Source organism: Papio anubis, chromosome 18 (genome assembly GCF_008728515.1).
Source record: "Papio anubis isolate 15944 chromosome 18, Panubis1.0, whole genome shotgun sequence".
Classification (NCBI taxonomy): Eukaryota; Metazoa; Chordata; class Mammalia; order Primates; family Cercopithecidae; genus Papio; species Papio anubis.
The window spans coordinates 26,039,848-26,111,936 of record NC_044993.1 but is presented as its reverse complement, the minus strand read 5'-3'; the positions used below and the strand labels follow the sequence as shown (position 1 = coordinate 26,111,936).

Here is a 72,089-nt window from a genome sequence, read left to right as displayed (position 1 = left end):
GTTAGCCAGGATGGTCTCGATCTCCTGACCTTGTGATCCACCCACCTCGGCCTCCCAAAGTGCTAGGATTACAGGCATGAACCACTACACCCGGCCGAAAATCCTTCTTGATTCAAATCTTTTAGGAAGAAGACCCTTTTTTTCCTTATACTTACCAAATGATTTTGAAAAATGTTTCCAGTCTCTGTACAAGTATGTAAAAGAGAACATCAAAGGACAAATTTCAGGTCAATGTATATCTTAGTAAAAAGAGTATTTGTATTTTAGTATTACTATATATTTATATAATGCATATTATACCATGGTTTTCACTTATAGAGTTCTTCATATTATGTTCAAATAGGCTACATTAGGAGAAGAAGATACGGACACACATGGGCTGAAGAAAGATAGATGATATGGTTTGGCTGTGTTGCCAACCAAATCTCATCTTGAATTGTAACTCCCATAATTCCCACATGTCATGGGAGGAACTTGGTGGGAGGTGATTGAATTATGGGGGCAGGTCTTTCCTGTGCTGTTCTCATGATAGTGAATGAGCCTAACAAGATCTGATTGTTTTAAAAAGAGGAGCTCCCCTGCACAAACTCTCTTTGCCTGCCGCCATCCATGTAAGATGTGACTTGCTCCTCCTTGCCTTCTGCCGTGGTTGTGAGGCCTCCCCAGCCACGTGGAACAACTATGAGTTCAATTAAACCTCCTTCTTTTGTAAATTACGCAGTCTTGGGTATGTCTTCATCAGCAGCATGAAAACGGACTAATAAAATAGTCTACCAAGAATAAGTTGTGAGATTTTACAAGACGATTCAGCTGACAAAATAATGACCACATGATCAAGATGTCAAATACGTAAGCATGATATCTTTGTTCTGGAATTTATCTGAGGGGAAAGATTGTAAAGTAATACACTTCCTCAAATCCATGAGACTGGAACTTGGAGTGTCTGAATGTAGCCTTCTTGGAATTAGATTTTATGTCATCGGATGTCCTATCGGTTGCATGAGGTAGCGGAACTAGTTGTTCTCTATTCCTATAATAACATCCTTCCTTCTGTTTTTCTTTCTTGTCCAAATGTTTTGTGCCTAGATCTTCATTTATAAAGGTGACTGACTGATACCATGGAAAGGCTAACCATCATAAAATATTTTTACTACTTATATCTCCCTAAAGAGGGGGCATACTGTGCTATGCAGGGCCACAGGAGAAGCATCTGGTTTTTGTCAAGACAAGAAGTAAGAGTGAGGGAGAAACCTAGGGCAGACCATGTATTGGGGTTTCTTCAGGAAAGACAGAGCAGGGCAGAATAAAGAACTTAGGGTTGGCCAAAATGAATAAAGTACCAGACGTACAAAGAAGAGCTGGTACCATTCCTTCCAAAACTAGTCCAATCAATAGAAAAAGAGGGAATCCTCCCTAACTTATTGTATGAGGCCAGCATCATCCTGATACCAAAGCCTGGCAGAGATACAACAAAAAAAAGTGAATTTTAGACCAATATCCCTGATGAACATCGATGCAAAAATCCTCAATAAAATACTGGCAAACCGAATCCAGCAGCATATCAAAAAAACTTGTCCACCATGATCAACAGCCCTTCATGCTAAAAACTGTCAATAAACTAAGTATTGATGGGACATATCTCAAAATAATAAGAGCTATTTATGACAAACCCATAGCCAATATCATACTGAATGGGCAAAAACTGGAAGCATTCCCTTTGAAAACTGGCACAAGACAGGGATGCCCTCTCTCACCACTCCTATTCAACATAGTATTGGAAGTTCTGGCCAGGGCAATCAGGCAGAAGAAAGAAATAAAGGGTATTCAATTAGGAAAAGAGGAAGTCAAATTGTTCCTGTTTGCAGATGACATGATCTTATATTTAGAAAACCCCATTGTCTCAGCCCAAAATCTCTTTAAGTTGATAAGCAACTGCAGCAAAGTCTCAGGATACAAAATCAATGTGCAAAAATCACAAGCATTGCTATACACCAATAACAGATAGAGAGCCAAATCATGAGTGAACTCCCATTCACAACTGCTTCAAAGAGAATAAAATACTTAGCAATCCAACTTACAAGGGATGTGAAGGAAGTCTTCAAGGAGAACTACAAACCACTGCTCAATGAAATAAAAGAGGACACAAACAAATGGAAGAACATTCCATAGTCATGGATAGGAAGAATCAATACTGTGAAAATGGCCACACTGCCCAAGGTAAGTTATAGATTCAATGCCATCCCCATCAAGCTACAAATGACTTTCTTCACAGAATTGAAAAAAACTACTTTAAAGTTAATATGGAACCAAAAAAAGAGTCTGCATTGCCAAGACAATCCTAAGCCAAAACAACAAAGCTGGAGACATCATGCTACCTGACTTCAAACTATACTACAAGGCTACAGTAACCAAAACAGCATGGTACTGATACCAAAACAGAGATATAGACCAATGGAACAGAACAGAGCCCTCAGAAATAATACCACACATCTACAACCATCTGATCTTTGACAAACCTGACAAAAACAAGCAAGGGGGAAAGGATTCCCTATTTAAAAAATGGTGCTAGGAAAACTGGCTAGCCATGTGTAGAAAGCTGAAACTGGATCCCTTCCTTACACCTTATACAAAAATTAATTCAAGATGGGTTAAAGACTTCAATGCTAGACCTAAAACCATAAAAACCCTAGAAGAAAACCTAGGCAATACCATTCAGGACATAGGCCTGAGCAAGGACTTCATGACTAAAACACCAAAAGCAATGGCAACAAAAGACAAAATTGACAAATGGGGTCTAATTAAACTAAAGAGCTTCAGCACAGCAAAAGAAACTACCATCAGAGTGAATGGGCAATCTATAGAATGGGAGAAAATTTTTACAATCTACCCATCTGACAAAGGGCCAATATCCAGAATCTACCAAGAACTTAAACAAATTTACAAGAAAAAGTCAAACTACCCCATCAAAAAGTGGATGAAGGATCTGAACAGATACGTCTCAAAAGAAGATATTTATGTAGCCAACAGACACATGAAAAAATGCTCATCATCACTGGCCATCAAAGAAATGCAAATCAAAACCATAATGAGATACCATCTCACACCAGTTAGAATGGCGATCATTAAAAAGTCAGGAAACAACAGGTACTGGAGAGGATGTGGAAAAATAGGAAAGCTTTTATGCTGTTGGTGGGACTGTAAACTAGTTCAACCATTGTGGAAGACAGTGTGGCGATTCCTCAAGGATCTAGAACTAGAAATACCATTTGACCCAGCCATCCCATTACTGGGGATATACTCAAAGGATTATAAATCATGCTGCTATAAAGACACATGCACACGTATGTTTACTGAGGTACTATTCACAGTAGCAAAGACTTGGAACCAACCCAAATGTCCATCAATGACAGACTGGATTAAGAAAATGTGGCACATATACACCATGGAATACTATGCAGCCATGAAAAAGGATGAGTTCATGTCCTTTGTAGGGACATGGATGCAGCTGGAAACCATCATTCTCAGCAAACTATCGCAAGTACAGAAAACCAAACACTGCATGTTCTCACTCATAGGTGGGAATTGAACAATGAGAATACTTGGACACAGGGTAGGAAACATCACACACTGGGGCCTGTTGTAGGGGGAGCGGGGAGGGATAGCATTAGGACATATACCTAATGTAAATGAGGAGTTAATGGGTGCAGCACACCAACACAGCACATGCATACATATGTAACAAACCTACATATTGTACACATGTACCCTAGAACTTAAAGTATAATTTAAAAAAAAAAAAAAAAGTTTTAGATCAGAAAAAAAAATAAAATAGAAAATGTCTTTAATTTCAGCCAGCTCTGTTAATTTCCAAAGACGGCTAAATTCCATCAGAATTAGTCATGCCCAGCAGCTGGTTAAGGGTGAAGTTAAGTGCCTCACTACCTATAAAATGTGCCCTTTAGTATGTTTCAGGAAAACAATGTGGTACTTATAATTTAATCAAAACTAATCAGAATTTGTTCCTCCTCATTGAGAGAAGCTAAGTCCTTTTGGGGCTACAGCTCTTTGAATTAATCTGGTATTTGGGTTTTCATACTAGAAATAAAAATCCTAAAATGGAAAGTGGTGGTATATGTATATTTTTTAAGGATACAAGAACTATTAGCAATTGATGTAAATTTTTGCTGAACATACTTGGATTTTTTTCTTCTAATGCTACATAATAACTATAATTTTACCTAATGGAAGGTAGTTTCGTGCTCAAAAAATTTCAGCCTAGAAGTAAAAACTAGACATGGGACAGAATCCAAAACCCAGCTACCTGCTGTTAAAGAAAAATTACACCAAGGAAGACATTTTATTCAACCCACCAATTACATGCAAAAGATTTGGGCCAGATACTTCCTGTCTGAATTAAGTACGTGAATATGACAGACCGCATTTACACATAATATTTTTCTTTAAAAAAATAATAATAGTTACTTAAATTTCCATAACTTGGAAATTCAGATAGCAATGCCCAAGAAAAATGAAGAAAAAGTAAAACCACCTTTGCAAAGATTATGACAGTGAGAGAAAGTTAACATGACTGACTGTCTCACTTCTAGCCTCAGGCTGGCTATCTTCACTCATTCCTGGGTTTGGGCCAACCTAACGATGGGAGGAACTTAGTTTACAGTTTAACTTTAAAGCAAAATTATAGTAACCCTTCTCAAAACTAAACTACCTTTGTAAAACAAATGAAAGGCTGCAAGGTAGAATTATAAGAGGGGCCTGAATTCTGCTAAGATACATGCTTAAATGATAACCAGTCATTCTTCTGAAGGTCAAAAGGTTTGCAACTTCCCCAGCTAATCCTGTAGATGACACCGCTATTGTAGAAACTAAGATTGGCTTTTTGAGACGACTTTTAGACTTTCACATTTCTGGTCACCAACTGACTCTACCCAGAACCACCACCCATGACCCAGCTGGCCCTAGGACCCCCACCCAGAGGCTGACTCAGGGCACGAGGACTATTTTCCATACCTCTATGATCTCATTTCCAACCAATCAACATTCCCCACTAATTCCCTAGTCATCTGCCCACCAAACTATTAAACAACCCTCCAAACCTTTGGTGAGATTGATTTGAACAATATTATGCTATCTTTCACATAACTAGCCTAGTGTGAATTACATTTTTTTGATGCAATACCAGAGTCCAAGTAAATTGGTTTTGTTTCTGCAGTGGACAGTGAGAGATATTTTGGAGATTAATTTGAGGGCTCATCTGGAGTCACCCCTTGTGGGTACCTGCCAACACTTTGTCAGCCAGCACAGAATAACAGACCTGGAAGTGAACTCTGGCAGTCAATTACTTTTGACGAGCTGATGAGTCACCTCTGTCTCTGTCCATACCGATGAGGCACTGTCAACCCATGGTTCCTAGGCCTAATTTCAGTGGAAAGAAAGTTCCTGGGAAATGTCTTTAAACCAGTCTGGTGAACATACTAGGCACAATCAATGCCACCTTCCTTTTTCTGATCTGTTGGCCTCTCTGGAGGACTGTAAACCCATCATGGGGACTGTTCACCTCTCCTTGGACTGCAGCAAGAATCTAAGTTTTGGGAGATCTCTCCCCACCTAGAGTGGAAAAAGGGGGCCTGTTTGGAAGAATACTCTTCTGGATTGGGATCTGGTCTGGGATCTTGGTTTGGAAGACCTTTTGCTTGTTTTTACTTTGTTGTGTGAGCTTATACCTACAAAGGAGATCTCTGAAGAAATTGCTGATGGACATCCAGCAGGCTCTCCTACTTGTCTGATCAGTCACATTTGGTGAGCGCTGAAGGAACCGTTAGCAGAAGCTAGCTCAGGGTGATCTTCAGCTTTTCCACTTTGCCCACAGACCACCCATTTAAACTCCTGGTTGGAGGTCATCCCTCCAAACCTTGAATAGATTAAAGACGCCAAGGACCAACAAGGACGAGTTCGAGCCTTGCTACGTTGATACTTGGGCACTGAGCAGGGTGATTCGTGTCTGTGTTTTGTCACGTGTATGTCACTCTGGCAGGGATGGGAAATGATAACTCAGTTCTCTCAGGCAGGCTGTTGGGCTGCATCTTGCAAAATTGGAATGTTTTTGCCTACGGTTCCATAAAAAAGAAAAAGAACCATTTTTTGTAACGTGGCTTGGATCCCACAGCTATGGTGCAGTACACAGAGTCATCAAAAGCAGCTTCGCTCTTCTGGAAGCTGCAGAGAAAGGGAACCCAGAAACCTGGCAAGCCAGCAAAAGGATAATAATTTCTTACCAGCTGGGCTTTTGACCTCTCTCTCCCTCCCTCTCTCTCTCTCTGTGTGCAAGCCAGTTGAGTGAATGGTAAAAATTACTGATTGTCTCCTCTACAAGGTTTCGATTAGTGGGAAAATGGATTTATGACACTAGTCTGAGGCTGTAGTGAATCTGGTGTAGACTGTGTTGTTCTGTCAAAGAGAGAGTTACCATAAGATAAAACATGGGCCTATGTCCTCTACGAGCCTGTTGTTCAAGTCAGCCCTGCAGACTGCTCAGATACAACTTTGCTGAAAGTTCCTGAACAAAAACCGAAGCTTCACGTTCTTGGGAGCTTGATTTGTGACCATGTGGAAGTCCTCTTTCTTGCTCTCTGCCATTGGAGGGCAAGAATTTTCAGGTTCACATCAGGTGGCCAGTCTGAAAGGATTGAGGTCTGAGACACGTTGGCACACTCTTTTACCCAAGAGTATCAAGGCTTTGAATGCGTTTTGTCTTATCATTTCTGACAGGGAACTCTTAGGGATCATGAGGACACCTTTTCTACTCCCTCTCTAGAAGTATCTCTTGCATATGTGGTAAAAACCTGGAAAAGTACCATTTGGGCTTTAAAAAGGCTTTTAGACTGAGTCACTATTGGAAGTATACTATTGAAATACAGTACCCCATATCAGATATTTCTTTCCAGGAATGCAAGAAAGGTGTAACGTAGATGGCTTTCCCAAGTGTTATTTGTATTTTGCTTTATTTCATTCATTATCCAATTTTTTTGTCCTAGCCCTCTTCCTGCAAATAACTTGGAAATAAAAAATGTAAGGGAAATAACATGAAATCATTCAGTCATTCATTTACCAAGAAACACTTGTTATGTCCCAGATAGTTTAGTAAAGCATTGTATCATTTAAAATTCAAAATATTGCACAGTAATTTTTAAATCATTTTTCCTTTTGAGAATGGAAGGAATTAAAGGTAAACTCACTAGTTCAAGGTCACACTATTGTGTAGAATAGCCAAGATTTAAACCAAGGTCTACCAGGCTCTAACCTTTTACTATAGCTGCTAATGAGTTTCTTTAAATCTCTCTTTAAAAAAAGAAAGGTGAAAACAAAAAAGAGGTCAGAGAGGAGAAAGAATGTAAGAGCATATTACAAACTTGTGACCTTGTAGTTTATTTCTCACCCAGCACAGAATCCCTCAGTAATTCTAAAACAATTATTCTGTAGTTAACTGAAGCTGATGCCTAAGTATGAAAGCACTTTACTGATAATTATGTTTTATTTTAGTCTCCTTGGTCCTTTCTTAAGCATAGCCGGGAAAACTTAAGCTGCTGTTGATGAAATAGGCCCATCTAAAATTACCTTCTAGCCCTAGACTTTATCATGGTCATTTAAAAAGTGATGTCCTTGAAGAAATAAATGAATATCTTTAATATTTTGTTTCCAGTTCTCATCTGATGTCTGGCCCCACCAGCTAGTCAAATATCCTGAGGCATTGGTCTGCTTAACGACATTCTAAAGAAACTTTATAACTTTCTCTACCGCTTCACTTCACCATGCATTTGATGAAACACGGAGTTATGACCATAGCATTGCGGGGTATATTTTCCTACAGAAGATAATAATGACATGCCTTCCAGGTGAAACTCTGAAAGGGCTGTATATTAGGAGTCTCCATTCTTGACAATGATCACAATGTTGCAGGGTGAGAGCCATCTATGAATTAGAGACACGTAGATGGATGTAGCTATTAACATCCGGGAATCTTAGAACCTAGTCCTGCCGCTTTCTATTTGTGCAGTCTTGGACAAGGGGTTTCATATGTTGAAGAATGTTTTTCTACCCATTAAATTAGTTAACAAAATGTATATTACATTTTGTGAAGTTTAAAATGATGGTTTATATGCAAAACAGTACAGTATGCTTCATAAAAGCTTATACTTTGGAAACTGAGTCTCGAGTTTTGAATTCTGGCTTCTATTTGCTCTTTGCAGTTGTGCAAGTTATTTAACACTTCCATGCCTCAGCTCATTATATGTAAAATTAGGATAATATTACCTATATCAAAAGGTAGTTGGACAATTGAATAATTATTTAACAGAAGTAAAAGATGGAGAATACGACCTTTATGTTAGTGCTATGGAGTGTTAAGTATGATTGCTATATTCAGGGTAAATGCAAGTCTGTGTCTGAATTCAGGAAGCACTATTAAAAAGGGAACAGTTAAAATTTGAGTTCTGGTTGTCATTTACAGAGTGATAGTTTGGGGAGTGATATAGTCTTGTTTTAATGATACAGGTAAAACATTGAAGTCTGGAGAGCAAAACTTCAAATTGACATGGCAAATATCCTATTAGGAAGATGGGGGCAGTTTCTGTGCTATTTCATGTACACATGGTCTTAAAAGATCTGTGCTATAACTTCTCTAATCCAAGGTATCTATACTGATTCCATATTTTATAAACACTGCACACCCTCTGCTTAGAAATCTTTCAATAACTTCTCATTTCTCTTAGCGTAAAGATCAAAATACTCAGTGTTGACTACAAAAGTACCAACTATACAAGTCCCAACACAGTGGACGTGGCCCCACAGCTTCACTTTATAACACTCTTTTGCTTTATGTGCTTCAGCTGCTGTCCTTCTCAAAGTTCTTTAAGGACTCCGTGTGACCTCCTCTACAGAGCCCTTGCTTTTGCTGTTCCCCTTTCTCTATTTTGTCTACTTATCTTTATTAACCGTATTTCAGATCAAGTATTATTTCATGAGATAAGTCTTCCCAGACATTCAAGGTAAAGCTGAAGTCCTTTGTGCCCTTATTAAATGGTGTGTCTTTTCTTCTTAGCATTCACCATTGCTAGCAATTATCATTTTGGGTGATAGTTTGATTTACATATATTTCTCTAATTAGATTCTAAGTTATCTAAAGGCAGATGCTCTTATGTGTGTTTCCTCAACATCATTGTTTCATTGTTTTCTTATAGTGGATATCTCAATGAATAAGGAATGAATAAATATTTGTATATCAACACACACAGAAGTGTGCATGTTTACATGATAATAGACATTTGTATGTATGTTTACATATATACACACATCAATTTTAAAGCATGTAGGATTCATTATTAACAAATGTATTAATTCATTTCATGGATGTTTGTGTATGTATTGATTGCTCAATAGAGACCTGAAATTCCTCCACTCATGAATACAGTCATGAGCCAAAGGGAAAATCTCAGGGCCAGTCTTAGCACATGGGTGGTAGAAAGGGTAAGGGCTGATTTCCACCTTTGGGTGGTGCCAGTTCCCACCTCAGTGGTCCTTAGACTGGTGGATGAGGCAGGCAAGGCAGATGGACAGTATACAAGAAAGACAGAAAGACACATGTTGGGGTGGGCTGGCAAGTGCCTAGTTCTAGTTGCCTGGTGATGCCTCACACCTGGATGTGCCCAGGCCATATGCACTGGTGTGCAGTGGAGTCAGCTGAGTCACTGGGCAGTGTATGGACGGAAGGGGCAGAGGGAGTGTGACCGACAGGTGGGCAGGGTGATTAGCTTGGCCCAATCACAAGTGATCTGAGCACTTTATGAGCAGATGCAGGTCTGGGTAGAGGTCACAAGCCACATGCTGGGTGACAACTGACTTGCCGTGAGGAGATGGGGAGGCTCAGAGTGCATGGGCAGTCCGTGTGCCACTGAGTTCTCCTGCACTGGTTCCTGGACACCTCACGGAAGGATACAAACTATTTCCTGGAAAAGGTCTATTCTGGAGATGAGTCAGGATGGCCAACTAGACAGAGTCTGGAAGATCTTCTCCTACTGAGAGACCAGCCCATCAAGAGGATGGGCAAACTCTGAGCAGACCATCACAAGAAAGGCATTAAGAGTGGAGAGAGGTGGGGATCTAGACACTGGATGTAAAGGAGAGGAAGCTTGGAACCCTGCCTATGGTTGCTGAGCACCAGAACTCATTCCCGTCCCTGAGTGACTCCTAGGAAGAAATGAGTTAAAGAGGCATGGAGTGGTCCACTCTTGCCATGAACCTCTGAAATCCTAGCTGTAGGAGCCTCCATGGCCCCCACAGACACTGTAGCTGTCAGGGAGAGCTGCCAGGAGAGGTGGCAGGGACAAGACTCTGATCTTTGCAGAGCCTGGAGGGTTTGGCATGGGAAGAACTGCAGTGGAGCATGGCTATGGCCGTCTATCCCCAAGGCTTGCCCTGATCCTCTAGGTGACTTTGACCTTTATTGACTATTTGACCTGGACAGAGTTAGGATGTCTTGCCCACTGGACAGGGTCAATCAAATCTGAGCACTTCCCTGTCTGCTGGCCTCTCCCGGGGTCCCTACCTGGATGCACCCACTTGTAGCACATCCTTGCATGCCCAACCAGGGCACTTTTCAGTGGTCACCACCATAGCTCCTTTGCCAGGAGACTCTGCTTAACCATCAGAGAGCTTCAGCAGATGGGCACCTTCTAGCACATACCTGTGCACAGCCTCCCCTTACTAATTTGCTCACATGCATGCACAGGAACCTACCACTGTCCTGCTCTTGCCAGCACATGCATACAGACCCCATGTCCTACCTGCTGCCAAAGCATGGGTGTATATAGATCCCAGTGTGCTGCCACCCTACCACCACTGGCTCGTGTGTGTGTGTATATGTGCAGACCCCATGGCCACAGCCCTGAAAAAAAGGTTTTGCTGGCACTCCCCCATTGAAGTGTTGCTGCCAACAAACCAGGAACACCTTGGCTCATCTAGCATAGCAGGTGCTTAACTTTAGGGGCCAGAGAATGAATCTGTGGGCCTGATCCCAGTCACTCAGGGTAAGATCGCGCAGTTCAGAAATTCTGAGCTGAGCCTTAGCCCCCTGAAATTGACCAGAAATGAAGCCAACTGAATACACCCAACTTATACCACACTTAAACCCTCAAGGGCATCAAAGAACATAAAATCAAAAAGTCCCATTCAAAGAACAGATACTTCAAAGATTAAAGGAACATTAGTCCACACAGATAAGAAAGAAATCATGCACAAACTCTAGCGACTCAAAAAGTCAGAGTGTCTTCTTATCTCCAAACAACTGCACTAGCTCCCCAGCAATGATTCTTAACTAGTCTGGAATGGCTGAAATGACACACATAGAATTCAGAATCTGGATGATGATGAATACCATCAGGATTCAGGAGAAAGTTGAAACCCAATCCAAGGAATCTTAGGAATCCAGTAAAATGATACAAGAGCTGAAAGAAGTAGACATTTTAAGAAACAAGTTGATCTGATAGAGCTAAAAAATAAAGCTCACTACAAACACTTTATAATACAATCATAAGTATTAATAGAACAAGTTGAGGAAAGAATCTCAGATCTTGAAGGCTGGTTCTTTTTTTTTTTTTGTGAAGTCACAAAAAAATAATGAAAAAAAAAAGAATAAAAAAGAATTAATAGACATCCATGAATATATGGGATTACACAGAGACCAAACTATGATTCACTGAGATCCCTAATAGAGAGCAAGAGAGAGCAAGCAACTTCAAAAACATATCTGAGGATATTGTCCACAAAAAATTTTCCAATCTTGCAAGAGAGGTTGACATTCAAATGCAGGAAATTCAGAGAACCATTCAGTGATACTATACAAGATGACCATCCCAAGACACATAGTCATCAGATTCTCTAAGTGAATGTGAAAGAAAAAATATTAAAGGCAACTAGAGAGAAGAGGCAGGTCACCTACAAAGGGAACTCCATCAGGCTAAGAGTGAAACTTTCAACAGAAATGCTACAAGACAGGAGAGATTAGGAGTCTATCATCATTATTCTTGTGTAGAAAGTCCAACAAAAAATGTAATATCCAGCCAAACTATGCTTAATAAGAAAAGGAGAAATAAAATTATTTTCAGATAAGCAAATGCTAAACAAATTTATTACCAACGGACCTGCCATGTAAGAGGTCCTTAAGGGAGTGCTAAACATGGAAATGAAAGACCGTTTCTGGCTACCAAAAAAAATACACAAGTACAGAGGTCATTGACACCATAAAGCTACTATTCAGTAAAGTCTACCTAACAACCAGCTAACAATACACAGAAGCTCAAAGTAAAGGTATAGGGAAAAACCTATCAGGGAAACAAAAAACAAAAAAGAGCAGGGGTGGCTATTCTAATTTCAGACAAAACAGACTTTAAATAAACAATCATCCAAAGAACAAAGAAGGGTATTAAATAGTATTAACGTGTTCAATTCAATAAGAAGACTTAACTATCTTGAATATATATGGACCCAACACGGGAGCACACAGATTTATAAAGTAAGCTTTTAATATCTATGAAGAGACTTAGATAACCACACAACAATAGTGGGAGACTTCAACATCTTGTTAACAGTGTTAGACAAATCATTGAGGCAAAAAACTTCGAAAAATATTTTGGATATAAACTTGACATTTTACCAAATGAGCCTAAAAGACATCTACGGAATACTGCACCCAACATCAACGAACACATATTCTTCTTGTTTGCACATAGCAAAATCATACTAAAATCAACTCTAAAATCAACGACACATACTCCAAAATCAACCACACACTTAGCCATAAAGCAATTCTCGACAAATACAAGAAAATATAAAGCATACTGATCACATGCTCAGATAAAATAACAAAAATAAATGAAAATAGCACAATAGAAATGGCAATTAATACCAAGAAGATTGCTCACAATTTCACAATTAAATGGAAATTAAACCACCTACTCCTGTATGACTTTGTGTAAAAAAATGAAATTAAGGCAGAAATCAAGAATTTCTTTGAAATGAAGTAAACAAAGATAAAACATATGAGAAGCTCTAGGACCTAGCTAAAGCAGTGGAAAATTTATAATGCTAAATGGCTATATCACAAAGTTAGAAATATCTCAAATTAACAACAGAACACTGTACCTAGAGGAGCTCAAAAACCAGAGCAAACCAATCTCAAATGTAGCAGAAGAAAAGAAATAACCAAAGTCAGAGCTGAACTCAATAAAATTGAGACACAAAAAACCCATTCAAAAGATCACCAAAACTAAAAGTTTTCTACTTGAAAGAATAAATAAGATTAATAGAGTGCTAGCTAGCCTAATTAAGAAAAAAATAAAATAGATTCAAATACACACTATCAGAAATGAAAAAGAGGACATTACTACTGACCCCACAGAAATACAAAAAGAACTCTCAGAGACTACTACAAACACTTCCATCCATACAAACCAGAAAACATGAAGAAATGAATTCCTGGAAATATACAACTTCTCTAAATTAAACCAGGAAGAAATTAAAACCCTGAACAGACTGATAAGGAATACCAAAATTGAATAATTAATAAAAAGCCAACTAAGCAGAAAGAGCACTGATCCAGATGGATTCACAGCCAAATTCTACTCAATGCATAATGAATAGCTGATACCAATCTCACTGAAAGTATTCCAAAAATTTTAGGAGGAGGGACTCCTCCCTTACCCATTCTATGAGGCCAGCATCATTCTGATACCAAATCCTGGCAGAGACACAATGAACAAAAAAGCAGGCCAGTAATCTCTAATGAACATAGATGTAAAAATTCTCAACAAAATACTAGCAAACCAAATCCAGCACTACATCAAAAAACAAATTCACCACAGTTAAATAGGCTTTATTCCTGGGATACAAGGTTTGACATACACAAATCAATAAATGTGATTCATCACCTAAACAGAACTAAAGACAAAAACCACATGATCATCTCAGTAGATGCAGAGAAGACTTTTGAAAAAATTCAACATCCCTTCATGTTCAAAATCCCCAACAAACTAGATATTGAAGGAACACACCTCAAAATATTAACAGCCATCTATGACAAACCCACAACCAACATCATACTGAATGGGCAAAAGCTGGAAGCATTCCCCTTGAGAACAAGAACAAGAGAAGGATGCCCCCTCTCACTACTACTATTCGACATAGTACTTGAAGTCCTAGCCAAAGAAATCAGGCAGGAGAAATAAATAAGAGGCATCCAAGTAGGAAGAGAAGAAGTCAATCTATCTCTCTTCACACATGGTATGGTTCTATGCCTAGAAAACCCCATAGTCTCTGCCCAAAGTCATACAGATCTGATACACAATTTCAGAAAAGTTTTAGGATATAAAATCAATGTAGGAAAATTGGTAGCATTTCTATACTACATTATATACAATAATGTTCAATCTGAAAGCCAAATCAAGAATGCAATCCAATTTGCAATGTCCACAGAAAGAATAAAATGCCTAGGAATGTCGCTAAACTGGGAAGTGAAATATATCTTCAATGAGATTTGCAAAACACTACTGAAACAAATCAAAGACAACAAAAAAGGGAAAATATTCCATACTCATGAATAGGAATTAAAAATGGCCATACATCCCAAAGCAATGTACAGATTTAATGCTAGTCCTGTCAAATTATCAATGTCATTTTTCACAGAACTAGAGAAAAACTATTATAAAATTCATATGGAACCAAAAAAGAGTCCAAATAGCCAAAGCAATTCTAAGCAAAAAGAACAAAGCTGGAGGCATCACACTACCTGACTTCAAAACATACTACAAAGCTATAGTAACCAAAACAGTACGGTACTGGTACAAAAACAGAACCATAGACCAATGGAACACGTTACAGAATCCAGAAATAAAGCCCCACAAATCGACAGCCATCTGATCTTTGACAAAGTTGATAAAAGAAAGCAATAAAAAAAGGATTCCCTATTCAATAAATGATGCTGGGATAATTTGCTAACCATATGCAAAGGATTGTAATGGACCCTTTCCTTTCACCATATACAAAAATCGACCCATGATGAATTAAAGACTTAAACATAAAACCCAAAACTGTAAAAACTGTAGGAAAAAAAAAAAAAAAAACTAGCAAATATTCTGGAGATAGGCCCTGGTAAAGATTTCATCATGAAAATTCCAAAAGCAATTGCAAAACAACAAAAATAGACAAATGAGACCCAATTAAACTTAAGACCTACTGCATAGCCAAGGAAACTATTAACAGAGCAAACAGCCAACCTATAGAATGGGAAAAAAATATTTTCAAATGTTCAACAAAGGTCTAGTATACAGAATCAATAAGGAACTTAAATAAACCAACAAGCAAAAACAACTCAATTTAAAAGAGGCAAAGTACATGGCCAATCACTTCTCAAAAGAAGACACATGTGACCAATAAGCACATGGAAAAGTGCTCAATATCAATAGTCATTAAGAAAATGCAAATCAAACAGCAAATGAGATACCCTTTCACATCAGTAAGAATGACTATTATTAAAAGGTCAAAAAAACAACACATGTTGGTGAGGTTGCAGAGAAAAGAGAATGCTTATACTCTGATGGTGGGAATGCAAATTAGTTCAGTTTGGAGATTTCTCAAAAAACGTACAACTACCATTCGACCCAACAATCCCATTAATGGGTACATACCCAAAGGAATATAAATTGTTCTACCATAAAGACACATAAAAGTGTACATGTATCATAGCACTATTCACAATAGCAAGGATGTAGAATCTAACTAGATGCCCACCAATGGTTAACTGGATTAAGAAAATGTGGTATATATCACCATGAAATACTACACAGCCATAAAAAAAGAATGAAATCATGTCCTTTGCAGCAATGTGGATAGAGCTAGATGTCATTTATCCTAAGGGAACTAATGTGGGAACTGAAAATCAAATACTGCATGTTCTCATTTATAAATGGGAGCTAAATATTGAGTACAAGTGGACACTAAGAAAGAAACCATAGACGCTGTGGCCTACTTGAGGGTGGAGGGTGGAGGAAGGATAAGGATCAAAAAACTACCTACTGGATACTATGCTCATTACCAGGATAGCAGAATCTGTACAACAAATCCCCAAAACACACAATTTACCCACGTAACAAGCCTGCACATGTGCCCCCTGAGCCTGAAATAAAAGTTGGAAAGAAAATTTTAAAAGGGACAAGTGCCCCAGCTCTTGGTTTTCATGGAGGTATTTTTTATGGGAATGGAGGTAAGAAAAATCACATATATATATATTAAAAACTTCTAGACTGTTGAGACAAAGAAGACTAAACCACGTAAAGGAAATGGGTGACAGAAGTAAGAAGAGAGAATATTCCTAAGGTGATGACATTTAATCATAGATCTGAATTAAGCTGGAGAGGTTACCTTGCAGAGATTCCATCCACAGCTACCTCCACATTCTTGGATGTTCTTTTTTAACTTTTACCTGTCCTAATTGACAATGACTGTGAGAGGACTCAGGTTGGCAAATTCAACTAAAAATACTAAAGGTATGCATTTGCTTCTTTGTTTCTCTTCCAACGTGATACAGTGGAGATTTTCTTTCAGTCTAAGTGGTTACAATCTGAATATTCTCAACAGCAAAAACATGAAATCAACTGAAGTGTCCATCAAAGGATGACTGGATACAGAAAATACGGCATATATACACAACGGAACACTATCCAGTCATAAAAGAGAATGAAGCCATGTATTTTGCAGTAACATGGGTGGAACTGGAGGCAATTATCATAAGTGAAACAAGTCAGATGCAGAAAGAAAAATACTTCATGTTGACACATATCAGTGGGAGCTAAATAATGTGTACACGGACATAGAGAATGGACATAGACAGTGGAGACTGAGAAGAGAGGGGTTTGGAAGGGGGGTCAATGAATAGAAATTACTTAATAGATACAATGTACACTATTTGGGTGATGGATACCCCTAAGGCCCTGACTTCCACCATGCAATCAATGCATGCAACAAAACTGCACACATATATATTTATTTAAAAATTAAAATATTAAAATAAAAAATGGTTACAACCACTTGTCACAGCAAAGCATGTTTAAAGCAAATATTTGATAATTATAAAATATTTGAAAGTATATACTTGATACTAAATCACCTATGGCCACTCTGTTAGGTCCTTATTATCTAGCTATGACAGGATCTTGACCTGCAATAACCAGGAAAGTAGCCACTAACCACATATGACTGTCAAGCACAGGAAATATGGCTATGTGCCTGAGGAACTGCATTTCTTGTTTTACTTTCATTTCAATTAATTTACATTTACATTAAAAAAGGAATCAGCATGATTTATTTTTCCATTGAACACATCTTTCTTGTTTCCTCAGGTCTGCATTTGACTTTATTTGATGTATATATGTTACAAAAGATATTGTTCCATGTGGTATGCATGATAAAAATGTGTGTTACACTTGAAATATTATGTAAAACACATCACTGGCTGGGCATGGTGCCTCACACCTGTAATCCCAGTACTTTGGGAGGCCGAGGCGGGTGGATCACTTGAGGCCAGGAGTTCGAGACCAGCCTGGCCAACATGGTGAAACCCCGTCTCTACAAAAAATACAAAAATTAGCCAGGCTTGGTGGTGTATGCTTGTAATTCCATCTACTTGGGAGGCTGAGGCATGAGAATCACTTGAACCCGGGAGGGGGAGGTTGCAGTGAGCCCAGATTACGCCACTACACTCTAGCCTGGTTGATGGAGTGAGACTTTGTCTCCAAAAATAAAAGTAAATTTAGTTTTCTGAAAAATAACATTGACATATTTATGTAAATATTTCAGAAATGCTTACAAAAAGATAATTAAATGGTCTCACGTTCTTTGCTATGCTCATTGGTTGAGAAGTCAAGATTCACAAAGATACACTATACTGTTAATTTTAATTCAAAATTTTCTTGAAATAGAAGAATGTCTGCCAAATCTTCAATAATCAAAGATTAAAAACAACAGCCTATTTTATGTTTTCTCATTGACATTAAGCTGAATATTAAAGAGATAAATGTGAAGCTCCAAGGAAAAATTAAACTTATTCTTGACTTTGCTATGGAAGAGACTTTATGTTAGACTTGAAACTCCATAAAACAGATAATTGACTATGATTTACTACATTGTGTAATGAGAATCAGTACAGAAGACTGTATTTTCAAACAATGACATCATGTAAATTGACTATAAAGCTACAAGAGAAAATGATACTTTTAGATATTGATATGTGTAGTATTGCTTTTCAATTTATTTAACACTTCTTTTAATTTGATGTTTAAAATAATGAGTTGATTCAAGATTTTGTCTTAACTATAAAGTTTACTTAACTAGAAATAATATAGTTTTGAAATTAATTGGTTTTTGCTTCAAAGTCATATCAGTTCTTCTTAAAATGATGATTTAGTTTTGTCAATGTGAATATCCAAAGAAAATTATTTGGGGGCACTCTATTCACCTATTGAAAAATTTAAAATATGTTTGGAACACCAGGGTATGTGGATTTACTTCTTCAACTGCAAATCTTATAAAATCTAAGTACAGATTAAGTTTCTTTGATGAAGATGCAGCATCTTAATTGAGATATGCTAAAGGTGTAAAATGCAGAACTGCATATTCAAGGCCTAATATATAAAGAACCTAAAATATTTCATGAATACATTATCTAATGACTACATGTTGAAAAGAATCATATATTCCATATACTTCATTAAACACAATATATTATTACAACTACGTATGTTTCTTTTTACTTTTTTACTGCGGTTACTAAAATAGTTAAATTTTAGATGTATCCTGGATTATCATTTGTATTGTACAGCACTGATCTAGACACTGTCCAAACATGGAAATATGACAACTGAAACTTAGATAATAAATTAGTAACTTATACATTAAAATAATTTGTCCATTTTGTAAATACTCTTTCAATTCAGATTAGATTTACCTATATTTCCACAAAGTTAAGCTATCTTGTAAATTATATTTTATTTTATTGTTTTTTCTTTCTTATTGAGATTAATTCTGCATGATTTAACTCTTAGCTTCATCTACTACAGCTGAGAAAAAGTAGCACATATACAAAATATGAAAGAAATGTAATGGAAGCTGAACTTGAATTGAAAGAAAGCAGGGACAGAGAGTGGCAGAAATCATGCATGTCTCGTTAATTAACTTCTTCTAATGACAGCTGGGTGGAGCAGTTCAGTGGGTTTTTGGAGTAAATAAACAAGTCTCAAATATGTGATGACCCTATTTGATGAGATTAGATTTAGGAATTGGCTAGCTCCTCCTTTTTGGGGTTGAAATTGGGGAGAACGATTTTCACAAGCATCGGAGATACGATTAGCATCACTATATTTAAATTTTATTAATAAATTAAGGAATTTTTAAGTGTTAGTCTTATTGCAGGTACATTAAGGGAATTTTCTCATTGAATTTTCACATATGTAGGAGGTAAGCTCTATTATGACCTCCATAATACAGCTAAGAATGCAGGCTAGGAAATGTTAAGTCATTTGCATAATGTCCAAGAAGCTCAGAATATCAGTGGTGGTCTATGTGAAATTATTATTCAGGGAAAAAACTACCATAAGCAATAATATTAATACCTGTAGTCTTTTAGGCCACACTCTTGGCAGTAATGTTTGTAATTTAAGGCAACTAGGATAAGTTTTCTTTTATCTGGCACCTAAACAAATATACGGAAAATGAAATATGTCCAATAAAATAGCAATCTGATTGTGATTTTAATCTTACAAAGAGTAATAACGCAGATTTCCTTTAAAAGATCTAGCCCAAGTTTGCCCCTTTGTTACTGACCTAATTCAATAAAGATGACTGGTTTTCTCTCCCACTGCCTGATGTGCCCTTTACCTTAGCTTAGAATGTTTTTTCACATAGTTTTCTAGGCAGCTGCCACAATGGGGCAGAAACGGCACCTAAGTTAGCACACATTTGCCATTGTTCACCCAACATGACATTTGCATAAAGAACTTCTGCAACCAGGTAGAAGAAAGGAAAGGAGAACGCGTAAGTGAGAGAAGCAATAAGAGAAGTCAATCTGTAACTTGCAAAGCAAGATGGCAATGCATGGCTTCCTGACACCCTCCTTTCATCTGAGAACCTTCACAGAAGAAAAAAGACATAAAAATCAAGAGTCAAAGGCTCAAGGCATTGCAGAATCTAGAATGCGGAGGTATCCTAGCAACACAAATTTTTCCTTCTGTTTTAGTGAGAGGGTGTCAAAGGTTAAAGCCATGGCACCTACACTGCTGGCCTCATGGCCCATATGTCCTATAGCTGCAATTATAAGAGTTGGATACAAAATTTCCACTGCTCCAGTCCTTTCCCAAGGGACTCAACAGTTGAAGGGCACTGCATCCCCTCTCATCTTCTGTCCATGTTTGTGCGGATGCGTATGTGTGTGTGTGTGTTGTACCAATATCATTTCTGCTTTTGGGTCTTTATATGTTCTGATTCTTCTGCCTGAAACACTTTCTCCCTCTGTCTTTTACAGGTCTCAGATTACAGGTGACAGTAAAGAGGATCCTGAGCCTCAGAAAACAAGGGGTCCTATCTGTTCGTCTTGCTTACTGATAAATTGGCCATGCGTAGCTCCATGCCTTATACATGGTAAGCCATCAAATATTCAAAAGTAGATGAATAAATATATGAAAGGACATTTATTTGAATGGAATTTTTCAAATTTCAAAACTCTTTCAACATGCATACAATTTACGAAATGACTTAGAATATTAATGATTATGTTGTCCTGATTGTTCAGTTGAGGAAATTAAGGCCAAAGAGAAGACAGTTTGCCCAAAATAACTCAGTGGGCAGGTGAGAACACAGGACTTCTGATTTCAAGCCCTGTGTTCTTCCTACTACAGAAATAGATACTAGAATTTTGTTTGGGTCTACTCTGTGAATATGGATTGATAAGACCTGAAAATTTTATGACATATCCCTATGTTTTGATCCTTGCTCTCAAATTTGATACTCTCATTCCCCTACCTAAGCCCTGAGATGCTAAAATATATGTTTTTATATTTCCAAGTAAATCTTATATTTCCGAGGTTATCATGGCTTTACATATTTTATGCCCTCCTTGCAAAATGTCCTTCCTCCCTTTGCCTCCTTTCAAAGTCCGGTCTCATGTATCCTAAGCCTTTCAGGAAGAGTCAATCATCTCCTTTTCCACACTGTTCCCTGTCTGCTGTGTCCAGTGTCCATTCCTGATACTGCATTTTGATATTTTATTTTGCCTGTGTACCAACCTGATCTCACTAGACAGAATGCATATTGCAGTTATTGGTGAACATAGAGTGCCTAGCATTTGATCTTTGGAGCATGGCAAAAGCAGAAAGTGTGATGATGTTGTGTGGAAGGTCTATTCTAAGTTCTGTATAGAGCCAGAATCCTTTTCAGCAATTGAAGGACAAAATGTAACGCATCCCCACTGAGTAACAGAGAAAAAGCCTAGATGCTGGGAAATAGAGAAATGTGTGGGAGATAAGGTAGTAATTAACCTCTTCGTATGTGTGCCCAATGGCAATCTTCCACAAGGGCTAGGCAATTTGCAATGAAGATGAAGTTTAAGACATAAAAGGAAGTAAGACTGATCTCATGAAGGCTCCATTTCACAAACACCTTCGGGCATTTCCAATCAACACAGGTTGTTAACATACACATTTGTGATTTTTTTTCTTTCTTTTTCTAAAAATGGAAATACCTTAAAAAGCAGTCTTATGAAGATAGAAAATGCTCTCGTCTCTTACTTTAAGCAAAGTTATAAGTGGGAATCTTTTTTATTATAGTTATGGTTTGAACACATTTACTGGAAATGTATAACTACACTACAGAGAGAAAGACTGCAAGACTTGATGGCAGAGAAGATATTCTGAGTTCATTTGAATTCATATCACAGAGAGGAGGAAAGAGACAGATATAAAATCATATTTGGTTGAATGACATATCAAGCAACCCTGGGTCAAAACACTAAACAATACTTACAACTCACACAAACAACCTGATTCTGTAAATTTCTTTCTAAATTGAAGAGCAGATTCCTGCAGGCTTTGAAAGGGAATTCTTTTCTAAATTATCGGGTAATTTCCTCCACTCCAATTGAGCTATATAATCAGATGTGGTCAAAACACTGTTCTAGGAAGCGTAATAGAAAATGAATTCAACAGAATCATGACTTCGTGGACCCACATCTGCAGAAAGGGGTCAGAAATGAAAATGACAAATATATAAACTAGACTTTAGCTGGTTTTTGCTTGAAAAAAAAATCCATTATTGTACTGCATTCATAGAGTTTTGAAACTATTGTGAGTAACTGGAAATACATTTTAAATTGTATATATTACTATATGAGATGCTTAGAAATCTGAACTCATGAAGAAACGTACTTCACATGCACTCATTTTATACTCTTAATGACAATTAGAAAAAAAATGAGGCCCATGAAACTGAGCAAATTAGTATTGCTAAAATGTGGTTCATAGTATAGGACTTAATTTTGCTTCCCACCCACATTTAAAACAGAGCTTCCCTCCATATGTATTTTGCCTATGTTAGCTACCTTAAAAAATTAAAGCACACAGCCCTGAACCTCCAAAATGGTAACTGAGCTTTAGAAAAATCTTGTGTGTATTTTAATGTAAATCTAGTGTATAAACAATTTCTGTTGTTAAAAATATATATTTGTGCCTCATCTCCTGCTGTCAATGAATTTGCGTAGTTCTCCTGTTTTAGCCTCCAGAAATGGAAGGTAACTCCAAATTAAGCCTATGTACGATATCTTGGCCTGGCACACACCTATTCTTGGCATTAGATAAGAATGGAAAAGCTAGATTCTTGACTAAGCCAGTATAAAGGCGTGTGGGGGAAAGGTTTATTGAAAGGAAGTTTTCTTTTTCCCTCCTTTCTGAACATAGTGATGTCCTTAGCATCACAGGATACTGATTTGTTGGAAAAGCCTCAGGTTACTTGAAGGTAAGTGGTGGGTGGGATTGCAGAAGGCTACTTTTACCCATTCATTCATTCACTCATTCATTCATTTAACAAATACTTTTTGAGTGCCAACTGTGTGCCAGACAGTGTTCTAAGCACTGGAGATGCAAAAGATAACAAAACACAGAAGACGCTTGCTCTCAGGACATTTGTGTGTATTGGCTAGAAAACAATCAATAAAAAGTTAGGCAAATTATTATTATTATTTTTCTTGAGACAGAGTCTTGCTCTGTCACCCAGGCTAGAGTGCAGTCGCACAATCTCAGCTCACTGCAACCTTCGCTTCTTGGGTTCAAGGGACTCTTGTAACTCAGCCTCCCAAGCAGCTGGGACTATAGGTGTGTGCCACCACATCTGGCTAATTTTTGTGTTTTTAGTAGAGATGGGGTTTCACCATGTTAGCCAGGCTGGTCTCAAACTCCTAACCTCAAGTATCCACCCACCTTGGCCTCCCAAAGTGTTGGGATTATTGGTCTGAGCCACCAGGCCCAGACAAACAAAGAATTCTTGTTGGGAGATTTTATTTATAGTTTATATTTTCTCCATAACACTTACTAGAAACTGTTATACCAGGGCAGAGTAGTAAGAGAAGAACTTTCTGGGGAGGTCAGTTTGAGCTGACCTCTGAAAGATGAAATAGAGCTGATCATAGAAAGAACAAAGAATGGAGGTGGGAAAGGTAGAAGTGGACTATTTCATATGAATCAGTGTATAAATCAGATGTCTTCAACTAGGATCTTCCAATATATCAAATGCTAAAGCATTCATTTATTTCACAGATATATGTACATTGATTTTGCTTCAGTGTTTTGAGTATGCATGCTTTTTTACCTGTGGACTCATGTATTAGTATTTTGTTGGCTTTCTCTTGCCAGGGTATTCTCTCACTGGCTCATTCCTTCGTTTTTGGCTAATACTGACTCTTCCATTTAGGTTTAAATGCAAACATCATATAAGGTTTCCATGGCCCTTAACTATAAATACATATGGGCCTTCTGTTTTTCTGTTAAGACATTTCTGTATTTAATCTACAGATGAATGTGCACTGCCACTCCAAATATGTAAGAAAGGTTTAATAAAGTTGTAAAGAGAAGATCATTAGTTCTAGAAAGATTAAAAAGCCTGCCCAAACTGAAAGAATTAGCATATGTGTTCACACAAAATAAGCAAGTGGAAAATGGTTCACAATGCAGAAGACATTATCCAAGAGTCTCAAGAAAAGATATGACAGCAGATCCCTGTTTCCTATTTGCTAGAAATGTAACAACTCTGGTGACCCTTCCAGCGATAAGAGTGTGCTGAAGAGTGTCATGAGAAAGGAGTAATTACGGCAGGTTATCTGGTAACCAGACATTGTAGTGATGATATGTTTTTGGCAGGAGTTCTGGTGAGGGTGATAGAGAAGGCACTTACTGATACCTTCTGACATCTCAACGGGGTTACTTCACTGGGTGGGTTCCCTGCTCTTTGACATGGTTAACCTGGGGTAAGAGTGGATAAAAAAGCGGTTTAATGTAAAACTTTGAGATATTCTATCCTGATCATCATGAATACCAATCCAGAATGACACTATTTCTAAAATCTTTATGTAGAAAACCTAATTTTGTACTCAGAACACACCTGTGGGTTAAGTGTGTTTGTCATTCCCAAATCCAGATGAGCCACCTAAAGCAGAGAGGAGTTGAGAATTAACAGAGATCATAAAACCAGTAGATGACAGAGCTGGGGTACAAACTAAGGCAGACTAGCACTGAGTCCAAGTTCTTAAACATGTTCCAACCCTGAATCAAAGAATGAATTAATGACTCTTTGGGAGTGTCTATTAAGTTATTAACTGTGAATTAATTTATTATAAAAGAAACAGTGTGTCTAAACCCCCAGTAGTTCACAACTGGGGGAAATTTTTGGAATTTGGCAAGGGAATATTTTGCAATGTCTGGAAACATTTTTGGTTTTCATGTCAAAGGGTAAGGGCATGTTACTAGCACAGAGTGATGAAGGTCAGTGAAATTGCTAAGGATTCTGTGGTACACAGGACAGTATCCAAAACAAAGAACTGTCCAAACTAAAACGCCAATAATGGTGCTGTTGAGAAACCTTGTTCTAGCCTGTATTCTAAACCTCTCAAATTTTGTGAATCTCTGATTCCTCCTTTGTTAAAGGGGAGAGTCGTATCTATGTAGAAGCCGTGACAGTTAAAATCAAAATAGATGGTGATATCCATAACAATGCCTGTACATGGTTAAGAGCTTTAACATTTTAGATAATAGCCAGAAAAATTTTATCTTTGTTTTAGCCTTTTTTAAATGTGGTTTTAGAAAGACCACTTAATAGAAAAGATGTGATGATTAGACAGATTGGTGAGATTTCATAGGGAAATCAATTAGGAAGATTTTATATATATAGTGATCTAAGCAAAAAATAATGCTCATCTGAACTGGTGAGGTACAAGAAGAATCAGAAAAAAAGGAGCATTAGCCTTTCATTCCCACCTAACATTACTGGCTCACCCACATTGATTAGAATGTGAATTTTTTATTTATTTATTTATTTATTCATTTTTCACTTTTGATACTTCATCTTTTATTATGAAACTGAGAATAATGTCAGTTTATTCTTTTCTTGCAAACAATGGTGTTTCATTTCTTATGTCTAAAGATATTTTGATCTATAAAATGAATCATATGTTCACAAATCAGACTGTCATCTTTCAGGTAGCTGTGTATGCATGCATGCTCACACACACACACACACACACACTCTCACACATCCAATTTGAAGTTGCGAATTATTATTTGAAAGGTGTAGGTTTCACATGAGAAATTTCATCATGTGAAATTGCCTTGTCATTGAGGATAATAAGAATTAAATTCAGCTACTGAAAGGAACAAAGACAAATATTGAAAGATGGGAGACTTTTCTAATCCACTGCAGAGCTGTAGAGTCTTCTGTGAGATTAAGCTGAGACACCATTTGCAGAAATCACTAACTGTTTCAGTTTATTAAAAGATTAAGACTAAATCTATTTGGGTAATATGTGGTTTGCAAGATGAGAAATTTCTTCAAAATCAATGCTTTTGCTTTTCCATTTCCTCTCAACTCACTAAGAGGTAATCAACATGGGAGTAGCTCTGATCACACTAAGAGAACATTCTGATCTTCATTAGTGCACGGTCGATGCAAGAACTTTTATTTTACATGAAAATCTAGAGAGAGTTCTCCTAAAATTAAAACCCTCTTCTATTTCAACACATCAAGCTACAGGGTTTCATAATCCTCATAATGAATACACTGCTGTGCATACAACTTTCAAAATTGGGCTTCAGAAGTTGTAAATAGAGGCTGCATGGTTGAAAATCGATAAACTGCAATATCTCTCATCTTCTTATATTTCATCTCCACAACTTTCCTTTTGTGGGATTATAGAGAGGTGAGATGTGAGATGAAAGAAGGAAATGTCAAAACAAAACCAGATTACTTTTACTTAGTCTTTAAGTCATCTATAATATCTCCTTTATATGCAATATTGTATGCATGGAATAAAATGCAGATTGTTCTCTGGTGACTGTATTGATTTGGTTAATAATGCATTAATGAATCCATTATTTTGTTCACTGAGCCAATAAAATGATTCGTGAGCATATACATTTCAGTTCTTGTGCTGGGCACAAGGTGCCAAACTAATACAAGATCTGTTTCCTCAGAGACTCAAGTTCTTGAGAAAATGTAGGCATAGAAACACAACAATGTAATAAAAATTGTGTAATAAGTGTCATGATTAAAGTAAATATATAAAGTTACAATCATAATTAGAGGGATCCTTAGCCTGTCTTGTGCCAAGGGTCTTTGGGAAAGATTTAGAAACGTAATGGCTAGTTTTTAATTGGATGTGATTAAAAAAAATAGTGACAATCCAGTGATTGGGCACCTTTTACTTTTTATAGAGGAAGGATTATTAATGTGCAGCTAGAGTTTTCATTATATTTCATTTATCCAGAGTTCATACAATTTATTTCCAAGAAACAATAAGCCAGTTAATCAAAAACCATGATGTTCACTATTTTTGTTTTGCATTTATGTGTGTGTGTTTCTTTCTTTTTCTGTCTCTCTTTTTTGTTTGTTTGTTTTGGTTGTTGCATAGTGTCTGTTCTGTCTTGTTTCCCTGGTGATTTCATATCTCCCTCTTGTTTCGTCATGGTTACACAGTGTCTATTGTAGTACTGCTCATATTCTGTGAATGCTCTTTATGTTCAGTCAGTAATACTGCTGACCTGCCATCTTGCTGTCAGCAACCAGCTGCCAGCAATCAGGACCATTGTAAAAAATTTATTTTCCCAATATACTATATGTCATTAAATTTTCACCTATACAATGACATTTATATTGTTCTCACTTTGACTTTTAGTTATTTATCGCAAAACAATGCTGCAGTAAGTGTACACATATATGCTCAAAAGTAGACTTTCTTAGTAGGGATACACATATTAAATTTATCAGACAGTGACAAATTTTTACCCAACATGTCAGAAGCAGTATTCAGTGTTTACACTCTTTCCAGTATTATAAAAATATTCATACCACCGTATATTAATCCAATCAATATTTACAGCCTTTTTGTTTACCAATCTAATTTGTGTATGTCTGTGTGTGTGTGTGTGTGTGTGTGTGTGTGTGTGTCCTGATTAAGTACTTATTCATGTGTTGATTTTGCAACTGGAATTTTTCTCTTCTGTGAATTACCTATTCCTTTATCCAAATTTCCTTTGATTATTTTTTCTTATAAATTTTACATAGTTCTTATATTTTATAAAATCAAATCAATTGTCAGTAGCTAATATCTCTGTTAAGTATTCTATTTATCTTTAAGGATCATTTATGTAATTTTATCACAGAGACTTTGGCACATGGATCAAACATAGCAAGTTCTAGAGAAAAATGTATAAATCATTGTTAAAGAAAAGACATGGGATAATCTACATGCAGAAGGGGTGCAGGAGGAAGGAAAGGAAAGAGAGGGTTACTATTGAGACTTCAGGCTTAATTCAGATTTTTATTTTGTACTTCCATGAAGCTTACTAGATAAAATTTACTATGACATTATGCTGAACTTTTGCCTATAATTATCTACATACTTTTCCAAAATTTCCCACCACCTTATCTGCTACACTAGAAGTTATCTCTAGCTTTAAAATACATATAATAATCTGTATGTTCACACAAAGAAGAAAAGTTAGTTTATTTTGTATTTTTCAGGATTTTGAACATGATGAAGACACTGAAGAAACATTTATTGAATAGATGAGAATGGTTGAAATAATAATGTTCTTTATTTGCAATTCTTTAGGCTACTACATCCTTCTAAAATCACTTCACAGTGTACAGAAAAAACATTTCCTGTATATACCTGTTTTATTTGGAAGCAGCTAACCTGAGACTTCACAGCCACACCATTCTGGTCTCAAACCCTAAATCTGTTATTAACAGCTGTGAAACCTTGACCAAGGCAAATCAGCTTTCAGCACTTGATTTCCTCATCTACAAAACATCTACAAAACATTTTTATTTCTTTCTGTCTATGAAATTGCAATGGAAAGGTTTGAGCAGAAATCATAAACTAAGATTCCTACAAGTGGCAAGAATGCATGTGAACTGCATGAAGGAAACAGTCACATACACAAGTGAGGCAGGAGCCTTGGCTAACTGGAGAATATATGTACCAACCAATTTTTGAGATGGAGAAATGAGAGCTCGCAGTAGCCAGATCTCAACTTTTGCATGGAAGCCATAAATAGAAGTGTTTTAATGTGACATCAGTAAACAAGTAAACCATGTACATAAGACTTCAAAACAGGCAAGAAAAATCTATTGAATTTCAAAATAACACTGAAGTATACAGATACCTAAGAAATTTTGACAACTGTAATTATCACATATAAGCAATTCCCAGCTATGCTATTTCTGAAACATTTAAAAAATATTTTCGAAGACTTCATTGATTCCCATATTGCTGTATGCAAATTATAGTTGACCTAATTACTGTCACTATTTATAATTAAATATCTTGTGGTTGTAAGCAAAATGATGGAACTGGAGGATCTGTAGCTCTAGTTCCCTTCACAAAATTACTGACTAGCTATCCACAAACAAGAACACCTCTGTGAAAATCCCAGAATCTAGGGATAAGGCTGAAGTACCCCCTTGGAGCTCAAAAACCAAGAAAAGGTGCCACTCATTCACCAGGCTTCACAGCACCACGCTGAGGAGGATCCCTGGAGGCTACAGGTTTTCCATGGGAAAAAGAGAACCTGAGACAGAAATCTAACTTCCATAGCATTATTGGGAACTTCCCAGGATACCTATTTTTGTCTCACCCTGCAAGGAACACTGGTGAAACTGGTAAGGCTAGAACACCTGGGATCAGCTAGGAACAAAGAAGGGGTACAGAGTTAACTCTTAGTTAGCTCGTGTGTATCCCTGTTGGTTGCCTTAATCAACCAGAAAGCCCAGCCAGATATTTTGCCCACACATGGAACCTAGCCAGGTGGCCCCATCTGGCAAGGGAGAATGTTCAGCAGTCCTATCTAAGTTAGTCAGCCAGTGGTCTAGCCTGGGAATTGAGCCCAACAGGTAGCTCTGACTAGGGAGTTAGCAAGCCTGCAACTCAGCTCAACTGTGGATTATAGCCTGTGGCGTCTCTTGGCTGTGGAGCCCAGCCTATAACCCAACCAACTGTGGAGCACAGCCTTTATGCCCAGCTGACTAAGAAGCCTGGCAAGCAAATCCATGCTACTAAAGGGCATAGATAATGTCTCTGCCTGCCAACCTGACTGCAGCATACAGCCTGCAGTACTACCTGAGCACAGAGTATAGACAGAAATACCACTTACCCTGTAGCCCCACTCAAATATGAATGATTCCAGAGCCCAGCCTGAGACTATGCCCAATTATGAAGTTCAACTTATGCTGAGTGACTGGAGAGGCCAGCCTGCAGGCTTACCTGACCTCAAGAGTGTGTACAGTGGCTCTGCCTGACTAGAGTCTTGGCAGCAAGTCCAACCTACCCGCGGACATTACATGCTTGCTTGTCTAGAACCCCAGGCTGCACTGAATGTTGGAGATTGTTTCTTAAGGAGAGGCTCTGAAGTTTTTTAAAAGGTGATCACTTTCTCAAATGCCTGGACACAAATGAAGAATACAGGGATCAGAAGGAATTGGAAAAAGTTCAGAACATCACCAAAGAAAACTAATACAGTTCTAATAATCTGCCCTAAAGAAATAGAGATCTATGATATGACTGAAAAAGAAATCAAAATAATCCTCTTAGATACTGTCAGTGAATTATAATTAACTAATCAACTTTAGAAAAACAATACATGAGCAAAAGGAGGAGTTCAACAAACAATTTTTGGAAACCTACAGCTGAATAATTAATTTTATTCTCATGAATTTTATGAGCTCAAAAATTTAACAGATTATTTCAACAGCAGACTCAGTGATGAAGAAGAAAAAAAATGAGTTCAAAGACGAGTAATAAGAAATTGTCAAGTCAGAAAGGGAAAAAGAAAAACGTTTGAAACAGAGTGAAGAAAGTCTATGGAACTTTGAGACACCATCAACCCAAACAAGTTTAACTACATTACAACACAACTGTAATCAGCACAGTATAGTAGAGACATGAAAACAAAAACAAAGTAGACTCGTGGAACAGAATAGGGAGCCCAGGAATAAATCTATATATTTAAGGTCAACAAATCATTGGAAAAAGCCAAGAATTGGCAATGAGGAAAGAATAATCTCTTCAATTAATGGTGTTAGTAATACTGCATATCCATATGCAGAAGAACAGTATTAGAATCCTACCTTAAACCGCTAAAAAAAAAAAAAAAAAAAAAAAAAAAACTAAAAATGGATTTAGAACCCAAATGTCAGACTTTAAACTGTAAATATTCTAGAAGAAAATATAGGGAAAAGTTCTTGAGAATTGGTTTTCGGCAATAATTTTTTGGATAGGACACCAAAAACACAGTTGAAAAAAAGTAAAATGGTGAAACTACATCAAACTAAAAATCTTTTGTACTGAAAAAATAAAAATAAAAATGAGAAGTCAACTTATGAAATGCAAAAACAATTGCAAACCATGATTCTAAAAAGGAGTTAATATTGAAAATATATAAATAACTCATATGACTACATAGCAACATATATATATATATATATATATATGATAAATAATTTGGTTTAAAAATGGACAAAGTACCTGAATACACATTTTTCCAAACACATACAAATGGATAATAGGTACATATATACACTTTGTTTCTGAATCATTTGGAAAGATGTTGCATACATATTCCCCTTTATCCCCAGGAAATTCACAGTTTATTTTTAATAACAAGGAAATTATCTTACATAATCACAGTATTCTTAAAATCAGGAAATTAATATTCTTAAATTATCATCACCTAAAACACAGGACTGATCTAATTTTTTTTCAATCTAATTTTTTTTTCAATTGCCCCACTACTGTCTTCATTGCAAAAGAAAGAAAAAGTCTGGTCTGTTGTAAAATGGAACTTTTCTCAGTCCTTCTTTGCCTTACATAATCTTGATGTTTCTGAAGAATACAGATATTTATTTTAAAAATAACTCTAAATCTGATTTTCTTTGATATTTTCAAGTTTATTAATATTAATAAAAGTATACGCATATGTATACATGCATATGCATATATGTATAAATAAAAGTATGTGCATATATTGAGGCTATGTACATATATGATATATATGAATATTTAAGAGCTATTCATATATATGAATACATTAATATATATACATATTTAAATATGGAAACATATTCATATATATTATTTGGCAGCTATCTAGATAGATAAGAGGATATGATATTGCATGTATATATTTGATCAAACATTATCTATTAATAAGATCATAATCACAATCCTTTATCAATGCTTTATACTTTTTCCCTTTGATATTTGTCATTAATCTGTTTTTGATTGATTTTGTGGTTTGATGTAAAATAGGGAAGCATTTTTAAACATAAAAATACCGAATTATTCTAGATCTATTCATTCATTCAAAACCCAGATTGTATCTAATACTTCCTATATTTTTCAGAAATCAAATGGGAAGGCCTATTTTTGTTTGTTTATTCCTGTTCTATCATTGCACTTTCACAATTTTATAGTTTTGTAGTTATAAGATCTGTTCTATACAACTATACAACAGTGTTTTGATACAATGTTCTATGCAACAGTGTTTTGATACAATGATGTCTTGAAATTGAAAATAAGCAGGACAAAACAATACAGTAAGATTAGGGCTCTGTTTGGCCTTGATAGAATCTCTAAATCAATATAGGCAGAAGTGATATATTGATAATAGTGAATGTTCTAATCTATAAACATAGACCATCTTTCTATTTATTTAAGTCATCTCAAATGTCTCCTGAAAAGTGTTTTGCAAGATGTTTTATTAGATTTACAACTTTTTCTTGATCTTTAATGATATTAAAATGTTCCTTTTAAATTTTGTTTTATTTTGTACTGATTTCTCCATCAAAAATCTGTTTTAAAGTTTGATTCCTTTTTAGGAACCATAGTTTTTCTATGAACATCATGATACCACATATGAATAAGAAAACTTCATTTGCTGTGTGTGTGTTTTTTTTTTTTTTTAATTCTCATACATTTTGTTTCTTATTGTTTCCTTATTGCACAGGCAGGGATTTCTAATGCAAAGTTTATTTTAAGAGGTAATAGTAGATAAATTTCTCCTTTCTTATTTCAAAGAGAAAGTTTTCCATGTTCTACAAAATATGTTTAAGATTTATTGTAGATACTCTCTTTATTAGAATTTTAAAAACCCTTATCTTCCAAGTTGCTATACAATCTCCTATTTTTCAAAAATGGAAGAAACATTACATTGTTTTATAAATCTTCTTTGTATGCATCTTTGAAATTAATTAGGCAATGAATAATTCTAATCTTTTAATGTGATTAATTACATTGACTGATTTTCTAACATTAAGCAAGTCTTTCTTTCTTGGGGAAAAACTAATTAGGTCATGATATATTAACATATTTTATAATTTACAGGAGTAACTTTGCTAATATTTTGCTTAATATATTTGTATCAATAATACTGAACATGATTACTCATCTTTATTTGTTTTGGGTATCAATGTTTTCATGAAATAAGTTGAGAAATACTTCTTTCTATTACTATATGAAAGAATATATCCAAGGTTGAAATTATTTTTTAAATATTTGGTAGAATTCTTCATTGAAGAAATGTAGGACTGGAGTTTTCTTTGTATCAACACTTAAAATCTTTTTATAGTTGCTTAATTTTTGTATCACTGTATAGGCATTTCTATTTTTTCTTGGAACTATACGCATAGAATGTGTCCATTTCATCTGTATTTTCAAATTTATCTACTTAAAATTATTATTGTATTAAGTTTTTACTAACTGTATCATCTGTAGCCATGCCTTCTTCTCATGACCATCTTATTTTAATTTCTTGATAAGATTCATTATAGAATTGTCAATATTATTAGTCCTTCAAAAAACTAACTAAGCAAGCCACCAAATTTGGGTCTTATTGATGCACTCTATATTTTGCTTTTTCGTCCTCCTACTCTTGCTCTCACCTTTGATATTTCTTCCCTTATACATTCTATGACTTATTTTGCTATATTCTTTCTCAAATTTCTGTTTCCAATGCCAAGGTCCTGAAGCTTTTCTTCCCTTTCCTTTTTCATAACATAAATAAAAGGCTTTAAATTTTTCTCTAAGTATTGCTTTTGATAAAAATTGGTTTTGGAATGTTTTCTTTTGTTACTCAAGTCAAAACATAAACTATTTGTATTCATTTTCTCTTTTCATCCATGAATTATTGAGCAATGAATTTCTTAACTGCCAAACATAACACAATGCTAGTTTTATCTTTATAGTTGAATTCTGACTGATTGCACTATTGATGGAGGGCAAACTTTGATTAATCACCAAACACATGATCAACTTTTTTTAAATGTTCTGTGAATGCTTGAAAAACAAGTTGATTTAGTGGTTATTGGATGCAATGTTCTATAAAACTCAATTTTTTAAATGTTTAAGTAATGGTATTTATGTTATAATATTTGTAACATTTTATCAAGGTTTTCTACTGATTTTTCAAGTTTTATAATATGCCCATTAAGATTTGCATATTTCTTCTTGCAGTTCTGTCAGCTTTTGTTGGTATATTTTGAGGCCATATTACTAGATGAGAAAAGTAATTTAAATTGTGATTTTAATTCACAATTTATCATTATCAATAATAGGTTCCTTTATGTCTAGTAATGAATTTTGCCTTAACTTCCTTTTTCATTTTATTTTTGTTAACAGTATAGACAGGCTGGATTTGGTTAGTTTTATCATCATACGTTCTTTGTCTTTTTCCCTACAAGCCTAGCAGTTGTTGCTTGCTTGCCATTGCCCTCAAAATTATTTGTGTGTGTGTCCCTGGAAACTCAGATTGATACGTTGTTCTATAAAGAGGCTGTGTATTTGTTCCTGCTAAGCACCTAGGGGCATGTAGGGTCACTTTTAACGGTACTACATCCAATCTTGTTCAAAGTTTGAGAGTCCCTTGATCATCAAGGCTATGAATTCTCAGAATAGAGATATTATTGCCAAAGGAGAGGAGGAAGAAATTATAGATTCGGCTTCCTCTCACCCTGAGAACACAGACATTAAGACCCCGGATCAATATTGGGAGGTGATACTACAACCTCACCCCTGTTCAAGCTTGGGTCCTTAATTCTGGCTGTGGCTCAGAGGGACCAGGGAACTGCAAAACATGTATTTGTGATGAGTACTTTAGAATATATGTAGTCTTGACGCTCCTATATTATACATACTTTTCTGATTTTAGGCTTTTTCCCCCCACAACATTTGCATGGAAAATTTTTTTTTTTTCAAATTCTGCTTTTGTTTTGGTTTTTAATTTATTTTTTAACTTAGTATTTGATAGATGTTATTTCTAGAGATAGTGATGTTCTGAGTTAAGGTACTCTGCCACTAACATAAATTCAAATACTTCCACATATATTTTCTACTTTTACTTTGTAGTTCATGTTTTCTTGACTAACTCATGTGGAAATAAATTGTAATTTTACATAATGCTAGCTCACTAACTTCAATATGTTCTTTTATTTATAACTGAGAAGAAGATTCTCTAAAGGAGTTATAATTTACGCAAGGATCAGAACTATTGAATTGCCTTAGAAAAAGTCCACAAACAAGTCTTGACTAAATCAGGGTTTGTTATCTTTAATATGAAAATGGTTGTTTATTTTTATTTCCTGACATCTACACACATTCACACTATCACTGGATTTGTCAATCAAATCCTTCTTTACGACATCTAAACTAATATAGTGCCTTCCCTCTCTCCCTGCCATTAAACCTGGAAAGTAACCCCAGAGAATCCATCCAAGTGACTTAGTTTGACGAAATAAATCAATACATAGCATAATGTCTGGCACATGTTGAACTTTTAGTATACATTTGTTGAGTGAATTAAAATGTTAAATGGTACCTAAAAATTACCTAGCATCTGTCAGGTAGAATTTAATGGTCAGCTTGTTCAATTGTTGTTTGATGTTTATAATATATTTAAGAAAATGGACACCTAGAAATTGTAAAAGGAAGATAATTAAAATTTTGCATACACACACAAAGTATATGTATGTATTTATAATATATATAAATCTTTGGCAATGTTTTGCTTTGTTTTTACATGAGTTCTTCAACACATAAATGAACACTAAGTGTGATCTATTTAAAAGTGAAAATTGAGATCTCTCTAGGGAGTATATTTACCCTTTATATAAATCTTCAGCTTTTAAAATGGAATGTTAACTTCACTTGGGGGAGCACCAAGGTGTGTGTGTGTAATACATTTCAGAATGATATGAAGATTAATTAGGTAACATAATGCTTTAGGCTTGGGGGGGGGGTGTGTGTGTGTGTGTGACACAAGGTATCACTCTATTGCCTAGGACTGAGTTCACGTAGTGCAATGGCAAAATCATGGCTCACTGCTGCCTCGGCCTTCTGGGCTCAGGTGCTCTTCCCACCCCAGTCTCCCCAGTAGCTAAGAATACTGGCATGTGCCACCATGCCAGTCTATTTTTTTTGTATTTATTGCAGAGATGGGTTTTGCCATTTTTCCCAGGCTGCTCTTGAACTCCTGGGCTCAAGCAATTCTCCCAACCCAGCCTCCCAAAGTGCTAGGATGGCAGGCTTGAATCACCACACCTGGCCTAGGCTTGGTTTTTAGAATAGAAGAGGTTGCTCTGCTGGATCTCCATCTGCTGTTCCATGTCTAGTCCTTTCCCTTCTCTTTCGTGCTCTATGCCCTGAGAGGCTGAGTAAATGGACCATATCAGCAACTTCCTTTGATATGTTGCTTTGGTTTTGGTTTAGCTAATAGGGGGTACTGGCAGGAGTAGAGGGAGGAAAGTCAGCAAGTGCACGGAGTCCCTCATATAAAGGTCACTGTTCCTCTTAAGGCAACCTTATCTTCACATCTCACCTTCCAGGTGTTAGAAACCACTCCCTCCCTCAATTCTTTAGGTCTAGCAGTAGATAATCACTGTTTTCATTAGTTCTGGGTTTCTGTTTTTATTTGGGGGGGGGATGGTTCCCTGCTCTCCATGCATACCTTTATAAATAGTCCCTTGATTAAACTTTCCTCAAATTATACTAACTTGGGTGGTCTATTTGTTTCCTGTAGCCACCTACAGACAGTCACTCTGTACCCACAGTAATTGGCCAAAGTCATTTAGTTACTCATTGCCAAGCATACTCAAACAGCTCTGGGTCATGGATTCCCTACATTCAATGTTAAAATGAAAACGTTACCCAAATATACCGTGAAAGGAGTTAGCCAAACAAAACTTTGAATATTGGTTTTGTGCACTTTCTAGAATACTGGGTAAGTTTCTTAACCCCTGTGATCCCCAGTGCATTATCTTCAAGTGAGGAATATTAATATATACATAGTAGGGTTGGTTTAACTATTGCACAAGATAACACAGATAAATAATAGTCCTTAGCACATGGTACATCTCATTTAAGATGAATTCCTATGTAGTCTAAATAGAAAAGAAGCAAATATTTTGGAGAACCATGTCAATCAATTTGTGAACATACTAATGCACATGATTACATTCCCCTTCCTTTGATCATTGATTTATCTTTATATCTGCAATGCCCTTGCATGAATCTCTATTGTTATTATTTTTTGAACTTTGTTCCTGCTCTTCCATGAACAGTGTCCTTCCTATCTTCCTATGCCATTTTAAGAACATTTTGGAAGGCAGAGGCCTTACAATGTTTGTTTATATAAAGAATTCTGTTCAAAAAAAGGGAGGAAAGAGAAGAAAAGGGATATGAAAAAGGAGATGCAGGCTGGGCATGGTGGCTCACACCTGTAATCCCAACACTTTGGGAAGCCGAGGTGGGTGGATCACTTGAGGTCAGGAGTTTGAGACCAGCCTGGGAAACATGGCAAAACCCCATCTCTACTAAAAATTTGAAAATTAGCCAGGCATGGTGGTGTGCACCTGTAGTTCCAGCTACTTGGAAGACTGAGGCAGGAGAATTGCTTGAACCCAAGAGGCGGAAGTTGCCGTGAGCCGAGATTGTGCCATTGCACTCCAGCCTGGGTGACAGAGCAATATTCTGTCAAAAAAAAAAAAAAAAAAAAAAAAAAGAGAAAAGAAAGAAAGAAAGAAAAAAGGAGATAAAGAGATGAAGAAAAGGGAGAAGAAAAAGAAGGAAGTTGGAAGACTTACACTATCCTATTTCAAGGCTTACCATAAAACTATAGTAATCAAAATGCTGTAGTGTTGGGAAATTGGGAAAATAATAAACTTTTATCAGTGAAATAGAATGGAAAACCCAGAATAGACCCACACGAATATAATCAACTAATGTTTGACTAAGGAACAATCACGATCCAATATAAAAATAATTGTTTCAACAAATTACGATGGAACAATTGGGTAACCATTGGAAAACATGGAACCTAGATGCAGACTATACCTTTCACATAAAAGAAATAAAAACGGACCATAGATCTAAATGCAAAATGCAAAATTATAAATCTTCTAGTAGTAAACATAGGAGAAGGTCCAGAGAATCTCGATTTGGTGTTGAGTCTTACATACAATACCCAAAAGCATAATCCATACAAACAGAAAGTAGTAAGATAAACTTTATTAAAATTGGAAAATTTGGCTCTGTGAAAGACACTGTTGAGAGACTGAAAAGACAAACCACAGACTAGAACAAATTACTTGCAAAACCATATTTGATAAAGGACATATATCCAAAACATGCAAAGAACTATTAACAACCAACAACAAGAAACAAATTAAAATGGGCAAAAGCTCTGAACAGACACCTCATCAAAGAAGATGTGCAGATGGAAAATAAGCATGATTTCTCATTAAAGAACTGCAAGTTAATGAGTCTCATTATTTGTGGGTCTAAAAATCAAAGCAGCTGGACTCATGGAGATAGAGAGAAGGTTACCAGAGGCTGGGAAAGGTATGAGGGTCGGGGAGAGGTGGAAATGGTTAATGGGTACACACACAAAAATAGAAAGAACAAATAAGAACCTAGTATTTGACAGCAAAATAGGGTGACTACTGTCAATAATAATTTAATCTTATATTGCAAAAAAAACAACAAAAAGTATAATTAGATTGCTTGTAACACAAAGGATAAACACTTGAGGTAAGATGAATACCCAATTTACCCTGACGTGATTATTATACATTGCATACCTGTATCAAAACAGCTCATGTACCGCACATATCCACCTACTATGTGCCCACACACATTAAAAATTAAAACAGCAACAATGAGACACCACTTCACACTTACTAGAGTGGCTAAAATCCAAATAATCCTGACATTACCTACTACTGCAGAGGATGAGGAACAACAGAAGCGCATATCTTTGTTGGTGGAACTGCAAAAGGCTAAAGTCACTTTGCAAAATAGTTTGACAATTTTTTATAAAGCAAAACATGATCTTAACTTATGATCTAGCAATTATGTTGCCAGGTATTTATCCAACTTATTTTAAAACACACATATATAAAAACCTGCACAAAAACATGAATAAAGCCAGTCTAAAAAGGGTACATTTCTGTGATCTCAATTGCATGGCATTCTGGAAGAAGAAAAAATACAATAATGGTTAAAAATATTAGTGGTTCACATGGGTTTGAGGGCAGGAGATGAGATTAAATAGGTGAAGCACAAAAGACATGTTAGGTGAAACGCGTCTGTGTGATATACTAATGGTTGATGTATGATGCTGTGCATTTGTGAAAACCCATGGAACTTAGGACAAGAAGTGAACTTTAATGTATGCAAATTTAAAAATCATTGAGAAGGTCATGGAATACTTGGATGGAATACATAACAAAACAATCTAAATATAGTACAAATACACGAAGCAACTTCACTGATAAATTTTGGGTGAAAGGATATGGACGTAAGTAACTTTGGAAATGAGTAGAGAGAACAGGTATAAAATTTCAGTTATGCAAGATGCATAAGTTCTGGAGCTCTGCTGTATAGCAGCATCCTTATAGGTAATAATACTTTTTACTGTACATTTCAAAATCTGTTAAGAGGGTGGATCGCGTGTTGTGTTCTAACTATAATAAAAATACATTTTAGAATAGACTAAAGGCAAAAGAAACTTCACATAAACACTAGACTGTAGTTGATAAAACTGTTTATCATGAAAGTATGGACTAACAATTGTGGTATTATTTCTTTTTATATATATACTCAAAATAAACAATTATATAAATACATGGCCAGTGGTGGAAGCTAGATTTCTTACTGTTGGAATGGGAGGTTGCCAGTTAACAAATAGAAGAGCCTGCAGTAATCCATGTGGTTATGGATTGGGGTTGGAAATATCTGTATGAAGTTATATTAGGCTTCATAGGACTATTTATGATTATACAGAAATATTTATGGATATGTGCATACATAGAGATTAGTATACAAACATATATGTCTATGCTCTGATATCTGAGAGGTATAGACACATCAATACCACAGTAGCAATGAGCATATCTAACACAGATATCCCCTTTTATAGTACAATTCTGGTAAAGGGAACAAGAACTCTTTGGAGGAGTTGCTGATTTTATGACTGGACAGAAATTATGCAAAGTGAGCCCAGAGTATTTCATAGTACCCAAAAGTAAGAAAGCGCTAGGGAAAAAAAAGCCCTTAATAATGAAAGTATTTCTTTTTTTATAGCTTATACTTTAAGTTCTAGGGTACATGTGCACAATGTGCAGGTTTGTTACATAGGTATACACTTGCCATATTGGTTTGCTGCACCCATCAACTCATCATTTATGTTAGGTATTTCTCCTAACGCTATCCCTCCCCCAGGTCCCCACCCCCTAACAGGCCCTGGTGTGTTATATTCCCCTCCCTTTGTCCATGTGTTCTCATTGTTCAACTCCCACCTATGAGTGAGAACATGTGGTATTTGGTTTTCTGTCCTTGTGATATTTTGCTGAGAATGATGGTTTCCAGCCTCATCCATGTCCCTGCAAAGGATATGAACTCATCCTTCTTTTGGCTGCATAGTATTCAATGGTGCATATATGCCACATTTTCTTTATCCAGTCTATTATTGATGGACATTTGGGTTGGTTCCAAGTCTTTGCTATTGTGAATAGAGCTGCAATAAACATACATGGGCATGTGCCTTTATAGCAGCATGATTTATAATCCTTTAGGTATATACCCAGTAATGGGATTGTTGGGTCAAATGGTATTTCTAGTTCTAGATCCCTGAGGAATCACCACACTGTCTTCCACAATGGTAGAATTAATTTACACTTGCACCAACAGTGTAAAAGCATTCCTTTTTCTCCACATCCTCTCCAGCATCTGTTGTTTCCTGAATTTTTAATGATCGCTATTCTAACTGGCGTGAGATGGTATCTCATTGTGGTTTTGATTTGCATTTCTTTGATGACCAGTGATGATCAGCATTTTTTCATATGTCTGTTGGCTGCATAAATGTCTTCTTTTGAGAATTGTCTTTTCATATCCTTTGCCCACCTTTTGATGGGGTTTTCTTTTTCTTGTAAGTTTAAGTTCTTTGTAGCTTCTGGATATTAACCCTTTGTCAGATGGATAGATTGCAAAAATTGTTTCCTATTCTGTAGGTTGCCTGTTCACTCTGATGATAGTTTCTTTTTCTGTGCAGAAGCTCTTCAGTTTAATTAGATCCCATTTGTCTATGTTGGCTTTTGTTGCCATTACTTTCGGTGTTTTAGTCATGAAGTCCTTGCCCATGCCTATGTCCTACATGGTATTGTCTAGGTTTTCTTCTAGGGTTTTTATGATTTTAGGTCTTATGTTTAAGTCTTTAATCCATCTAGAGTTAATTTTTGTATAAGGTATAAGAAAGGGATCCAGTTTCAGCTTTCTACTTATGGCTAGCCAGTTTTCCTAGCACCATTTCTTAAATAGGGAATCCTTTCCCCACTGCTTGTTTTTGTCAGGTGTGTCAAAGATCAGAGGGTTGTAGATGTGTGGTGTTATTTCTGAGGTCTCTATTCTGTTCCATTGATCTATGTATCTATTTTGGTACCAGTACCATGTTGTTTTGGTTACTGTAGCCTTGTAGTATAGTTTGAAATCAGATAGCATGATGCCTCCAGCTTTGTTCTTTTTGCTTAGGATTGTCTTGGCTATGCAGGCTCTTTTATCAAGCTACCGCTGACTTTCTTCACAGAATTGGAAAAAACTCCTTTAAATTTCATATGGAACCAAATAATGGGAGTATTTCAAAGGGACACAGGAGCCAAATGAAACAGTCCCCAATGGTCAAAGCTGGAATAATTTGAGCAATAATATAAGTAAGGTTGGTTTGGATTATAACCCAAAGTATAATACAAAAATCAATTAATTCATACTGGCATAAATAAATCATGAGATAAATAAATGGGAGAGAAGAGACAAATATCATGTACAGAAGAACTTCATATAATTTAGGTAGATTCTCTGCTTTCAAGCAGGTGAGGCAGAACTCCACCCTCCTCAAGTGTTGACTGCACGTATTGACTTCCTTCTAAAGACTATAGTAGGGAAGGGGAAAAAACAAACTATGTTGGAGAAGCCTCATACAGTACCTCCACTAGGTGATCAAGATTAACATGAATAGTAATAAGTAATGTTGGTAATAGGTATTTTGATATAATATCATTAACATGGCAATTTATCCCCATGTTTTTCCTCCCTCAAACCCATAACCCCTGTCTAATCATAAGAAAAAACTCAGGAAAATCCAAAATCTGAGGTAGTCTAAAAAAATACCTAACTGGTACACTTCCAAAGTTTTAAGTTCATCAAAATAGGAAAACTCTATGAAAATGTAAAAGCTAAGGGGAGTCTACAGGTAATGTGGCTAAACGTGAAGTGATATTCTGGATAGTATCCTAGGACTGAAAAAGGATACCAGGTAAAAACTAAGAATATCTAAATAAAGTATGGACTTTAGTTAATAATAATATCAATACTGGCTCATTAATTGTGACAACTATGCCAGAGTAATTTAAGATGTTAATGAGAAAGGATATTGGATGGGAATTTGTGGGAATTCTCTGTACTGCCTTGGCAATTTTTCTTTAAAACTTTTCCAAAATTAAAAGTTTATTTTAAAAAAATTAGTGGTCTTAATACTAAAATCAGTATGACACATGGTGTGCAGTTAATGATACATTCTATAGATTGTGATAATATGAGACAACCCACTTGACCATTGTTATTTCTTTTAAAATAAAAATTCCTAAAATCTAGAAAATTCAGTCATATTGTTAGGAGATAATTATACTGGGAATGCTGGGATGTCACTCTTGAAATGAAAACAGGTTTATTATAAGACCTTAATCTCCTTGTTCAGTTCCCACCTATGAGTGAGAACATGCGGTGTTTGGTTTTCTGTTCTTGTGATAGTTTGCTAAGAATGATGGATTCCAGCTGCATCCATGTCCCTACAAAGGACACAAACTCATCCTTTTTTATGGCTGCATAGTATTCCATGGTGTATATGTGCCACATTTTCTTAATCCAATCTGTCACTGATGGACATTTAATGAGATCACTTGGACTCGGGAAGGGGAACATCACACACCGGGGCCTATCATGGGGAGGGGGGAGGGGTGAGGGATTGCATTGGGAGTTATACCTGATGTAAATGACGAGTTGATGGGTGCAGCACACCAACAAGGCACAAGTATACATATGTAACAAACCTGCACGTTATGCACATGTACCCTACAACTTACAGTATAATAATAATAAATAAATTAAAAAAAAAAAAAAAAAAAAAAAAAAAAAGACCTTAATCTCCACTGGCCACTTTTACATTCTCGCCTCCCACAATTAACTAACCTCATATCCCAGTGGAATCCATTTATTCAAATGTGAAAGAGAACCTAACGATTCTTTATAATAATGTCCTCTCAATTCTCATAATTTCTATATGGTTGTCTTTGTTTCTTGTAATGTTTTCTTTCTACATTCTCAAATCTGCTCTTTCTTATACATGTTCTATAGATCTGACAAATGTATTTATCCTATAGCTATTACTCTTTCTTTCATTATTTACATAAGGCTGCTTCCTAACTGTCACTTCCATTTTTCTTTATTTCGGTCTACATTTTATAACCATCTGAAATTCATGTTCAAAGTTTACACACTTATTTGTATGCAATGGATTCTAAAACCCATATCTTATCATCTTGATCCATTTTTTACATCCCAGTCTGGTTTCAAACTGCCTTCCAGTCATTCTACACGGGCTTACAACATCCACCTCACATTCAGCATTCACCCCTCATGTAGACAGCATTCAGCGCGTTATCAACTGCTTTTAACATTTGTATCAAAACATGCTTGTTGTCATGGATAGGTCTTTCTTAGTTTCTTCATTCTTTTCATCTGTCATTTCTCTGTTTCTATTTCATTTCCTTTATCTAATCTTCATGCTTCATTCACTTGTTTTGCCTTTATCTCATTGACTTCACTCGTGCTTTTATCTTTCCTTAAAATTGTCTTTATAACTTTGTTTCTTGACTTCAGCAATAAATGTAGGGATTGCCTTTAAAATGCCACTCTGTTGATTTTTGAAATACATACTTTGCTTAGAAAAAAAATTTCTTTGAGGATGCAATTTTTGCAGATGACAGAAGTAAAAAGCAAATTTTGTATTTCATTCATTATTTCAGTAGGTAATTGTTGAAAGAGAAGCAGCTAAATATGATCTTGTACGTGATTAGGTGGACGGCATGCTATTTAGACAAATACAGACAGTAGAGAAACAGATTTGAAAGAGAAAATGATAATGTATAATTTTACACATATTCCTCCCCTGTGGTCAAATAGAGTTCAATACACAAAAATATCTGCAAAGATATAGATAATGCATATGTTCTTAAGTTGGGGTGTTTTCAATTTATTATTATGCTTTATAATAGTTAAATGTGTTGCAGATATTGTGTTTATATCAAATGTTATATAATAGATATATAAATTATTAAGTGTTCACCAAGATGAAACCATTTATGTGCATTTTCCACAAATATAAATTTCTATTAGACGCTCTCGTACTATATGTGTGTAGGACAATTAAGCTTAAAGCTTCCTAGACTCACAGCCACACAAAACTTACTTTCTGCAAACTAAATAGACAATTATTTATTTAATAAAGTTCACTCGCTTTCTCTGTACCCACTCTTACACTTCTCCATCTGCTGTGTAGGCTCTGTGAGACGGAGGGATGAGTAAGGAAAATATGTCAAATAGCCAAACAAGTCACAGATCCCTGTTTTTACTACTATTTCCATATCATTAACCTTAGAGTAAAACAATTGCTCTTTACATAAAATGAATCTTATTAGTTTATTAGTGTTTCTTAAAACCCCGAATTTAACCTATTACACCAGGGGTTCATTATGTCTACTTGAGAAACATGCTGTTAATCTAATCCTTTATTTTTTCTCTACAATTTGCCATTTTCCAGGTTCAGACCTTCTATTTTTTATTTTATTTTATTTTTTTGCCTGGTTATTTGCCATGATCTTAACATGTCAACATGTCACTCCCACTTATTTTTCTAAAAGAGTAACGGAGGGAGGTTTGAAGCAGTGGATATAAAGCCACACTATTAAAAAGACATAAAGCATATCTAGTTTAACAAATGAATTCAAAAGATTCACAATAAAAATACCCTAAAGATACTCTCCAATCAAAATAAGAAGTCCATTTGGTGAAAATGAAACATACAAACAGGCTTTAGGGAGGCAGAACAAAAAGAAGAATGTGGAGGGGAGAGCTGTACCATATACAGCCATGTGTCGCTTACTGAAGGGGGCACATTCTGAGAAATTAATCCTTAGGCAATTTTGTTGTTGTGTAAATATCATGGCGCATACTTACACAAACCTAGATGGCATAACCTACTACACGCCTACACTACGGTATAGCCTATTGCTCCTAGGCTACAGCCCCGTATAGCATATTACTGAACTGAGTACTGTAGGCAATTGCAACACAATGATAAGCATTTGTGTATCTAACCATATCTAAGGTCGGGCGTGGTGGCTCACACGTGTAATTCCAGCACTTTGGGAGGCTGAGGCAGGTGGATCACTTGAGGTCAGGAGTTCAAGACCAGCCTGACCAACATGGTGAAACCCCATGTCTAAGAGGACAAAAATTAGCTGGGCTTGGTGCTGGGGGCCAGTAATCCCAGCTACTCAGGAGGCTGAGGCAGGAGAACTGCTTGAATCCAGGGGAAGGCAGTTGCAGTGAGCCGAGATGGCGTCACTGCACTCTAGCGTGGGCGAAAAGAGCGAAATTGCATCTCAAATAAAATAAAAAATAAACATATCCAAACATTGAAAAGATGAGTAAAAATAGGGTATTATAATCTTATGGGACCACAATCACGCATGTGGTCCATCTTTAACCGAAATGTCATTATGCAGTACAAGAATAGACTGCGTATAGGGTAAAATTACAAAACACACACGTGCATGCACGCATAGTGATACACACACAGTTATGCACACACATCCCTTGGTCCTGGCATAGAGATGGAATTAGCTGTTAACATAATATATCTGAGATCCCAATTCCAATGATAAACTGAATTCAGACTATATTGCCAACATATAAAATCAACAAGAGAAGACATCTTTTTTCATAAGTGCAGTTGAAGCAACTGGTTAGGATTTTAGAGAAAAGACTGTGGTAAAATAAATTCTAGATAAACACAATATTTTAAGAACATTAATCTTAAATGAATAAGAAAATGTGTTTGATAGATATATTTCAAAATCTTACTTTTGGTGAAAAACCTTTGTAATGACAGAAAACCAAAAATATTCATGATATAATTAGATTCTATCAATATTTAATACATTCATTTGTAAAAAAGATACTATTATCAAATCAAGAAACATAAACACGCAAAGCAGATTTTTTAAAAATAGGCAATGAGCCAATAAACATATATAACACTCACCTCCTGCAAACATAGCAGTAAGTTTTAAATCAATAAAATTTGGAAGTATGTTCATGCTTGATATTATTCTTATTTAGAAGTTTTGTTCAACACTCTACTCTCTATTGAACTGGTATTTCTTCCCCTACACCACATTACTAACCTTGAGATTATCCCTGCCAGTTAAAGGGAAGGACAAGAGATATTTTGCTTTCGTTGACTAGGCTTTAAAAAGAAAACAACAATAAAAACAACAAAACACTCAGTAGATTTCCAAATTAAAAACAAAGAAATAAAACAAATGAGACTTGAATAGTTACTCTCTGACCCTATGTCTAGGTCTTATTATCCTATGGTAGATGACTGTAAAATAATGAGGATTCATGGGAAAATTGTAGCACCAAACCTTAGACATAAACAGTTAATAAAATGAGTAAAATGCCCCTTTCCCCCAGCCTCATTCAAAGAAGAATAAGAAGTCAAAAATCCAAGATGAGATATATTTGAAAATACTAAACAAAAAAAGAAAATGTTGAGGAATCGTCAAAGACGAGAAGAGCCATGAGATGCAAAGGAAATTTAAGATTTCGTTGTAAATTTTTGTTTTTGTTTTTGTTTTTGGTCGGGCACCCGGTGGCTCACGCCAAAATATATATATACATATATATATATATATATACACACACACACACACAGACAAAATTTAAAAAAAAAAGGAATCTATAGACAATTTTTTTTTTTTTTTTTTTGAGACAGAGTCTCGCTCTGTGGCCCAGGCTGGAGTGCAGTGGCGCGATCTCGGCTCACTGCAAGCTCCACCTCCCGGGTTCACGCCATTCTCCTGCCTCAGCCTCCCGAGCAGCTGGGACTACAGGCGCCCGCCACCATGCCCGGCTAGTTTTTTGTATTTTTAGTAGAGACGGGGTTTCACCGTGTTAGCCAGGATGGTCTCGATCTCCTGACCTCGTGATCCGCCCGCCTCGGTCTCCCAAAGTGCTGGGGTTACAGGCCTGAGCCACCACGCCCGACCTGGTTTTAAAATTTAAGATTTTAATTACAAATTTAATTTTAAATTCAAAAATTAATCCTGGACAAAAATGAATATTTCATATTTCTTACACCTTCAAAAATTATAGAGCACACTGTTTTGACAGTAGAACTTAATAGGAGATGCAAATCAACCACCATTTTGTTTGTCTCTTTCTTCTATTCGAGAAGGAAAGCTCTCTTTCTGTTACGAAAACCACCGTTTCTCTTTCTATGTATTATAAACTCCACACAACTACAGAACAATGACATTTCAAATGCATTTTCTCTTCATAGATTTTGCTTCCTTCTATTCAATAAGTTAGCTCCCGTTTACCTCAGATCTAAAGTTGAATGTCAGATCCTCAGAGAAGCCTTCCCTTACCTCCCTCTCTGGGTTGCATCCACCTGTTTAATACTTTATACTCTTCTTACAGCATGCAATTACTGTAGATACATAGTTGTTGTCGTTGCAGTGGTAGTTGTTTTGGTAGTGGTGGTTGTGGTGATTGTTGCTGTCATTAAAATTGTGCATAAATCTGCTAATTTATGTTATTAATATCTGCTATTAGTTTCTTGCAATAATATATCTGATATTTACATATATATATATATCTGTAACATGACAGAAACAAAGTACGTGCTCTTTAAAATCATTATCAGTAACTTTAACATCGTAATATATATTAGCAACTCCTGAATGGGTCAGATGTGTATATTTTCTGAACATATTGATTAGGAAATATATGATGTGTTTTTTCTTTGATTACTTTGCCAGTTTTAGATGATTTCTATTTTTCTGCATGTCTATGTGGGCACATTTGTGTGTGTGTCCTCCACGAATCTCAAAAGCAAGTGATTATGTAAAGTAAAAATAGATCTGGCCTTTGATTCTGCAAATAAGTGTAAGAGACATTATTTTAATTCACACCTTGCACCATGTGTGTGGCCAGCCAACTCACCAGTCATCATGATTAACAACTGTATTATTACCACAAGAGAACAATAATATAAAATATTCTCCACTGATTGTGTGCCTACCATGAGGCAAGCTCTGTGCTGGGCTTGCCTCACAGAAAACATGATTCATGAACCTAATACCAACTTCCCCAATGCCTCCATATTGTAATTGGTTAAAACCCACAATTATAACTGTAAATAAGCTGTAAATAACAGCCTAGGCCAAGTACTGAGTAAGAATTAGAACCTAGGTCAGACAGAGCCAAAGGCCTTGTGCTTTCACTGCTCAGTGTAGCCTCTCTAAACCTCTCTGTTCAGGAAAAAACAAAGCAACCAACAAACAAAAAAAACAAAAAAAAATCCTCCCTGGAAGACATTTATAAGAATTACATGTGATATGAGAAAGTAGCCATTCTAGTACCTGTAACACAGGAGGGGTTTAATACATTGAGAACAAATTCACACCTGAGAGATAGATCTACATGTTTACTATCTATGAATCGCTTGACCCCACCAGGCTGGAAACCCTGTGAAAGTGAGAATATGGAGGTTTCCCAACAGCAAATCATGCAACAGAGAAGCCAATACTAGAGATGTAACTGAGAGATCTGGAGAATATGCAGTCCAACTGCTCAACAAACATTTACGAAGCAGTATGTGTTAGGCAATCTTTCAGGCTCTGGGGAAATCAAGAGTTTTATGCGCACCTCATAGACAGAACTGTTATAGGGTTTGAAAACAATGTGGTAAGAACTAAAAGGGTTCAAGATAAATGGTATATTGGCCACAAAAACTTAGTTTTTTATAGTAAAACTGCCAAGCTAGAATTTAAAACATTATTTTGGAAAAAGATATCTTACCATGTAATTGTTTTCCAAGGGAAGAGTTATGTAAATAATCGTTTCCAAATGGACTTCCACTTATTTAGTAGATAGTCTGACTATTACACTTAGCTTTGTCAGCTGAATGGATGATATTCTGTTCTTGCTTCATTTGCTTTCCTTGATCGTTATTCAATGAAAATAAATAATTCACCTAAATTGTCACAGAATGAAATTCAGGATCTTTGCTCACTCCAGACATGAATTTAACCAGTAACAGCATAATTACCTGCTAATTGTTCTGTGATTACATTTACCTTAAGCTGTCACAACTTTAAAAAGTACCCTAATTGCAGCTCAAATAATAGCATTTCTCCCTCCATCATCTTATCTTCAGCTTAACTGCAGTGCAAAATAAAGGTCTGTAATTTCTTTGAAACATGATCATCTCATTCTGGACATTAAATAATGTTAAAAAGAAAGTTATTAATGAGGACAGCTTCTCTGCTACACAAGTCCAAAAGGGAAATGCATCAGGGGGCACAAATAACGTGTTAACATAAAAAAACACTCTAAAATTACACGTCTAATTGCAAGCTTGTTTTGATCTTCTCTTTCTATAAAGCTCAACTGGCGACTGAAATCTTTTTAGAGTAATGGTAATTGGGCCAGCATGGATCACTGACAAACACAACTAATATTGTTTATAACTATTGATATTTCCATGCCTTCTTAATGAGACAACTTTCAGCCTGAAGGAGAAGGGATTTCGTTAACCAAAAGGAGAAATAGAAATTGTCAAGTATTTCCTTAGATTATTTACCTGGCTCATTCATATCTTTTTAATTTTTTTTGAGTTAGCTGATGTTGATGTTTTATTCTGGTAGTGAGTCTGTTTAGTTTACAGGCTCTAACATTTAATCCTTTGCCCTGTTCAGCTGAGATCAGTGGTTCTGCTTCTCCCAGAAACTGAGATACTCCTGAAGAGCAAAAAGAATACGTGTGAAGGAAACTATCCTCAGTCCTGTGGGTGTGTATGAGAGACCTTGTTGGAACTGAAATGAAATTCAGCACCCACTGACAACCATGCCACCCCCACCCCCACAAACAAGGATGCCTGGCTCACCTTCTTAGCCCTGGTTTCTTGAAGGAGGAATCTGAGTTAACTAGTCTTTTTGAAAGATCTCAGCTTTTCTAAACAGAAGGTGGGTGGGAGATTGGTCTATTTTGGGACCCATGTGTTAAAGCAGGAGTGGTAACACCTCAGGAAAAGCTTCATGGTGGTAGCTGATATTAGCAATGAGCGCCTCCGATATGTGAATTTGGAACTGCATAATGATTCTGTTGCCTCTTTTTTCCAGATCCAACTTCCCCTTCTGCCAACCTGGTGGTGTGTCTCTGTATCTATAGATTGTATATACATAATGCGTATGTATACACATATGTAATATATAATTTATTATGAAAGGCAATAAGAAAATGGGTAGCATAAGGAAATGAAGCTGTGTGCAGGGACTTTGGAGTCAAAGACGTTCAAATTGTAACCAGTTAATTTTACCCTTTTGAAACTCAATATCTGAAAACATAACATGTGAGAAGTACTAAATCATAGTGTTATTGTAAGGATTGAGTGGGATAATGTGCTTAAAGTACTTAGCATAAGGCTTTGAGGAATCGCCACACTTTCTTCCACAGTGGTCAAACTAATTTATATTCCCACTAGCAGTGTAAAAGCATTTTTTTTTCTCCGCCCCCTTACCAGCATCTGTTGCATTTTGCCTTTTAAGAATAGCCATTCTGATTGGCATGAAATAGTATTGCATTGTGGTTTTCATTTGCATTTCTGTAATAATCAGTGATGTTGAGCTTTTTTTAATGTTTCTTGGCCGCATGTATGTCTTCTTTTGGGAAGTGTGTATTCATGTACTTTGCCCACTTTTAAATCAAAGACCTAGAGGCAGAAATACCATTCGACCCAGCAATCCCTTTACTGGGTATATACCGAAAGGAATATAAATCATTCTATTACAAAGATACACGCATGCATATGTTCATTGCAGCACTATTCATAATAACAAAGACACGGAATCAACCTAAATGCTCATCAGTGATAGACTGGATAGAGAAAATGTGGCCCACATATACCATGGAATACTTTGTGGCCATAAAAGGAAATGAAACAGTCTCATCTGCGGAAGCCAGTATCCTCAGCAAACTAACACGGGAATAGAAAACCAAACACTGCATGTTCTCACTTACACATATGAGCTGAATAATCAACGATTTATAGTTCCTGTATTCTTTAAAGGATAATTTAACCTTACTGTCTCATTGACGGATATATTAATTTCTAAACTTTATTTGCTAAAAATATTAGTATTGGTGAACCTGTGTTTTGTGGCTTTGTAAACTAATTATTACAAGTGAAGCAATATATTCCAAAGTTCTCGTTCTTAACTTTTTTATTAACTATAAAACTTAAATTCACCCACCATAGGTGAACATTTTGATGATTCTTAGGATATTTATATTCAGTAAACTTATACATTATCATGATTCAATTTGAGAATATTTTCATCACCACAAAAAATGTTTTCTCATGTCTATTGGCATGTGAATTCTTACTTCCATCCCAATCTCAAGCAACCATTGATGTACTTTCTGTCTCACTTTTTGCCTCTTCTGAAGTTGAATATAAATAGAACTATGCAATATTTACTCATTTGTGTCTGACTTTTATTTAGTATGTTTTTGAGGTTTATCCATGTTGTTACATTTTTCTGTAATTTTGTTTTGTTTTGTTTTAGTTGTAGAGTAGCATTCCATTCATGGATGAATCTCATTTTGCTTGTCCATTTGCACATTGATGGGTAGTGTATTTTCAGCTTAAAGTTAACATGAGTAATATTGCTATAAATATTTGCTCCTTTATCTTTTTCAAATGAATGGATCTTTTGGAATCTAACAAATTTAGCTCCTGTTCTCAAAGGAAAAGTGTACCTCAACAAATATTAGTATTCAAGATTCAGTTTAAAGTTACAGAGCTACTTGAATCCTGAATGTCACTATATTTCCTTAGATTCTCAAATTAAAAGTTTTTTTCTAAGGACATGCAGATTATTTTAAGCATCAGACAAACATTCTCATTTCTTTGTATAAAATTATAATGGTACTGTGTTTGAGAGAAGATGAAGCCATTGGCTCCCTAAGAACTAAAGTCATTTATCAAACTAATCATGATAAACCACACATAAACAGAGTGGCCTGGGGACAAAAAAAAAGAGCTGTGAACTGTTGTCACATCTGTTATGTTGGCAGTGCTCTAATAGACAAGGCACTGGGCATCTACACCCTGGGAAATGTACAATGTAGTAAAGCAGCAGGACATTTCAATATAATGACTTGACCTCAAATCTTAAATACTGCAAAAGAGGAACAAAAAGTGATGGGGATCATCACAATCTATCATGACTCTTTGAGCATCTGCCACATGCAGTATGCTAAGAGGTATGAAGGAGACGAGTGTCAAGTGTGATGCTTGCCCACAAGGCACTTGGAGTTCACTGGTCCTCCCATGTTACAGAGAAAAGCTCCTCCTATTGACTTCTCAGAAAATAGTGTCTAAGTGCCAACTGCAACATCATGGAGTCATTTTTAAATCACTTCCTGCTTGATTAATGAAGGACCCACAGCCAGGAGCTGAGTTGCTTCTAAAAATATAATTGTGCAGATATGTTGCCAAACACAGATTAGGTATTTAATTCATTATGGCTGTTAAGACCTGTCCCATTCCATTAAAATCCAGATATAATAGTTTATCTATTATTATAACTAATAAAGTTTATCATTATTAATAAATAATAAAAATAATTCATTACTGCTGTAATGGAGGTATATTAGTCCATTTTCATACTACTATGAAGAAACATCTCAAACTGGGTTATTTATAAAGAAAAGGAGGTTTAATGGACTCACAATTCTACATGGCTGGGGAGGCCTCACAATCATGGCAGAAGACAAAGGAGAAGCAAAGGCACGTTTTACATGGCAGAATGCAAAAGAGCATGTGCTAGGGAACTGCTCTTTATAAAACCATCAGATCTCGTTAGACTTATTCACTATCAGGAGAACGATGGGAAAAACCCACCCCCATGATTCAATTACCTCCCACTGGGTTCCTCTCACAACATGTGGGGATTATGGGAGCTACAATTCAAGGTGAGACTTGGGTGGGGACACAGCCAAATCGTATCAGGAGGCATAAGCAACATACTGGCCAAGCATAAAGAAGGGAGCAGTTGTCATAATTCTCCCTGGGTAGGAGAGGGATTCAAAGAAAACCACTGAAAGATTTGAAGAGGTGGACTGAGTTTTGGAAGATTAGCAGAAGTTCAGAAAATGGAACAGAAATGAATATTAAACAACAAAAGACATTGATGCCTGAAAATGTGGAAGACTCAAGAAGCAAAAAGTTTTCAGATGTGATTAGGATGGGTGTAGTGAAACAAATAAGAGTAGAATTTTGTTCCTCTCAAGCTTTTAGCACACAGGAAGGCAGGACAAAGAGTCAGAGGGGATAGTCTGGTGAGGCTGATCCCCAGCTGTGTCCTAGGTTACTGCTTCTCAGTGAGATGTTACTGTAGCCTATGTTTCCATCGTATTTCCTGATATAGAAAACTTATTTACATTGTCTCAGTTGCTCTTCTGCACCACTTGAATATGGAAAAGGGACAGGCATCTTTGGCCCCATCAGAAAGCCTTTCCAGAGAGTTAATCGATTTTTTGCCACATCATACACATAGGTAGATTTCTGATTTAAAGTTAGGACTGCTAACTATAAATATAATAGTATTCTTCAATTGCCCTTGGTCTTTGAAGTCAGACTATAAATATGGACTAAGAAGTTTTCCAATAGTGAGAGCAATGATGTTATTTCCCATGTTTATTCATTAACTTATTCCAAGATTACTTATTTTCAAATATCTTTGACTCTATATTAGTTCATATTTCAATTTAAATATGTGACTTTTTAGTCTGAAAACAAAGAACAAATCTTAAGCCAGACACATTAACTAAACACGGAGTGTTAGAAAATGAGAAAATATTGAGCCTCTTTCAGCAACTTGCTGTTGGTGGGTATCTCAAAATGACCAGAATATTGAACAAGATCATCAGGCAAACCACATATACTTCTGATTACATATCATTCCACAAATTCAAGTTGTTTGTCAACACCAAGGTGTCATAAAAAATTAAAACTGCCATTTCTCTCTCTCTCTCTCTCTCATACACACACAAACATAAATCCAAAGAACACAAAAGTATAGTGCAGCCTCTTTGTCTAGAAAACTGCTCTGCAGCATCTTGAAGGGTGTATTCCAATGCGTTTGGGTAGCACTTACATACGGAAATGTGTCAATTTGTAGCCTTTGGGTTTTCTCTGCACAGAGTCTCATTACCAGAAATGGCTAAGGATGCCTGACGGGCTGCTTCCTGTGAAGGCTGCACCCTCCCTACCTTCACCCTTCCTCTGTGAAGACATATGGTCTGGTGCATTTGTCAGAAGATGGCACGTATTGAATATGAAAATTTCTGTTGCCTTTTTTCTTTTAAAGGATAGAAAAAATAAAAAATATTATTGAAACATTTATAAATAAATAGGAAAATATAAACGTTCTGTGAATTAAATGGTTCTTGTAAAATTAGGCAGCCATTTTTACTAGTACTCTAAATAATATTAGAACTTAAAGACAGAAGGACTCTAAGTATGTTGAGGGCTGTTAGACTAGTTTATGTCATCATTTCCTGAAATCATCATCTAAAGACAGGTGATATGAAAAAATAAAAAGGCCCTCTGAGGTATTCACTTAGCAATTCTACCACCTAGCATTCATTTAAGCACTCAGCAAGTTGCTAAGTGGTTAGAATATGGAGTAAGAAAGGGCTCTCTGTTCTTAATGCTTTCATCATGGGAGATGGAGTGGGGAAATAGGCGTATAAGTGAGTGATTGCACTGAGCATGTTAGGTTCCATCATAGGGATATCGCTGGCTAATAAAAACACAGCTGTAAGAGTCTTTAGAACAACGTCATACAAATGGACAAAGTTTGAACATTTAAAAATGATCTGGAGTTAGAGACTTAGAAAATATGAACTAGAAATAGGAATTTTCAGGGAGAAAATCAACTAGTAAAGGCAGTGGTGTTTTGGGTTTTTTAAATTTTATTTTTGTTTTGATTTTCCCCCAAGAATAAGGTAAATGACTAGAGCAAAACATATTCAATAGACAGTGTGTGAAAAGTGCTACATAGGAAACTACAGAATGACATTTTTGGACAAATTCCTGAATTGGAATCTCAATTGACTCATTTATTCAACACATTTTTCTTAAGTTGCTTCTTTACAAGTTGCTGGTAGTACAGTGAGATTTAAAGAGAGGTGGTCCTTGCCTTCTTGGAGAAAAAGAAATTCTCTAGTGGAGTAGGTAGATACTTCAAAATAAGCACCCAAAGAAATATGTAATTAATGTTATTTTAGTAGGGGTCATGAAGACAATTTTAATGTGATATCCACAGCATTAGTCTTTGCTTATCAGGGAGTTATCAAAAAATTATAAACTTAGGAGAGTTATGAGAAAAATCTCAATTTTCACTTTAAGATTATTTCTTCTGAAGAGAATGGATTTATTGTTTTTGCAAGAGAATAGATTTTAAGTGTTCTCACTACCAAAAAAACTATAGGAGGTAATGTATATGTTAATTAGCTTTATTTAGCCATCCCCAATATATACATAAATCAAAACACCATGTTGTACATCGTAAGTATATGCGATTATTTTTCAATTTAAAAATAAATAACTTTAAATACATTTTTTAAACCACAGATGATGAAGCTGAATCATCAAAACTGAAGATATTTCAAGCCATCTTCGTCTTAGCTGAACTTTGGACATTAGCAGCAGAGGGATGAAGAGGCAAGAACAATTTTAATGAACTCTCTGATGGAAATGCAATAGATTATATATGAGGAGCAAGTGATAAGAAAGGATTTACTGCACTTCTGCCAAAACTGACAGCATAAAGTTCATGAAAAGACTGTGGAATATTGAAAGGAACCCAACTCAGTTTAGTCCCTCAGAGTAGAAAAATACAAAAGTGCATCCCTGGATAACTGATAGTATATTTTACAAAGTTTAGTTCAATTTGTAGACATAGACTTAAAAAAAAACTGTCAAAAAAGTTAGCATTTTTTCAATTTAATATTTAATTTGATGTTTTCCCATTTGCATGATAAGTGAAAGTCATTCTCAGTGCTTCTGATGAGCTACTCTTCATTTGATTATCAAAACATTTAATGAGCAACTACATTATATCAGGCACTGTAGAAGTCATTCACTAACAGTCATGAAAAGGAGAAGGAGACCCTATCCTTACCTGCCATAGATAGTTTAGTGGGCAAAGCAGATACAAATTATGATGAGAGGGAATGTTAGTTACTGAAGGGTATGATAACATGAAGAAAACACATGGGTGCAGTTCAAGTTTATACTAGAAGAAAAAAACGTCACAAAACTTGAAAGGTCTACAAAATTCAAAAGTGTGTGGAAATACTGCCACTCATATGAGCAATAATAGCTTCAACTATTCTAAGCTGTTCCATGTGTTACAAAGGAAAAGATCTTGCACGATTGCCATGGGAGAAAAGAACAATTATCCTTATGAGAAAGTTAAAGGGTGGAATAACCCATATCACTGTAAGAAGTACTTTCCTAATGATCAACACAGGTTGATAATGAAAAAGTCCGACTTTAGACAGAGAAAGTTCCTTGTCACTGGAAGCCTTCACACTCACATTTAAAGAAGAATTCTTAGAAATGGTTTCCTGGGCCAGGCATGGTGGCTCACGTCCGTAATTCCAACACTTTGGGAGGCTCAGGCAGGCAGATCACCTGAAGTCAGGAGTTCAAGAACAGCCTGACCAACACGGAGAAACCCTGTCTCTACTAAAAATATGAAAAAATCAGCTGGGTGTGGTGGCACATGCCTGTAATCCCAGCTACTCAGGAGGCTGAGGCAGGAGAGTCACTTGAACCCAGGAGGTGGACGTTGCAGTGAGCTGAGATCGCGCCACTGTACTCCAGCCTGGGTGATAGAGTGAGACTCCATCTCAAAAAAAAAAAAAAAAAAAAAGGTTTCTTGGGTGTTCGAATTCAAATGGTCAGGGTCTAGACAGTTCACAAATATGAATTCAGATTAATGAAGACTGACTGATTGTGGAGAATATACATTGTATAAAGGATTCATTTTTATATCGTATTAGGTAGGCACTTATAAATTGTTTATGCATAATTTTAGGATACTACAAGACTTTGTTTGGGTTTGGTGGCCCACAACCAGCAAGTTTGTGATCTTTATTAGGTTATGTGAAATGCTAAAAGCCAGCTGAGGAAGAAGATCTGAAATGGTTATTTTCCCTTCCACCCTGATATCCAACAGTTTTGTAATTCTCTGATAAAATTTCAGGATCCCGAGAAGGACATCTCTAGACACAGGCGATTTCCTAGAGTCCTTCAAATTATCCCCTGCTTGTAATCTCTGGTGTGGATAAAAAAACACAGAATGCACGCTTGGGCTGTGATACCCCACACGTTTGAGCTCATCACTGCATCTTACTTTCCCACCAGCAGCTTGAAAAACCCTGCTGAACAGAGCTAAGCAGCCAGAGTCCTAAAAGTTAGCCATCTTGCTGAATGAGCCAGAATCCTTGTTAGGGAAAAATAAGATGTGCAAAAGACAAATGACTGAAGTCCAGGGCATCTCGTCCTTATATTCCAGTGGACTCCACACTGCCATGGCTCCCTTGCTCCTACTGTCAAGATACCACTTTAGTGATCACACCATGCCTTGTTGTATAACTGTTAGGAGATGAATGAGGAACTTATCTGACCCTGCTCTGTAGTTCTCTGATGTACAGATGATCACTTGACCCAGATTGGGCCAACCATAGTATTCTGACTCCCACTGACCACCTTGCTATAGACCTGGGCATCTTCTGGGCCAATCATTTCCTCCCTGGGCTGACTGGAGATGGAAAAAACAAAAGCTGAATTTCTACTACTCAGAATTGTCAGGGACTGTGTTTTCCATCATGTTAACAATACCACCAAAAAAAATACACACACAAAAAAAACTGTCTTGCATGGAAGGTAACATTTATGCAAATGCCCTGAACTTAGACACCACAGCACAAAACTGAGTGCTCCAAAAAGGCTTGTGCCTCTGTAACTGCTGCCCTGGTGGCTGAGCCCACCCTCCCTCAGGTGGCTTGGTGATTTTGTGATATTATTTCAGTGTCCTGCTCAAGAACCATCCCTTTTCATGTAAGCTCCTGCTTTTATTATCTATTTTACAGCCAAAGTCTTAACAAATACATTCATATTATCTCTTTCAGAATTTGTTTTTGCCAAAATATGTCTTGGCAAATAAAGAAAAGGATGACATGATTTTTTTCCTTCTGTTTTATAATAAAGAACTCACACAAGCAAGAAATATGTAATGTACACAATAGCTAAATGAAACACTGTAATTAGCTCATTTTATTATAAGTTTCAGACTAAGTGATATAGTCCACCAGTCCCCATGGCAGAACCTGGTGAAGCCACTGGCTTCTCCTGAGTCATCCCCATTCCTCAGAAGCTGGAGAACTAAAGACTATGCTTCTCCGAGGTCACCACCTGGATGTGTAATGGCCTTTGGCTGGATACATAGGAGACATGGGAAACATAATTAACAAAGTAATTCAGGACCTCTTGTCCTCATATTCTTTGCATTATGTGGGCAATTGTCACTTAGCGGTACCTGGGCAGATGTTATGGAGACAGATGGCAAACTCAGGGGAAGAGTGGTAATGTAGAGAGAGCAAGGACTTCAAAAACAGAAAGACCAAGGTTCCAATCATGATCAGGCCACTCTAGTCTGCGCCAATTACTTAGCTTCTTTGAACCTCAACTACTGCATTCCTGCACTATTAAGTATAGGAATTAAGTGAATAAGACATAAAGTACTTTGACATTTAAATGAAATCATGTATGTGAAGTGTCTTGTACCCAGTCTAGATATAAATTGCTTCCTTTCCAACCCAATCCCTCTAAGATCTCCTCTGAGAGAGGCTGACCAGAAAAGTAGAGAAGGAGAGTAGGAGGAGAGAGATAAAGGAGAGGTTTACATAAACTCACTTTATCATTAGTTCCAAGTTATCTGGCTAAAAGCCAATGCCAGGATAATTGCATTTCAATGCATCTATGCTCCCAGCTGTAGTTAAAACTCTTTGTTTTTCTTTTTCTAAAATAACTTTCCTCTGGGTGTTTTAAGCATATGTGACAGGTTTACTGGGACACTGTCATTCACTCACTCAAACTACAGACCCGTCCTCAAACCCTTTTTGTGGTGAGAATGGACAATCAAATAAGTATCCACTACCAACTCTCCATTTTAATGATACAAGAAAATTGACCTGCTAGAGGGAAAGAATAGAAGATAATAATTTTAAATCATATTTACTGAGCACTTGCCATATGCCAATCATCTGTCAAGCCACTTGAATCAATAAAGAAACTTTATAAGAAACACACCTTAGGATTTTTCCTTACATTTGTTAGAAATGTCATGTACAAGGCATATTTAAAGGCCATCAGGGATTATGATAGACATAGGAAATAGAGAGTTGAACAAAACAATGTTTCTGATTCCAAGAGTCCCCAAATAAAAGAGACAGAAATGTAGAAACATGATCATACGATAATAATAGGGACAGCTATTTGTTATGTGGATATGAATAATATGCCCAATAGGTTATGTATGATAACCTATTGGGATGTTTTTGATATTTCCCTCTTTTACAGGAAAATAAACTAAGATTCAGAGAGTATAATATGACCACTCATTCTTTTAAAATCCTATTGGCATGAATAATACCATTTTAGATATAAAGAGATAGATATAGGTATGTAGATGCCACGCTAGGCCTAGGTATACCATTAAGGATTTAAATATCTTGGCCAGGCGTGGTGGCTCATGCCTGTAATCCCAACACTTTGGGAGGCCGAGGTGGGTGGATCACGACATCAGGAGATGGAGACCATGTTGGCTAACATGGTGAAACCCTGTCTCTACTAAAAATACAAAAAAATTAGCCGGGCGTGGTGGCGGGTGCCTGTAGTCCCAGCTACTCGGGAGGCTGAGGCAGGAGAATGGTGTGAACCCGGGAGGCTGAGCTTGCACTAAGTGGAGATCCCACCACTGCACTCTAGCCTGGGCGGCAGAGCAAGACTCCGTCTCCAAAAAAAAAAAAAAAAAGTGGATTTCAATATCCTGTTCTCTATGTCATCTGTGTTCACTGCAAGGTTAGTTCTTTAAAACTTGATAATTTCTTGGTGGCTCCTTAAAAAATATTTGCTCAATTCCCAATAGGATCTAGGAAACTAAGATAAATAACACCTCAACAAAATTTCTAAAGAGCTTACCCAGGAATTCTCTGAAAGCTCTCAAATTATTGGTATAAGGGTATCAAGAAAGATGGCAAAAATGACACCAATGCCAAAAAAAGAAAGACACAATTCCACACCAATATCCTAAATTATGATAGAACCTGCATTTCTTTACCATGCTACATTTAATTCCAGGCAAACTGTCCTTCTGGGTTTAATTGTCTAATGGGTAAAGCCTCGTGACGTAGTTCTGTATTTCTTTGATTATGTTCAACTTTTGCTGAAAAGACTGTCTTTTTCCTATTGAATGATCTTATTCTTCTTGTCAATAATCACTGGATTTTATAGCAAGGATTTATTTCTGGAAACTTTATTTCACTCCACTAATCTATATGCCTGACTTTATGCTAGTACCATACTGTTTAGATTACTGTAGCTTTGTAGTAAGTTTTAAAATAAGGAAATGTGAGTGCTTCAACTTTCCTCTTCTTTTTCAAAATTTTTTCTATTTGAGGTAACCATTAACTCCAACAGTAAGAAATCATCTGGACTTTTACATTCAAAGACCCAATGTCATGAATATTTATGCCAAAGATCAAGCTTCTATAACACCCCGTATATCCCTATTTATAAAATCAGTTATACTATTATTTGGGTAATTTTTATTTTCATTGCTATACTACATGCATGGCATGAAAAAAGTTAGAGTACCTGGTAACAGCAGGTACATCCTATGATAAATACGTGTTATATGTTTACAAGAAATGCTAATGACTGAAGGATTGCTACTACATCACAATGATTTGACGCCTACTTTGTTTTGTAAATCATTATCTTTTGAACTATTTCATTCTTGCCTGAAGTTTACAGTGCAAATGCAGGAATTTTGTTTGATTCAAATATAGAAGACATAAGGTTCTACTAAAGAGAGAAGTGGCTTTATGAAAGAAAAATGATGGATATGAGGAAAGAATTAAAATTTGCTCAGAAATCTTAAAAATAAAATTTAAAAATGGATAACAAAGAAATTGGAGGAAACCTTACCTCCCAGACATTGACCAAAAGCAATAACTTTTCCAATTAATGTCTTCAGCCTGTCTCTCTGCTAGTATTCTTTTTTCTATTACTGTTTTTGTTACTGTTCTTTTGAGGTGATTGTGGTAAATGTGTTGTGGTTTTCTCTCTGCAGTGTTCTCCCAAGCATGATGCTTCTTTATTTTTTCTCAGCATTTCCTCAGTTCATACTTAGAGCTGCTTTGTGCTTTGTACCATCTTGCAGGCCCTTCTGTTATCACAAAGATATTGTATAATCATCCTTGTAATTAGGATATAGTTAAATTTGCAACTTCATTTTGCAGCCAATTGTTATCTAGGTTCTGTGTAATCTTGGCAACCTCAGTGTAGATGACTCATGCTGTGCACTGGGAAGCACAACAGTGCCAAAATTCCACAAACATTCTTATCAAACAGGAGCTTCCAAGCTCATTACCAGTGTCCACACCCAAACATACCTACAATTCACAGGAGAAAGACAAGGTTAAAGATGAGGTTAAGCTTTTTCCAGTTACCGCAACCATACTGCATAAGGGTCCATGCCAGGGTTGCTTCTTGTGATTCTCCTGGAAACTGGGACTTTCTTATTTTGGCATGAAACACACATAAATAAAGACAGGGGATCAGAAGAAAAAATAATTAAGAGCAAAGCAACTATAAATTCAATCTCTATATTGGTGTTGCTAGTTAAAATGACTGTGCTTTAACTGTGATTGGGAGAGAACTGGAATGGCCTAATATTGAGAGATACTTAAAATGTATGACATTTGTAGAATTCTATTTATATGAATTGAACTTTAACATCAATTTATCTATTTAGCTTTTGTCTAAGTTTTCAAGAAGTCACTCACTTATTTAATACAGAGTTATATATCCCATTTATTATTTGACCTCTTTAAATGTGTAGATAAAAGAAGACAACATATACAAATGGTTCTTATTACCCATAATTCTCCAACCCATTCGGAATCTATTTTCTCCCAATCTCTTCCACCCAATAGAAGTGATCAAAATCACTGATTTGGCCAATAACATAACTTTCTTTTAATCTGCTCCCCCCTTCACACCTCATATCCCAGGTATCCACAAGTCCTGCCTATTGAATGCCTTATTATTCAGTGCTGAGCAAAATAAGTATGGTCTCTCTTTTCCCAGTGGTGGATTACAGAAAAGAAAATGCACATTATTGAAATATTCCTATCAATAGGTAACTATGAATCAGTAATGTAAAAAGTATTGGCAGCATATAACTGGAGATATTAGGAAGAACTATTTCAAGGAAACAATAGCAGCACTGGGATTCAAAAGCTATGTATAAGTTAACTGGAAAGTGTACTGGGCGTGGGTGGAATTTGGCCAGTGTTCTAGGCATCCAGGTGGAGATCCAGGAACCGTCATGTATAAAATCCATGAGGCAAAGGAAGACGGTCTAGTTAAGAAAGTAAGTGAAAGCCTCTAGGGTTTGAACACAGAGAGGAATGGAGAGAGAATTTCCAGGTGAGAGCAGAGAGATGGCTAGGGCCTTGGAAGCTGGTCAAGAATTTGATGCTTACCTTGAAAGCATTAGAGGAAATGCGGATTACTGAGAGAGAAAGGGGTCTCTCTCTCTCCTTGCTATACTTCAGGTTCTTGAGAATCAAAAGTATAAAACTTATATAAGAATATAAAATGGCAATAAGGAAATTATGTAGACTATATGGTAGTAACTGCGTTTTCAAAGTGGTGATAGTGAATTCATTACATTTCGGGTTTATAGACAAGGCTCAAGAGAGAAGCAGAGTTCTGAGCAAGGTTTGGATGCACACATAGAAATATGTTGGAAGAGCAAGGACCAGGGGAGTCATGGTAGGTGAGTAACACAGTTTGCACAAAAGCAAACTCTTGTACTCTGGCTACTGGAAGTTGTTGGGAACTGGTAGAGAATAACACAGGATGCAGAAATGTAAAACGGTGATAGTGCCAAAATAGCCAATATTAAATAATGCAGAGACTAGTGTGAATTTCTGAAGAATTTGGATTTCACCCAAGGCAATGGTTCTCAAATTTTTCCATTTAAATATGCTTGATAGACAATAGCTAGAATGCATTCCTCAGAGGACTTCAGATACAGCCTCAACAGCCAGCAATAAGCTCTTTTGTTTTTTAAAATATGGTACTTCCGTTCAAACATCTGTGCGAATGTTGCATTTAACCATTATTAGTTAGCTTTATTATGAAAGTTATATAGTGTCCTACTATTTAGAAAAGTCAATTCCGTGCTCATCCTATGCTATTGCACACCGTGGAAGACCACTTTATATATCTAGTATCTGTGTCTAGTCAAAGAAACAGCTAAAAAACACCCTGCCATTGGGACTTCATAAGAGTGACACCATCCGTTTTTTATTTAAAAAGATTACTCTAGTTGAGAATATGGAGGAAGGATTGGAGAGGTAAAGAAATAGGCGTTCGATAAATATTCATTGAATTCTTCTGTTAACTCTCAGAAAAGCCAAGTTTATACAATCCTATGCAATCACAATTATATGTCATGTCCAGGTTCAAATATGTGTTCTTAATAAACACAGGGCTGTGACCTAAATCACATGGAATCATATGCTGTGCAGTCAGATTCACCACAGATTGGCTTACTTCCCACTCTACAATCTCAGGCAGTACATATATTATGTGTATAATATATTTTATATATTTCATATATATATTATGTGTGTATATACATATATTCAATTACATCTTTGACTTAGCAAACAACCACGGCTTATCATAACAAGGGTATTAATTAACCAATAAAGTAATTTATTCTAGCATTCATTTGGAAATAGAAATTATTGAAACTGTCCCAACAGGATTCACAAGAATTGCGTGCCAGGTTCTGGACAGAAATATGGCTATAACTAAGCATCAATAGACCTGCATTCTGGCCCACTTTCTTGTTGTTAAATGTCAGGTAGCATTAGATATTGATGACTTGCATCCCCGTTGTATCTACAGATAGGATTTCTGACATTAAAATCATAAGGCTTTTGTTTAAGAATCACTTAAGATGATTTTCAGACCCCAAATTCCAGCAACCAGTTTGAAGACCCTCACAGAAGAATGAGATCAGCAGGCAAATATAACTTCTTCCTCTCCCTGTCCCATGACTTCACCTTGCACTCTTCAACCAATCAATAATCATCATACTTCAGCCCACTCTGAAACTCTCTAATTCCAAATTCTTTGGGGAGATGGAATCGAGGTTTCCTCCCATTTCCTCACTGGGTGACCCTATGATTAAACCTTTCTCTGTTGTAGCCTGATGTCTTGTCATACTGACTTGCTGTGTTTTGGGCAATAAGCCTATTATGGTTGCATTGTAAAATAATTTTGAGGGTAGAGGAAATCTTCCTAACATGTGGACTTTTCCCAGTATTCAAGACTAAAAATCTGGTGGAGCTAGAATTAGAGGTGGTTGTGGGAGAAAAGTATTTCCTTAAAGAACTGAGTTTTGTCTTCCCTGATCTTACTTCCACCAGCCAAAAGGTCTTGTCACAGGTAGCTTTGTTTTCTTTTTCCTGCCCCTAAAACATTTTCCCCAGAGTGATTTCCTTGATAGTCACTTAAAAAGCACTCAGCCAGGTCTGAAGTGAGCTGCTATTTAAGAAGGACGCATGACGTAGGCCACCTGGAGCTGGAAGGAGAGCCTCCATCTTTCCCAAGTGGGAAGTAAGTTCAGGGTGGGCCCGACCTTAGGGAAAAGAGGCCTGGGGTGAGTGGGGTGGACCTGGGGAGAGTTGGAAAACATTTTTGTTCAGCAGAAAGTGCTGTGGATGTTGCGGTCTAGCTAACTGAGAAGGCAATCCTAGGAGTTCCATGTGGCTTCCGCAGGCACTTTATGCAATTCTGAGAGAAGATTACATGAGCCAGGATGACTAGGGAGACCATGCTCCCTTACGCCAATTGAGAGAGAAACTTTCTCTCACCAGTTTTCTCTATTAGGCTGGCCACTTTACACTTGGAGTGTTTTTAACCCTTATATATATGTGCCACACATAATAATATATACATTATATTTTATATATGTATATGCATATATAATATGCATACTATATTCCAGGAAAGTAGGGGATATACATATTATATTAATATGATATGTAGGTAGAGAATATATAATATGTAATATATAATATATGTAATCCATTAAGTAGAAATATATCTATATAAAATATAATAAAGAATATATAATAAGTAGAGATACATATTATATAATATAACCAGTAATATATAAAATAAAATAGGGAATATATATTATAATCTCTACTTTTTAGGACTGTAGTATGTATATTATACATATACATATATAACATAATATATATAGTATTATATGTAGTATGTATATTATAATTATATATACATATATAACACATGTATGTGTGTGTGTGTATATTCCCTGCTTTCCAGGAATGTAGTTTTATGTGATGGTTATAACGTTTTCCTCAGTTTGACCAAACTTTAGGTATTTTTCATCCTAGCCATTGGCCTATGATATTATTTTTCCTGGAGACTTTACTCTAGAAAAAGCACTACTGTAGTCTTTATCTGTTCCTTTGAGGTGTAAATTTTATTCTAGTCTTTTGTCCATTTTACAACCCAGAAATGTCTTTCTGAAGAATTTGGGAGCCATGTTTTAAAAATGTAATCATTGTGGAAGATAGCACTCCTATCTCCCAGACTCTGTGACAGGGTAGAAGTCCAACTTCCGTAAGTGCCAATTAGCAAACACGGATCATGGCCTAGTGACACTGACCAAGCTCCCCTCTGACAGTCTTCCAGCACTTTTCCATTGTATCACCCAGTGCTTAAGAACACTCCTGCCTTTTGTTTCTGCAGATTTCCGTGTCTCTTTCCTTTTGCAGAAGCCTCGAATAAAGCCTTTCTTGTCTTTTTAACTTGGTCTCAATGTTTTCTTGACAAATGTACATTCATTCCTTCTATCTCAGAGATGTTGAAATTGTTAGGCAGGCAGCAGTCTTAGGAACAACATTTCATATTGTTTTACCACTGTCAGTTATTTCACTGGATCTAAAATAATTTACTTAATATACTCTGATAGCAAAAGAAAGCAAAGGATAAATATTTTCTTAATAATTGTGTGAAGAGAAGAATGATGACAATATCTGGGAGGACTTCTGTTTTCTCTCGAGTCCCCAAAGAAATCATCTAGACAGGATACCATTTATGACCCGTTAATGAAAAACACTTTGTGCAGTAATTTCAGGGGCCAGAGGATGTGGAGGACAAGGATGCTTCTCTTAGTGTAATAAGGGCAGGGTTAAAAACGATTGCTTTCTGTGAAATTTAGTGCCATTAGAAGCTACATGAATTTCTCGTATAAACTAACTAGAGGTTTGTGAAAATTTATTTCTTATTTTGGCAAAATACAATTTTATGTATTCTAGAAAATAAATAGCTGCAGCCTAGAGTGGAAGCTCCTCTAGAACACATCTTCCCCTTCACATATGACATTTCCACTCCTACCACTCTCTATAGGAAAACAATTTGTCATTTCACCTCCCCATGGCAAGACCTACATCCACCCTTGCCTTTGCAGAGCAGCAATAACTAGGAAGTAGGTGTAGAAATGCCCTTCATATGTCAATAAGATGACAGATAACTGCTGATTTCTATAAGTTGGTTGGGATAGCCTAGAAAGTAAGTGTGGAAAGAACTTAGAAGAATTCGATGAGAAGTAAAAATGAATGGGTTAAATTAAGAAACAATGAGATATCCTTGTCAGATAACCTAAAAAGTTCTGAATTGGACCAAGGGCATAGCACAATTTTCCACAAAACAAATTTATAAGAACAACTAGTTTAACACATTTCAAATATCTGTTTAATTTTTGGGGAGGTCTAGAAAATTATATTCTGCAAAGATAGATAGATAGATAATCTGTGTGTATATAAGTTATATATATATGGAGAGATAAATTATATGGTAGAAGTGTCTGTGTGTAAAAATTTTAAATATATGTATAAATACATATATAGAGAGAAATACTGTTAATATGAACTAGAGAAAGTGAATATAACTTTTCTGAAGAATTATTTAAGCTAGCATTGTCAGTTTTTCTATGTCCAGAAGGTAGCTGGATACCTTTCCTTGGAAGCAAAAAAAAAAAAAAAAAAAAAAAAGGAGGTTTACTGAAAATTCCATGTATATTATATTTAATTTTAGAATTGAATAATTTATTCACACTTTTCCTCATTGGACCAATGAAGTAGACATTTTTCTAAGGTTATAGAGATGCAGCAGAGAACACAGCAGTTTTTACCTTACCCCTTGTAAAGCTTATAGTCTAGTTACAAACAGGGACATAGATTATATTCGAATAAACAAATAAATCTAGAGAATACCCCGTAGGATTAAATGCTTCTGTTTTGGGGAAATAGCAAGAATCCAGTGTGACTAGAGTAAATGAACAAAGAAGAGAGTTCTAGAAAATAAGGTCAAAATGTAGGGGGAGATTAGACTCTTGCAGGCAATCATAACCAATCATCCAACCTAAGTAAGACAGGAAGCCACTGGAAGACTTTGTGCAGAGAAATTAACTGATTTATGTTTCTAAAAGATAATTCTTGCTTTAGGGTAAAAATAGACTGGGTAATACTGAGCAAAAACAGGAGAACGGAAAAACATTTAGAAGACAGAGTGTATTATGAGAAAATGTGGTCACCATTTATGGCAAAGAAATTGAGAGTGAAATTGTTATTCACTGAAATAGATCTGGAAAGGAATGGGATTTGAGAGGATGAGAAGTCAGATATTCAGCTTTCCACAGAGGTAAGCAGTTGTGTGTGTGTGTATATATATATATATATATGTTTTATGATCAGGGACCACATTCAAACAGGGAGCTAGACAGATACTCAATGCAGATAGTATTTAAAGCTAACATAGTTGATGAGATCGGACCCTAGGCCCTGTGAAGTGTGTGTAAGGAGAGAATAAAAGCTGTTATTTCTACTTTGATTAGATGAAAGAAACAGCAGAGGAGATGGTGGAGGGAGAAGCCAGTGAGGGAAGAGGAGACCTGAGAGAGACCATGTCCTAGAGGATAATTGGAGAAGATCTGATGAACTATGTCAAATAAATCTGATAGGTCAAGCAAAATAAGAATTAAGAGTTGATCATTGTGTTAGGCCATTCTGAGACTGTTGGAGACTTTGCCAAAAGCAGTGTTGATGGATTGAGATGAAGGTGAATACAAGAGTTTTAATGAAGCGAGTTCCAGAGCATATTGCTGCTATAAAGTAGAATATAGGGATAGAGTGATAATTGGTGGGTGATATATTTAATATGGATTTAGATGCAAGAAATAACACCATGTTTCCATGCTGACAGTTATAACGTTTTGTAGGGAAAATTTTATAACAGGGTAGAGAGATGAGACCTTCCTAAAGAGATGTGTTGAGTAGGCTGCAGGGTATGGAGAGCAGTACAAAGGTAGAGAAAATGGCATCAGCTAAGAGTCCAGATAATTCATCCAAAGTGATAGCAGGGAAGATTGAGTATAGTGGTATAGACGCGGTTTCTAGAGAGATATAGTAATTGAAGCTTATAGACATCATTTCCTGACTGCTTCGTTTTTTCTTAGTGAACTAGAAGACAAGAGCATCAGCTTAGAGTAAGATGAGATAGGACATACTCAAGTTCATGAAAGGCAAAATGGGTGTTTAGTAGTAAATAGAAGAAAACAATGAACTAGAAAATAGAATAGGATTGTCTGGTGAAACGGAGGTCTGTCTTGTCGTTAGCATGGTAAATTTTAAAGTGAGACCACTAGGCAGTTTTGTATGCCTCCTCACTCCCTCTATTTTTATTAAGCTGCAAGAATAAAGATGACATTACCCAATATTGGAGCTTGGCAGAGGAGTATTAAAAGAAGAGAAAGAAATAAAGGAGTTGATGGTATAATGTTTGGCCATGGAATCTAAGGTCGGAAAGAAGTGAAGAGGGAATATGAGGGGTAATGAGAAATAACTAAAGGGTAATAGTGCCAAAGTATTAAAAGTCTAGGTGGTTTGAAGAATATTTAAAGTTGGCATATTTGAGAAGTGAACTAGAATGGTAGGAGGTTGAACTGCTTAACATTTCTGTTAAGGAGAGGATGCAACTTTTAATAATATCAAACCTGAGCTAGCAGTGTAGAGGGACTGACGCAAGGCAGAAGACAAGATTAATGGAAGAGAATTAGAGAAATTGAGAGGCTAGAGTCTTGAAGGGATTATCTACACAGATGTTACAATCATTAAGAGTTTTGAAAGTAGCTGTGTTTGAGAGAGAGAAAGTAAGTCATTAATGCCATTAAGCAATAAAGAGGAATGTCTGATAATCTGAACGCGGCTACCACAAAAGCATTAGAGTGCATCTTGGCATAATAATATAGCATTTAATTCTGGGAGCTTTGAGAGAGAAGGCAGGGTAATTGCTAGGAAGCAGTTGTAAAGGGTACTGAGAAGACTCCCTCATCTCTTTGCCCAGTAGTATGAACGATGTGGGAGAGGACTAAAGGCAAGAGTCAAAAAAAAAAAAAAAAAAAAGGTGGGAGGGATGTTTAGAGGAGAGGTGGGGGATATGAAGAAGGTTGTTGAAGAACTACTGTGGTTTCCTCATGGCAGAATGAATAGGTTTCAGCTAAAAAAATAAATAAATTTAAAAGTACTGTAGGACAGGTGTTATCTGTATCTATTAGAGGGAGAAACTGGAGCTCTCAGAAGTTATTTGCTCAAAATTATAAACCTCATACAATTTGAGACGTAATTTGAATACTACTATCATTCCAAAGTTCAAGAACTTCTAAAATATTTTCTGATCATGATTCAGAAACTCTAATGCAATTAGGGAAAGAGTAATATCTGTGCGCAAATTACCTCTGACCATTTCCAACTTCATTCTGCATGACATGCTAGAAACTAATACCAATATTTACCAGTTTTAAGATGCTTCTGAAAATTACTTTTTTCTGCATTGTTCATGTTGAATATTATTTTTGTGGATTGGAAACATGTCATATAGTAAAAATAGATAGAAATGGAACTGTCTGGGTTCCAACCCCAGCTTCTGAACATTATTAGATGTAAGATTTGAGCAAATCAATCTCTCTGTTTCATGTTTGTAATATTTGGATAACAATATGTAACCTGTAGTTATATGAAAATGGTGTTGAGGGTAGTTGGAAAAGAAACTTAAATTCAAAATTTCTTATTTTTATATTATAAAGCCTAAATAATATAATTCATTATAATGATGAATTTTTTCTCATTATGAGACACCAGCAAAGAAACGAGGAAGAAGACGTATGCGATTATCAAACTGTTTCTAAATGTTCTGTACCTAGATTTGTGTCTTCATTTGGTAGACCTAAAGTTTCTGTTTTAATAAAGCACAATAATCAATGTCTGTGTATACAAAGGTAAACAGAGATGAATAGGGAGCCTGAAGGTAATTTTTACTACAAAGCAAAAGGAGGACATTAGATGTGATAGAAATTATTGATAGAGAGACAGAGAAAGAGAAGACTTAAGCAGTATAGTGGAATAAGTAATTGAGTTTTTTTTGAATTAGATCCCTAATATTCAAATGTAAGTTGTTTGCACGTCTCTGATGTAAAATGCCTCAGTTATATCAAGACTTGATTAAAGTCAGCTACAAATTCATGCCTTTTTCACTCAGGAGAGTGAATCAATTGTTAGGGGAAGGAATAAATCATCCTTTCAAAGCCATACATTATTTAAAGAATTAGTGTTTAAACTCCACATCAATCCTACCCTACTTTCTTCGCCACTCTCCCCTTTTATTTTTCCTCTACTACTTCTGTGATTTGAGATCTGAGCTCTCTTTATTATACAGATCACCCCACCCTTGGAGACTTAGCAACTTTTTTGCATTTCAGGAATCAGCTTAAAGAGGACACCCCAAGGGCTTTAT

The 72,089-nt window shown here is 36.2% G+C and overlaps 1 long non-coding RNA gene across 1 annotated transcript; it reads left to right on the top strand.

The window, feature by feature from the left end:
* Nucleotides 1–19,971: 19,971 nt before the first annotated feature.
* LOC110742046 lies at nt 19,972–51,326 on the top strand. Its single transcript, XR_002519279.2, has 3 exons — nt 19,972–20,547; nt 20,639–20,754; nt 50,944–51,326. It is a non-coding gene; the product is annotated as an uncharacterized LOC110742046 (long non-coding RNA).
* Nucleotides 51,327–72,089: the final 20,763 nt, after the last annotated feature.